We start from the raw sequence: 68,395 nt of genomic DNA on the forward strand, positions 1-68,395 counted from the left end.
GCAATTCTGATGGGAGGCCCGGGCTGGGGGTCCCGCCGGGCCCGGAGGGGTCTGATGGGGTGCTCCTCTGCAGGGGGCTTGGGGTCCTGGCGACTGTGGACGTGCGGAGAGGTGCACCTGCCCTAACACATGTGGCTGTAGAGGAGGAGACGTGAGAGCTGGGTGAGCACACACTCAGTTTTTGTCCTCTGTCCCTGTGCCCAGCGCTCTTCTCTGCGGCCCAGCTCAGCCCTGACCCTGCGATGTGCCTGTTTGTGTGACGGTCCCTGGCGCTTAGTCATGAGCTCCTGAGGCTGGGCAGCCGGGGCCGGGGCCCAGGATCCCTAGAAGGGGGGTAACCCGTTCCGGGGGCCCCCACTGCACCCCAGAACCAAGGCCGTGGCCACCGTGGCATCAAGGTCCCGCGGCGAGTCTGGTGCTGGAACCTGAGGTCAAGGCCGCGGCCCTGCAGCTGCAGAAGGGGAAGGAAGGCCCGGCCCGCCCAGGAAGTGCACGGGTCCCCAGGGTACTTAGGCCACCCGGGAGTGGGGAGCAGCCTCAACCTCGGAGTCTGGGGCTGCGCGCACGGCCTGGGTGACAGCCAGAGCCTTGCAGGACACCTGGTAGGAGGGCGGCCGCGGCCCGGGCGGGAGGGGTCCTGGGGTCCAGGGCGGCCGCCGGAAGGCCGGGCCCAGGGTCAGTCCCTCGGGGGGACAGGACGGGGAGGGGACCGGGGTCTGCGGGGGGGGGTGCAGTACTCCTACCTCCTGTTTCTCCTCGCGCGGGGCTCAGGCGCTCCGGGACCCGGACACTCAAGGCAGTGGTCAGGTGAGGTGACTACTGCCAGCCGGTGACCCCTGGGGAGCCGCGGGAGAGCGCCTGTCTCTGCGGGGGGCCTGAGCCCAAGCCCATCAGAGCTCCACGGTGGGGTCCCACTCGGAGGCAAGTGTGGCTCTCAGCCCCCCTCGGTCCCCACCCCCTCGGGTGCTCTCTGACCTGCTCTCTCGCTCGCTCTGAAACCAAGAATAAAAGCATAAAAAAGAATGAAATAAAATAAAGATCAAGAAAGGAGCAAGGAAACCTTAAGGGCACAATAAGCACCTAATGGCTGGGAAGGATCATTTTGTTCCTATCGCTCTGACCACTGTGATTCCCTCATTTTCCTCCCTCCTCCTGCCCAGAGGGATGATGCTGCATCTCCCGGGGCCGTGGCCGCTGCTCCTGCTTCTGCTGCTGGGATCATGGGGGCCGGTGCCTCCTGCTGCTGCTCAGCCTCCAGGCTTCACCGCCGTTCAGTGGTTTAACACCCAGCACCTAAGAGCGAATCAGGTGCAATGCAGAACTGAAATGCCTCAGATCAATAATCTGCTTCCCAGATGTAAGGGGCAAAACACCTTTCTGGTTGAGTCCTTCCAAAACGTGGTTGCTACCTGTCAACAGCCCAACAGGACCTGTAAGAATGGCCTGGGAAACTGCCACCAGAGCGCAGGGCGGGTGAACATGACCTACTGCCTTCTCATTGGGCGCCGGCCCCAGTGCACCTACAGTACTACGTACCAGAACCGGTTCTACATTGTTGCCTGTAACGACTCGCAGCCAGGCTACCCTCCCAATCTTCTGCTTCCCGTCCACTTAGACGACACCGTCCCGCTGGGTCCTACACACTTCGGTTAAGACCAAGGTGGCCATCGCGGTCGCTCCCCCTGGGCCAGGCTCTCTCATGATGTCTCTGCTTTCTCTTTCCTTTGTTGATTCCCATGGTTCCCATAGAAGAAATAAGTAAAGGGCCAAGATGTGAGACGAGAGTAAGGGACAGCAGACATTGGAAGCTTTTCAGATTGGGAGCTCTGTGTGATTGAAAGGAAGGCAATAGGGCAGAGGGCCAAGAACGGCCCAGGCCCCATGGTTTTCCTCTTGCACCTTCGGCCAAGCTTCCTTGCACCTGTTCTCAGCAATAAAATCACTTTCTCCTGCATTCTAAGGACTGTGAGTATGTGTGTTCGGGGTCCCTTTCCCGTGATTGCCAGCTTGGAGCCACCTAGGTTGCCTTTGCCAACATCCTCAGGAGAACTATTTGGGCCTCAGTTCACCTTCGTTACTCAGGGTCCTAGGGCCTCTGTCACTTGTCTCAGCCTGTGTCCCTGGGACTTTGGAGAAGACAGTTCTCCATCCCTCCCACTCTGCCCAGGGCTTTGACATATCTCCCTTGAACCCATGGCCTATGTTTACGGGAAGGTACCACAGGCACCTCTGTGGTACTTTCACACACAGGCTCTAACGCTGACAATGACACATCTTACATCCTTAGTATTGGCTTCCATATGTGATCAACTAATGTTTTAAATATAAATAAATAGGGGATCCCTGGGCAGACGGCGGGGGTGGGGGGGGGGAGCTTAGCAGTTTAGCACCTGTCTTTGGCCCAGGGCGTGATCCTGGAGTCCCGGGATGGAGTCCCACGTCGGGCTCCCGGCATGGAGCCGGCTCCTCCCTCTGCCTCTCTCTCTCTCTTTGTGTCTCTCATGAATAAATAAATAAAACCTTTTTAAATAAATAAATAATGTCTTCAATAAATGTAATGTTCTCATGAAAGTTCTAAGAAAAAAAAGAAAGTTCTAATAAAAAGATACATAATATAAGAACTACCTTACAGAAAGGAAAATAACTCTTCTCTATTATGATAAATCCCACTTCTTTGTAAATGGGAATTTATACTCTCCTTCAGAGTTTCTCTTTTGTCTTCAGTTTCTCAAAATAATCTTTGTGTCAGAGAGCCATCTTTTAGGGTGCTCCCTTCTGGTCTCCTACAGGAAAGAGGCTGGTTAGCCTGAATCTCATGAGCATCACTTGGCCCGGGGAAGAGGATTCGAAACTTGGATGGATAACCCAACGGATATTGCACACAGGAAAGAGAAAGACAGTTCCTGAAAGGAAATGAATGTGCAACTATCCACATGGGGGAAAGTAGATGTGGGAAAACCCAAGCAGCAACACCAAGCTATTATACTGATTGTGCTTAAATCCATTTTCCTCCTAAATGGTTTTAAACACCATCTTTTAACATTTTACTAAAAGGAATTTTTATATATTGTTATATGTTCTATAATGGGGAGCGGGTTATTTTTATTTGAGATAGAGAGAGAGAGAGAGAAGGAGCAGGAGGGCAGAGGGAGAGGGAGAGGGAAGCCCAAGCTGACTCCCCACTGAGTGCAGAGCCCCACTTCAGGACTGGATCTTACAACCTGAGTCGGGGCCTGAGCCCACAGAAAGAATTGCTTGGTTGCTTAACTGACTGAATCCCTGGAGGCTGCCAATCTGAGGTTGTCTAACTGGATTCACCCTTCAAGTACACTTCAGTACACGGTAATATAATTTCATGATTATAGTGGAATGCAGGAGGTGCTGGTGGGAGCTGGACAATCCAAGCTGACACGGTACAGCTGTGCCTGCAGAGGGACAAGCTCAGAGGAGAGGAGAGCTGAGCGTAGCTGAGCAGGTCAGTCAGGAACCAGGAGACAAGGTGGGAAGAGCATCCAGGGAGAGGAAACAACACCAGTAAAGTGTGAAGGGTTAAAATATAATTTTATCTAAAAGGAAAACAGGTGGCTGACTGGCTACAGGAAGGCAATAGGGCAGAGGGCCAAGAATGGCCCAGGCCCCATGGTTTTCCTCTTGCACCTTCGGCCAAGCTTCCTTGCACCTGTTCTCAGCAATAAAATCACTTTCTCCTGCATTCTAAGGACTGTGAGTATGTGTGTTCGGGGTCCCTTTCCCGTGATTGCCAGCTTGGAGCCACCTAGGTTGCCTTTGCCAACATCCTCAGGAGAACCATTTGGGCCTCAGTTCACCTTTGTTACTCAGGGACCCAGGGCCTCTGCCACTTGTCTCAGCCTGTGTCCCTGGGACTTTGGAGAAGACAGTTCTCCATCCCTCCCACTCTGCCCAGGGCTTTGACATATTTCCCTTGAACCCATGGCCTATGTTTACGGGAAGGTACCACAGGCACCTCTGTGGTACTTTCACACACAGGCTCTAACGCTGACAATGACACATCTTACATCCTTAGTATTGGCTTCCATATGTGATCAACTAATGTTTTAAATATAAATAAATAGGGGATCCCTGGGGGGTCAGCGGTGTAGCGCCTGCCTTTGGCCCAGGGCGCGATCCTGGAGTCCTGGGATAGAGTGCCGCGTCAGGCTCCCGGCATGGAGCCTCGTTCTCCCTTTGCCTTTATCTCTGCTTCTCTCTGTCTCTATGTCTATCAAGAACAAATAAGTAAAATTTTAAAAATATATAAATATAAATAAATAGGAATAGGGTTAACAATGCACTGTAGCCCTAGATCATTTCTCCCATGATCTATTGGATTGCATGTAGAGAAAGCATAGATTAAAGACAAGAGAAAACATTGGGGTCTAAGAACATTCTGGCCTCCCCCAAATACTGAAATATTACAGAGGTTACGGTGTTTTGGGACCAGGGAGTGAGTTTAGATATTGAAGGACTGGGGTGGAAAATTAGGCTGGGGGCACCTGGGTGGCTCCGTCAGTGAAGCATCTGCCTTAAGCTCAGGTCATAATCTCATGGTCCTGGGATCAAACCCCTCCTGGCTCCCTGATCGTGGGGCATCTGCTCCTCCTTCTGCTCCTGTCTCCTGCTCTTTGTCTCTCAAATAAATAAATATTAAAAAAAAAAAAGAATTTGATTGGGGTTAAGCATTTAGGTCCTAGGCACAGGAGAGGAAAAGTAATTTTACGTGTACCATTCTAGGTTCTTTTTTTTTTTTTAAGATTGTATTTATTAATTCATGAGAGAGAGAGAGAGAGGCAGAGACACAGGCAGAGGGAGAAGCAGGCTCCATGCTGGAGCTGATGTGGGACTCAATCCGGGACTCCAGGATCATGCCCTGGGCGGAAGGTAGACACTAAACTGCTGAGCCACCCAGGGATCCCCACCTTTCTAGGTTCTTGGCTAAGAGTCAGTCCCCGCATCAAAAAAGGCAGTTAATAGAACAAAAACTCTTTTAACATGCCATAAATACAGGAGCCCTACAAAAATATGAGACTAAGTAACAGCTAGCCAACTGAGGCTTATGGACCATCCTAAGCTAAGGAAAGGCTAGGGGTCTAGGGCTTTAAAAGGGGAAGACAATTCAGAAGAAAGTGAGAAGAGAAAAGGATTGGTAAACAAACTTTGCTTTGCCAGGCACATGAGTCTCTCAGATGAAACAGTGATCCATTGGGATACCTGGGTGGCTCAATGGTTGAGCATCTGCCTTTGACTCAGGGTGTGATCCCGAGGTCCTGGGATCGAGTCCTGCATCAAGCTCCCCACAGGGAGCCTGCTTCTCCCTCTGCCTGTGTTTCTGCCTCTATGTATTTTTCATGAAAAAAAAAATAAAAACCTTAAAAAAAAGTGTGTAATTACCATCAGTATTGAACAATTGGATATTTTGATTTCCTATTACTTAATTTTGAATTTTGAACTCAAAATGGATGAAAGACATACATACCAAATTCCTACAGGAGAACACAGGCAGCAACCTCTTTGACCTCCCCCGCAGCAAGGTCTTGCTAGAGCAGTCTTCAAAGGCAAGGGAAACAAAGGCAAAAATGAACTCTGGGACTTCATCAAAATAAAAAAGTTTTGCACAGCAGAGGAAACAGTCGACAAATCTAAGAGACAAAGGACAGAATGCAAAAAGATATTTGCAAATGACATATCAGATAAAGGGCTAGTATCCAAGATCTATAAAGAACTCATCAAATTCAATACCCAAAGAACAAGTTATTTAGTCAAGAAATGGGCAAGAGACATGAACAGACATTTCTCCAAAGAAGACATAGAAATGACCGATAGTTACATGAAAAAAATACTCAACATCACCCCGTATCAGGGAAATACAAATCAAAACCACAACGATATACCACCTCACATGACAGGAAACAACACATTTTGGTGAGGATGGGGAGAAAGGGGAACCCTCTTACACTGCTAGGGGGAAAGCAGGCTGGGGCAGCCACTCTAGAAAACAGTATGGAGATTCCCCAAAAAATTAAAAATAGAGCTACCCTATGACTCAGCAATTGTACTACTAGGCATTTAACCCAAAGATACAAACGTGGTGATCCAAAGGGGGCACTCGCACGCTAATATTTATAGCAACAATGTCCACAAGAGCCATACACACACACACACACACACACACACACAGTGGAAAACTACTCAGCCATTAAAAATGAAATCTTTGCTATTTGCAATGACTTGAATCAAACTAGAGAGTAAGAGGAAGGAAATGATGGTTTTACATCTCCCATTATCTAGGGTGGCTAAAGAAATTTCAGGAGTGCATGGATGCTCTAAAAACTACAAGTTTTGAACATCACACTATTGAACCTAAGCAAAATATCAAGGCTTGCCGTAGAGTGGACATACTATTCCTAAAAGCCCAAGAGAGGAAAGCAGAAGTTTGGAAAAGTGTATATTTCCTGTGAGAAAAAATAAATTTTCCTCCTACTCCTGAGTGATTTAATCAGTGAACTTTCCAGAATAGGAAGTCAACAGAACCAAGGGAACTGGTTCTGTATCCAATTATGTCATCCTTTTTGATCTTATTTTCTCATCACTTTTGACCTCTAAGTCTCTCTAGACCTACTACCTTGACGCCATATCCATAATTCCTTACTACCTTACTTTTTTTTTAAAGATTTATTTATTTATTTGAGATAGAGAAAGAACACCTGCAAGCAGGGGGAGGGACAGAGGAGGAGAGAGATTCCCAAGTATGCTTCACACTGAGCATGGCTCCTGGAGCAGGCCTGGATCCCAGGACCCTGAGATCATGACCTGAGCTGAAATCAAGAGTTGGATGCTTAACAGACTAAGCCACCGAGGCACGCCCCACCCCTACTTTTCTTCTTCTCACTTCCTTTGCTTTCACTGCCTGCCCTGTTCCAACCTCAAAGTTCCCACTTACTCACTCTCTGGTTGAGAGCAAATCCAACTGGTGGGTCCAGTACTAAGAAGCATATCATAGGTATCTCCATTGGTGCAAAGTTGCCTCTGTGGAAAGAACAGTCAGGGGATCAAAAAGAATGAAATCTTGCCATTTGCAACATCGTGAATGGAACTAGAGGGTATTATGCTAAGTGAAATAAGTCAGTCAAAAAAGGCAAATACCATACGACTTCACCCATATTTGGAATTTAAGGAACAAAACAGATGAACATAGGGGAAGGGAAGGAAAAATAAAATAAGAGGAAAACAGGGAGGGAGGCAAACCATTAGAAACTCTTAACATAGGAAACAAACTGAGGGTTGATAGAGGGAGAGGGGTGGGGAGATGGGATAACTGAGTGATGGGTATTAAGGAGGGCGCTTGATTTAATGAGCAGAAGGTGTTATATGCAACTGAAGAATCACTAAATTCTACAAGAAACAATAATATGCTCTATGGTAACTAAATTGAATTTAAATAAAATTTAAAAAGAGTGGGCAAGGGAAGAAAGATTTAGGGTTTAGAAATTTGGGGAAGGGAGTTGCATGGGTCTTTTTGAATGTTCAGTCACCATTTGTTGGAAAAAAATATCTTTTTTTGCCTAGAATCACTTTGCACCATTGTCAAAAAACATTTGATCAGGGACACCTGGGTGGCTCAGTCAGTTAAGTATCTGCCTTATGCTCAGGTCATGATCCCAAGGTCCTGGGATCAAGCCCCACATTGGGCTCATTGCTCAGCAGGGAGTCTGCTTCTCCCTCCCTCTGCCACTCCCCCTGCTTGGGCTCTCTCTCTCTCTCTGACAAATAAATAAATAAATAAAAACTTAAAAAAAAACTATTTGACTATATTTGTCTGGGTCTGTTTCTGGGTTACTGAGGTTGTCCTATTGATCCCTGTGTCTATTCTTCTACCAATTCACACAAAAATATGTACACAGATGTTTCAAGCAGCTGTCTTCATAATCACCCTAAATGGAATCAACTCAAATGTCCTCCAATGGGTGAATGGACAAAAACGCTATGAAACATCCATGCACTTGAACACTACTGAGCAATAAAAAAGAATAATCCACACAACAACTTGGATGAATTTCAAAGGCATTATGTGAGTAAAAGAAGGCAGTCTTGGTGAATGGATAAAGAAGATGCGGTCTCTATATACAATGGAAGATCATTCAGCCATGAGAAAAGACAAACACCCACCATTTGCTTCCACATGGATGCAACTGGAGGGTATTATGCTGAGTGAAGTCAGTCAGTCGGAGAAGGACAAACATTATATGGTCTCACTCATATGGGGAATATAAGAAATAGTGAAAGGGATTAAAGGGGAAAGAAGGGGAACTGAGTGGGAAATATCAGTGAAGGAGACAAAGCATAAGGGACTCCTAACTCTGGGAAACGAACAAGGGGTAGTGGAAGGGGAGGTGGGCGGGGGGTTGGGGTGACTGGGTGACGGGCACTGAGGGGGGCACTGGATGGGATGAGCACTGGGTGTTATATGTTGGCAAATCGAACTCCAATAAAAAATATACCAAAAAAAAGAAGGCAGTCTTGGTAAGTTACATACTGTGTAATTCTATTCGTATAATCTTTTGAAAAGACATAACAATAGTGACAGAGAATAGGCCAGTTGTTCTTAGGTGTGGAGGGAGTGGGAGAAAGTGTATGACTATATAAGATTATTAGCACAAGGGGAAATGGGGATGATAGAACTGTTCTGTGTCTTGGTTGGGATAAAGCTTGTACAGTTCTGCCAGTGAGTCTCTTTCTCAACTATAGAACCCAACGGTTATTTCTTATTGCACTTTCTTGAGGCATTGATAATGATCAGAACATTCCAACCTCCAGACCAGAAAAGCCCTGAAATCAACAGAATGACTAGAAAACCATTCCACACATCCCGTTCCTTCCCGAAGATCATGGGCTGAACACATGCCCATCCCACCCATGATCCTTGCCTGCTCTCTTGCAGGTACCATTCCCAAACCAAGAAGACTTGGTTTTCTTCATTCTGTTCTTGGTTTTGTGCCTCAATTTCTCTACCTTGAAGGTGAAGGGCTTAGAGCCAGATCACAAATGGCCCTCCTTGCCCTGAAGCTCCTTAATTTCACAGGTCTATAAACATGACCACATATGTGACTAGTCATGTCCACCTACAGATTTTGTCTCTATGTTACAACAGCCCAAGCCCCCATTATTGGACAACCCTCCTCCTAAATAATTGTTCAGCAGTGTTTATGGAAAGGAAGGGAGAGCTTGAGGGAGGTAGGGAAGAGAAGCTGCCAAACAGGCTGGCTTAAAGCAGGGCCCAGCTCTCAACCTCTCTTTTTTATAAAGGCTTTATTTTTAAGTAATCTCTACACCCAATATGGGACTTGAACTTAGAATTCCCGAGATCAAGAGTCTCATGCTCTATGAACTGAGCCAGCCAAGCACCCCTCAGGCTCTATTAGGCATGTTTCGAAGATACTCAGAAAATTCCAGGTCCTGCTCTTGTCTCCTGCCCTAATCTTGCCTCTGCATTAGTCTCTCCCCTCTGTGGCACCAGAGCCAGACTGAAATATCCAAGGGTTGTCAAGGCCCAGGACACCTAACAAGCCCTGGCAGAGGCTAGCTGCCAGCGTGGACTCTCGGAGGTTGTCTAAAGCTGCCTGAGAGAGAAATCTGCACTAGGAGGTGCCGAAGTTGGCTAGGCCTCTAAGGTGGCTTCGTGTTGAGAGAAGAGCTGTGAACTAAACCAGATCTCAATGAGGCAACCATTCTGGAGATGCCTACTCACACACACACCAGCTCTGCTAGAAAGAGAATGGATGCTCGTCTAGAAAGTCATCAGCATAAGGGGACTTTGAACAAACCCATCCCTTTGGTTTTATAGATTAGAAAACTGTAGTTCCGAGAGAGCTATAGACCTGCCTCAGGGCACAGGGAGCTGATAGTGGGGCTGGGGCTAAATGAGGTGCCCTGGCCCAATCACCCACCCGGCTGTACTCTCATGGAGGGTGGAAAAGGAAGGAAATTCGTCCTGGGTATAGGCCCTGCCCAGACTTGTAGCAAGAAGAAAGTAGAGAACGACAGCAGTCATGAGCTTTAAAGTATTGTCACCAAACCCATTGGGCGAACACGCCCAGTGGTACCCTGTCCCTTCAGAGGAACAACTCCTTCTTTATTGTTAATTAAGACAGTAAGAGAGTGAGAAGGGAGATGAACTTGGAGGGAAGAGGCCAAGGGGGCATCTTGCCATCCACATATGTATCACAGCCAGGAAGCGGCCCAAAGGACACGCGAATTTGCTGAATGATTTGCAGAGGGATTGTGCACCTTGTCCCCTAGTGACACTCGGCAGAGTTTGGAGATGCTTCCAGACGCGCCACGTCTGGCCTTGGGGAGGAGCGTTGTCACCAGCGCCCTCGGCAGGACCCTCCATCGTGGATCGGGAGCCCTGCAGGTGAAGGGCCACCGTCCCGCGTTTCTGAGCGTGTCCCAACACTGGCCGAGGGGGCAGGCACAGCGCCCAGGGCCCCGCTCCCCGGTGAGGGCTGAGTCAGGCGCTGGGAGCACCCTCTGGTCAGCCAGGAGCTCCAGGTGCACCTGTGGGTGAGCAGCGTTGGAAAGACAGAGCCTGGTGATTCGCAGGTCTGTGCCGTGGGGGGTTCCTCTGGGCCTGGAGGGCTGGTCCAGTTTGACGGGCGCAGCGCGGCCCGGTGTTGGCCGCAGGAATGAAGGGAGGGTTCGGGCCGGGGAGGAAGGAGAGGAGCCTCCGGAGACGCTGTCACTCGAGGGAACGCTTGAAGCTGTGGGAGTGAGGAGAAGCCGGACCCGGAGATGTGCTTGCCTGGGCACGGGAACCCCGAGTTCCTGAAGCTTGTTTGGTCTGAAGAATTTTCTGGAAATGGGCACTATCCTTGAAAGAATCACTGACTACAGCCTTTTGTGCCTGCAAGCAGCTGCTCCCCTCACTGCGTCAGCACCTTAAGTTTGAAATCAGTCGGCCAGGTCGGCCTCCTGGAAGGGGTTAGTACTCCTTGGTTGGTGGGATGGTGAGTCTCCCCACTGAACAGAGCTCCATTGCCTCCCCACGCTATTTGACATGTTTCTCTCCTTGATGGCACCTGAGCCTCTCCAGGCAGGACTCTGGCTTTCCTTGCCCAGGGTCCTCGCAGTCAGAGCACTGCCCCCCTCGCCCGGGCTGCCTGGCTGGGCCAGTGTGGACCAGTCCTCACCTAGCGCTGTGTTCCCAGATGGATGCCCCAGCAGGCCCCGGCCCCAGCCCCGGCGTGGGGGAGGTTGGAAGCCAGAGCTGGCGGATGTGCGGATACAGAAGCAGCGAAACCCCAAATGGGTGTCCTTAAGAACGCCAGGAAAGCACCAGCAAGAGGGGAGTGAGGAGCGCTGGGATGGGGAACAAGGCTGAGATGAACCTAAGACAAATTCTGGCTCAAGGAATCTATCTAGAAACCCCACGTTTCCTTCTCCATCCTCACTGCCAGTAAGAGTGAGATCCCCCCACAGAAATGCAGGGGTGTCTGGTCCCTCTCACCCCCAGCCCTTCTCCTTCCCACAGAAGCAAAAGGGTTGCCTTACTTAGGGGAAACACCGTCCCTTCCAACACTTATAGATGCTGTTCATAAAGACTGGTCAGATGGATGGAAATAGGGCCTCTCTCTGGTTCCATGAGCCACATGCAAGCATGAACAGGGGGTCAAACAAAGTGGTTAAGTGGTGACATAAGCTGAGTCTCTAGCCTTTCCAACGGCTGCACAGAAGCAGGCCCCAAGCCGAGCAAGTGCCCTGGAAGCCTGAGAGGGAGCCTCCCCTAGCTGGGCGGGGGGGATGGGGGGAGCCACAGCTCTCTCCACAGCGCACAGGGCTGTTTTGTTTGTTTTTGAATTTTTATTGCTGTTGTTTGAAGATTCTATTTATTTATTCATGAGAGACGCACAGAGAGGCACAGAGAGGCAGAGACCCCAGGGGAGCCTGATGCAGGACTCAGTCCCGGGCCCCCGGCATCACGGTCTGTGCCGAAGGTGGATGCTCAGCCACGAAGCTACCCAGGTGCCCCCGCTGTCATTTTTAAGTGGGCTCCATGGATCCTAACATAAGGCTTGAACTCATGACCGTGAGATCCTGAGATCGAGACCTGAGCTGAAATCAAGAGGCAGACCTCCAGCACCTCCGCTGTAGCCCCCAGGAGAAGGGAGACTGCAGAATTTTCTTCCTGTCTCCACTCTGGTAGCAGAACAACGGCTGGAAGCCGGGAGCCCCGGGGTCTAGTCCCGGCTGTGCCCCTAAGCAGCAGGGCCCTGAGCAAGTCACTTAGCCTTTCTGAGACTCAGGCTGTTGCTCTATAACAGTGAGCATTACATTAGGCCCATGATGGCAAAGGGCACACGTGTCTGTCCGTCCAAGCTGCCTTCCGGAGATGCACATTGCTTATTAGGGGCACCTGGGGGGGTTCAGGAGTTAAGCGTTCACCCTGGGGTGTGACCCCGAGATTGAGTCCCGCCTCAGGCTCCCTGCAGGGAGCCTGCTTCTCCCTCCGCCTGGGTCTCTGCCTCTCTCTCAGTGTCTCTCAGGAATAAACAAACAAATAAAAATCTTTATTAAAAAAAAAAAGAATTTTTCCTACAGCATTCTAGGTGGACCCTTTCGAATGGAGTTGATACAAAAGCCAAAATCTACTTTTTCTCCTTCAACGGAATTATCTCTACAGTCCCCTCTGGCTCCTAAATTGAAGGTTTTGACTTTCCAGCTAAGACATGGCCATTCTTCTGATTAGTAATAGCTCACCCCAAAAAAGGAAAATGACAATTTAGGATCTTGGTTTCCCACATCCCTCCCCACACCCAGGGGTGGCGCAGGGTCTTCCCGAGGCTACCCGCCTTCCGGGCAGAGGTTCTTGAGTCTGCGTTCGGCCGCCGGTCTGCTCACCCAGCACCCGCTCCCAGGCTGTAGCCCCCTTTTATCCCCAGTAGCCTTCTCTTAGCAGCCTGGCAGTTTACAAGGAATGATCTCGGGTGACCAAAGCCAAGGGTCAGAAGAGAAGGCTTCGGATGAGCTGATGATGCCTCCCAAAGCTACAGCCAGGTTTGTGGCTCCCGCAGGACAGTGATCACACCAGCAGTACCGGGACAGCGACAGCGTGGGAAACCCAAGTGAGCACAGCTCTGCTTTATTGAAAGAAGCGGTGAGGTGGCTAACATGGGGCCCCCGCCCCCCGACCGAGCTGAGCAGCCCTGGGCAGGGCAGCCCGGGTTTGGGAGCAGGCTGGAGGAGCCCCGGCTGCAGGGATTCCCCAGAGCAGGAAGGCAGGGGAGGGGGGGCGCCCACTGCTCTGGCCTCAGGCCGAGAGCTACAGACACGCATCAAAGTGCACCGGCACGTGGGGGTTCCCCTCACAGGCCACGACGATGTACTGCTTCTTCTGCGTGGTCGTGTACACGCACTTGGGGAACTTGGAGCCGTTCTTCAGGCGGCAGTCGGTAATGTTCATCTGGGAGCGGCTCTGGTGACAGTTGGACTGCCCGTTCTTGCAGAGCACATCCTTCTGGGAGCAGACGGCCTGGACGTCTGCCAGAGGCTCGTGCACGAAGGTGTTCACGGGCTTGCACCACCCATCCGTCATGTTGCGGCGCTTCATCATCAGGTTGCAGTAACTGGCGCTGACGGCGGCGGGGTGCGAGTCCATGTGCTGCCGCTGGAACTTCATGGCCTTCGACTCCCGGGCCAGAGAAGGCTGCACGCAGGCCAGCCCCAGCAACGCCAGGACCACTAGTGGCAACAGCACCAAGAACTTCTCCTGAGCCATGGCGGGCTTGCCTTCTGGAAGAGCCTAGCTGGGAAGGGGAGAGGAGGACAAGGGCCACCTCAGGGGGAGAACCCCAGCTCCCGCCTGTGGCCGCCCCACTCTCAGCCTCCCCCTGGGGCAGCTGGAGAGACACCTCCTCCTGTGCAATTCTCCCGGCAAGGACACAGCCACGCGTACCACTCTCCAGGGCGTTGAACTCCCGCTAGCTAAGGAGAGGTGGTCCTCCCCTCTGGGGGTGACCTCCAGAGTGAACTAAAATCCCACAATCCTGTGTCTGAATACTAGAGATTTTTTAATTTAAAATATGTTTGAAAGATAAATACACTTATACCCAGTGCTCAAGCAGCTCATTAGAAAATCCTTTTGAATAAACCATGAGCTACATCGCATCCCTGAAATGCAATCACGTGTCCAGGATCATGACTGACAGAGGCCTGTTGTCCTTCGCCAGAAGGGAAACAGCCCCGTGCCTGACACGGGCATCACAAAGGGATGCCACTGTAGCCCCAAGACAGATGCTTGGCTCCCCCAGTGCCCTTGGTTCCCTGTCGCCTGCGTGCTCAACCCTATATTTGCCTACCCCAGGCTCTCTCAGTCTCTATCCTCCCCCACCCTGGTCCCTCCAATCCAACGCAGAAGCAGAAAGAGCCCCTGAGACCACGTCTTTGGCCACTGACCTGGGTCTCTAGCGTGGTCTCTAGGAGAGAGCAGAAGGCCAGTCTCTGCAATCCCTCGATCCCTGGAGAGGGAATCTTATACAGATTACAAAGGGGCTTGGCTTCCAAGAAAAGATGGGTGGGAGGAGCGTCCTGGTTTCAGTGTAGAGGGAAATAAGGACATTGTGAGGAGGGGACGTTGTAGGGAACCATCCACACCACTCTTTTCAGGACTGCTGGAAGGGTGAGGCTTGGTCACAGGAACTTTATATGAACCTCATCTGTTTGCTGGTTCCAAGGAGCAGCAGAGAAAGCCACTAGGGTACTGATGCCTGAACCCCAGCAAAGCCCTTGTAATCTCAGGGGGCGATTTTCACCAAATAGTGCTTGGTGGTTAGCAAAGGACTCATAAACGTGTGACAACCAGAGCAGCGGGGGAGAAAGGAGGTCCTCTTTCTCCCCAGGAGCACTGGCATGGCTAGAATTCCAACAGCACCTCTTCCAGGGAGAGGGGAGTGAGGTGTCCAGCTACCCCCACCTGGAAGCCTGCGCAGACCTGGGGCTGTGCCCGGGCGGGGAGGAGAAGACCTGTGGCTCACCCGGTGCTGGCCACTTGAGCACTCCTGGGGTGGCAAGTGAACGTGCGGCAGTTCTTGGCCACAGCAATCACTCCTGTAAGGTCAGAGTTGAGGAGAGAGATGAAAGCCAAACCAAACCCCCAACGGATGTCTAGCTGGCTCAGTTGGTAGAGCGTGGGACTCTCAATCTCAGGGTCTCAAGTTTGAGCCCCATGGTGGGTGTGGAAACTACTTAAGAAAAAAAAATCCCTTTTGTTTTTTATTTATTTATGAGAAACACACAGAGAGAGAGAGAGAGAGAGAGAGAGAAAGAGAGAGGCAGAGACACAGGCAGAGGGAGAAGCAGGCTCCATGCAGGGAGCCCGACGTGGGACTCGATCCCAGGACTCCAGTATCACGCTCTGAGCCAAAAGCAGACGCTCAACTGCTGAGCCACCCAGGTGTCCCCCCAAAAAAATCCCTTTTGGAAGAAAAATAGAGAACGCCATATTTCTTAGCAGCAGAATTCCCTCTGTAGACCGAGAAAAGGAGGCAAAATTGAAAAAGAACAAAAGTCCTTATTGGGGGATCTCAGAATTGCATTTTCTGGAGCACAGATTCTAGAGTACTCAGAGAAGCGCCCTGCCTCACAGGAAGAGCAGGGGTCCCAGGAGGAAGAGGGTGAGGGGGGGCCAACACCTGACCTGAAAAAGAGAGGAGAAGGAGAAAACACCATGATTGGCACTAGCAGATTGAGCCGTGCTTATTTACACTGTGATCGACTAACCGGTTGGTGTTATCAAACCTCACTCTTCGTGATATGCATTGATTAATTACTCGGTCACCCGAAAGCCCACGCTGACAGTTTTATGATCCAGATGCCAGGTGTCCCGTTGACTTTATAAGAAACTGCTTGTAAAACAATCACCGGGCCTGGCCCAGTTCAAAAGTTCATTAGAAGGGAAAATGGAGCTTCAAGATGGAGTCGGTCATGGCCAGAAATTTTATGCAATTTCACACCTCCTAGAAAGACTTGTTTTTGCTGGGTGACAATTGCAATTCCTCTGGAGTCAGGATGATCAAAATACCCGCTATGCTCTGGATTTAGATCGTCTCAGTCCAAATTCTGATTTTGCATCTTAAGAGCTGGGCAAGTTACAGAATTGAATTAGTCTCCCTGTTCCTCAGCTACCTCATCCCTGAAATGAGGATGATGATATGCACGTCTTAGATTTATTACGAGGAAGAAATAAGGTAAGATGTGCAGAGGGCTTGGAGGGTCCTTAGCCCGATAAGTGATTGCTCACATCGGGTGGTGTTGAGATCCTCCATGAAGAGTGTCTCATTCACACTGACCCATCTCCGACTCCCTTTTTATTAGAGGTTAAGTAAAGGGCTTTTGTTTTACTAAAACCCTGAACTGAGAAAAGTAGGCAGTTTTGAAGCCCTGAGGAGAGGAAGAAAGGGGAAGAGTAGAGAAGAGAGGGACCTTAGTGGAAAGAAGAGAATTGTTTAAAGGGAAGTGTTTTTGTTATGTTGCCATGTTATATCCAAGAAATCCTGAGAAAAGTCAGCATTATTTGCTAACCTGTATGGTTTTGAAAGTAGAAGAGGGGCTAAGGAAGCTGTGGTATGGTGTGAGCTTCTAGTCCCACGTTCCCGTGGTTTGTCCAACACCCTACGGTCCACCCAGGCTTTGTCTCTCAGTCCTTTCATAGCACTCACATCATCTGGAGTGCGGTTGGGAGGAAAACTTTTCTTGACGACTTAGGTTCACATCAGAGACCCTGCAAATTCACTGACAAAAGACAGGTTAACAGGAAAATAGACCATGTCCGTGCATGTGCCTATGTAGGAGCACAGAAGAAGTGGCTCCTTGAACAGCTACGGATAAAGGTTTATATATTAACTTAATAGGGGAAAGAAGGGAGGGAAAGGACTCTATAGGAAATAAATGGGGTCTTGTTTATGTTTTCTTAGGAGAGATAAATGAGTTTTAGGGGAACAAATGGTGAGTAAGATAGTTTGTGCGAATGTTTGCTTTTGCAGGTGTGAGTGGTGGATCTTCTTCCAGGCTGTAAAACTCCCCAGTGGGGACCCAGGGCAGCTTCACTCTCAGAAGGCTCCGCCTTTATTCAGATAAGAGAAACTCTGAGGGGCCTGGGTGGCTCTTGATATCAGCTCAAGTCATGATCTCGGGTCATGAGATCGAGCCCCGTGTTGGGTTCCGTGCTGAGCGTGGAGCCTGCTTGGAATTCTCTCTCTCCTTCTCCCTCTGTCTTCTATCCACTAACTCTAAATAAATAAATAAATAAATAAATAAATAAATAAATAAATATTTTAAAAACTTTTTAAAAGACAATATAGCACCCCACAGGACAGCTCTTAACCCTTCTGCTGGAAGGGACACATGCCACTTCTATTCCCACTTCATTGACCAGAGAAAGCCTCATGGTCATGCTTAAGTACAAGGGACAGAGAAATAGGATCCTTCTAGTTGCCTGGAACAAGAGAATTATTTGTGAACAGCTTTAATGGCTGTCTTAGAATGACAAACACACAACTAATCTAGAAAGAAGGGAAGAAAGGAAAGGAAATAGAAATGCCAGACAAATGAGACAAATAGAAAAGGCAAAATAAGATAGTAGATATTCACTGAAGAAGATACAAATGAATAATTATACTCTATAAATGGGCTAAATGGGCCAGTTAAAAGACAAGATTGGCAGGGGGGAACATCTAACACTCTTCCTTTCTTTCTCTGTATGTATCTGTATACAGAGAACATACACACACTATGTGTATGTTCTTATATACATAACATATCATATATATATATATATATATATATATATGTACGCCATATACATACCTTACCATCTTTAAAGATGTTTGAGAAGGAAATATTTTATTAGATGATGAGATTTTATCATCGAGAGAGCAATGGAGTGTTTGCTGGAGTAGTTTCAGTAAGTTGAAGAGGAAGAGACAAGGAAATGGAGTTAACAAGGAGGCTGACCATGAAGAGAAGGATCGGGTTTGTGCACTCGTGAGATGGAGGTGGCTGGGGAGAAGATGACGTGAGGGTGACATGACATGACATGAGAGTGTGCACATCTTGAGGAAAGACCCAGTACAGGAGAAGACACTGAAAATACAGCACGGAGATAGAGCGTAGCCCAGGAATGGGGCAGAGGTGGGTAAAGGTACAGGAGACTGTCTTGCCCGCAAGGACGGCGGGAAGGAAGAGGTGGGTACCGGACAGGGAAGAGGATGCTGCTGAGAAGCAGCAAAGTTGACTAAGAATATGAGCAGCAGAAGAACGTCCTTTCCAACAATGGAATTTTCTCCTCTGAGTGGGACTTGTTTGCCTCAAACCTCTGTTTTAAAACAGGGTTCTGGGGGCCCCCGGGTGGCTCAGCGGTTGAGCGTCTGCCTTCGGCTCAGGGCGTGACCCCGGGGTCCCTGGATCGAGTACTGCATTAAACTCCCTGCATGGAGCCTGCCTCTCTCTGTGTGTGTGTGTCTCATGAATAAATAAACAAAATCTTTTTTAAAAAGTCTGCATCATCTCTGTTGTCCTCTAGGTCATGGGGACAGTTATCTAGTATAGAAGGAGTCTGCAACCCATTACTGAGACGCCTCATTTCATATACATAAAATATGATACACATTAAGTCACGGTTGCCATATTTATCTTCATTATACAGATTAAAATATGATATCAATCTCTCAAGAGTTTTCTCAAGTACTTGACATACATCACAACTGTCGCTTCTTTATGCACATACGATATAATATTCATTTCCATAAACTGCTCTTGAGTATTTGAATAGAGCCAGTAGAGTGGAGAGACTGTACGTATGAGTTGCAGCTTCATGACTGGTTGCTATGCTCAGGAGAATCATTTCACCTCTCTGGACCTCGATTTCATCATCTATAAAACACACAGGCTGGACGACTAGCAAAGCAATAATAAAAGAGAATCTCAATGCATATGTATTGGAGTGTATTTGGACAGAGGTGTGGAATCAGTTTACCCTTTAAATCATTCCTGCAACATCGACTGGCATTTTTTCCGGGTGAGTGCAGATTAATACACAAAAGTCCTGCATTACTAATTTAAAAACCAGTAATATGTCAACTTCCGTAATTTGTTTCCTTGTCTGTAAATGAGGAATAATTCAAGTACCTACTCTAAGATGCTATACACTGAATGTTTATTTCCCTACCCCCACCCAATTCATATATTAAAACCTGACTCTCAATGTGATGATATTTGGAGGGGGGACCTTTGGGGAGTGACTGGGTCATGAGGGTGGAGCACACGTGAATGGGACGAGTGCCCTTATAAGAGACACCATAGAGAGCTCCCCTTACCCCTCTGTCATGTGACGTAATAGCAAGAAACTGGTTCATGGCTCCAAAACCATATGCCCCTGGTTACCCAAGACCATCCCTATTCATGCCTGCTTTCTTGGCATAATAAGTAATAATGTCCCTTTTCAATCTCAAAAGTGTCCCAATTCAGAGGGTAAATTATATAGTCGCCCTATTCAAGGCACATAGTAAGCCCTAATAGAATTGTATTATTATTATTATTATTATTATTAATTACCAGTACTGGTATTGTTTCTTCAAGAGACAAAATTAAAAGTTCAGTTTACATTCTGAATTAGTAGAGGTGACAGTGATTGAAATTTTTGATTGGGAGGGAGAGATAGACCGACAAGTCTCTAAATCCTATCTTTATTTTTTTTAAGATTTTATTTATTTATTTGACACGGAGACAAAAGGAGCACAAGCAGGGGGAGCAGCAGGCAGAGGCAGAGGGAGAAGCAGGCTCCCGCTGAGCAGGGAGTGCAACATGGGGCTTGATCCCAGGACCCTGAGGTCTCCTCATGACCTGAGCTGAAGTCAGACACATAACCGACTGAGCCACCCAGGCGCCCTACATTTTATCTTTATAGACTTGGGCAGCAGTGCAAATAGAATGGGTGTGTCAGGAAAATGCAGGCAGATCTGGGCTTGGGCATCACTGTAGACACACTGAGATTTACTTTGGGGTGACCTGCAGCAGGCACGGAGACAGTCAAAGCGGTGCCTCTGCAAGAGCCCTGGGATTCCATGTACAGACTGAGCACAATTCCACAGGGGTGATAGTGGGAGCCCTGGCTGTGCCTGAGTCTCCCAGGGGAAAAAATACGACAGATAAGTTTGTAAATAGGAAGCAAGGGGAGTGAATGAAGGCTGGAGAAGGAGATGTCTAAACGGTGCAGCTCACCTTGCACCTAGAGGTTGCCTTTGGCTACTACCTTCTGTTTGGTAGGCAGAAGGTGTCCAGAAAGGTGAAGGGAGCCGATCCACAGCCAGGGCTATCTTATCTGCAGTCCCCCATCTTGCCCCATCTCCTGCACTCCCTCTCAAGAGCCCTGGATTCCTGCAAGGTTCCTGGGGGAAGCTGCCTTGAGACAGTTTCAAATCTCCCAGGTACACCCAGGCCGCAGAAAAAAGCACCATTGCAGATAACATCACAGAGCTGGAGCCTGGTCAGCCAGCTCAGATGACTGGAGTTACAGCTGAATAATGAAATCATTATTGACTTAAGTTCTCAGTGAACAATGTAGTATTTGTTTAGCATTTCTGAGCTCTTGGTGATTCTTCAAGTTTCAGAAAATACTCTCTTCCAGAGCAAAGTATTTGAAGTTAGACTGGTGTGGGGAATAAGGCAGGGAGGTCTGGGATTTGTACTGAACTTTCACTGACCTTCCAGCCCCTTCCAGGCATGCTCTTTGTAATCAGTTCATCGTGTCCCTTGACTAGTCTAAAGGAAAGAAAAGAGACCTCCCTCTGGGGTGGCCAAATATATATGCCTGCTTATCTGCATGTTACCATCTCAGTCTCAAAACCACTTTCTGCTCCTGATTCTATGCCCACTTAACTTCACATCTCACTTTGTGGAACATAATGTAGTGAAAAAAAGCACAGGCCTGAATTTGAGCCCCAAGGCAACAGCAGTACAACCGAAGGCTAACGACATCGTGTTGGTTATGCATCGCTGTACCGCACACTTACTAAACAACTTTTATTATCTCTGAGTTTATGGTTTAGGTATAAAACTGCAAACACATCCTAAACTTTTTGGGTAGTCTTGTTCATTACAGTGGTGCGGGCAGAGCAATTCTCAAACTACATTAGATGTATTACAAGAGTGAGCAAATGAGCACAAGGGTTGATGATGTGAAGAGCCAGGGCTCACCCTGGACATGTGATTACAGAATGGGTGGAGGAAACAGAGGTGAGGAGGAAACTTTTTCCTCTACTTTCTTGGGTTCAGTGCCTGGGGACCTACAAATTAAACTGACAAAAGATAGGCTAACAAAAGGGGGGAAAAGTAGTCACGTACATATATGCAGCACCAAGAGTGAACTTAATGTATTCTATGGACCTTGGTTGATTATGAGGTGTCGATGTGGTCCGTCAGTCATAACAAATATGCCACTCTAGTATAGGATGTTGGTAGTGAGGGAGGCTGTGCATGTGAAGCATGGGGGCCAGAGGGCATATGAGAACTCTGTACTTTCTGCTCATTTTTTCTGTGACTCTAAAACTGTTCTAAAAAATTATATTTAGGGATCCCTGAGTGGCACAGCAGTTTGGCGCCTGCCTTTGGCCCAGGGCGCGATCCTGGAGACCCGGGATCGAATCCCATATCGGGCTCCCGGTGCGTGGAGCCTGCTTCTCCCTCTGCCTGTGTCTCTGCCTCTCTCTCTCTCTCTCTCTCTCTCTCTCTCTCTCTCTGTGACTATCATAAATAAATAAAATAAAAAAATTATATTTAGAAGTAAAAATTAAAAAGAGATGCTGATTTCTTCATAAGTTTCAAGGATCTAAAAGACAAAGACTGTGGAAATGTTACAGATTAAAAATGGCTAAAGAGATGTGGCAACTAAATGTGACACCTGACTCTAGGAACCTGTACTGGGAGAAAGCACACAGATGAGAGAGCTTATGTGATGCAGAAGAGGCTTCTGTGTAACCTCCGAGTCTGTACTTTCAGGCCCTCTGTGTGACAGCTGCAAGCCATATCCCACACCATCCCTACAGCTCAAGTGCATGTGACAGGGAGGTGCAGATGAGTGACCCAGGAGATTAAAGCCATTGCTATACACAGGATGACCTAGAGTGGGGCAGGTGCAGTTTCAGGATTTGTCATCAGCAGAGAAATGAGAAGGCAGCCTTCATCTTAATCTAGAATGTGTGGACAGACCACATGGTGAGTAGAGCTCAATGACCCCATCCTGAGAACAAGCTGTCTAGCGGCTTCACATGGTGACCATGCACCCAGAGAGGAGAGGCTGTTGCTCTCTGTGTGGTCAGACTGATCAGACCATGATAAATGATGCTGATAAAGGAGGAGGCCACTCTCAGGAGGCCGCTGAGAAAGGAGGGGACAATCAAAGAGAAGATCTTTATTCCATCAGTAGCCTTTCATGATCACTCATGGGGAACGCTGATTCTTTCAAACACCAGTCCAAGTATTACACTTTTTTGGCAGAAAGAAAACCATATATAGAGAGAACCAATGGAGAGAAAGCCCCTGTTTATCTTCCGTAATCCAGTGGGGGCATCTCACAGCCTTCTCTGTCACTCTCTAATGATGGTTCTAAATCTCTGTGTTAGTGTTTTGAATGCAATTACTTTTTCTCTATTCTCAGTGTTTACAGTAAGTTAACATCTGTACAAAATCTGTCATTACTTAGCATAGTTTATTGTTTCCACCACTACCATCATTCCAATGCCTACTGCTCCTACTTACTGCTGCCAATGGCAGAATGCTTAGCATGACTCCTTGAGGGAAAGCATCACTCATTTCCTCTCTGTCTAGTACCAAGGCTCATTACATCCTTCTGTCCTCTGAAGGGAACCTCAGAACCCCACAGGCATGCCACCTCGCTCTCAGAGTCACAGTGGAGAGAGTGGTTGACCTGGGGTTTAACTGCTGGTACTCAGGTTGGATCTCATAAACTCCTTGTAGTGAATTGATCCAAATTTCACTCAAATGAGAGTCTACAGTCAACATGGTCTCCCCTTTGAGAAATCTAGGCTTTCCTGGGGCAGTGAGTGGCTCAGTTGGTGAAGCCATCGACTCTGGATTTCAGCTCAGGTCATGATCTCAGGGTCATGGGATCAAGCCCCATGTCAGGCTGTAGGCTCAGCATGGAACCTCCTTGAGCTTCTCTCTCCTTCTCCCTCTGCTGGTCCCTTGTTCCCTGCTCCCACTCACTCTCTCTCAAATAAATAAGTAACAGAGGGTCTTTTTGTTGTTGTTGTTTTGTCTGTTTGTTTGTTTGTTTTTTTCAATTCCTCATGGGCCGCTTTAAGGATGGTAGCCTTAGAAGTCTTTCTCTCTTTTCCTTATATTTTCATGATCTCCCCCCACCCACTACCACCACCACACATGCATGCTTTAATGTACTGATTCAATCCTTATCCTAGCAGAAGTTAGGTCAGCATCCATTTCCTAGAGGGAATATCCTTATCTTTTATTTGTTTGAAAGGAAAGGAAGACACAGAAACTCCAATAGGAAAAAATGAGGATTATACACCACGCAAATAGGAATGAATATCTGTTGGGGGTTCCCTTTCTTTTAATGAAAAGAGGGACCCCAGGGTCAGTGCCTAACAAGTTGCCTTTTCCACCAAGTGGCCCAATTGCAGTGACCTCAGAATGCATGGGCTATGCCATATGGCATTGTTACTACCTTGGTATTTGATAAGTTTCACTTAGGTCTTTGTTTTTCCTTTGTTAGTACAGATAGTTCCCAAAATGCCAAACGGATTTTCCATGCGCATTGGGTTCTGTGGGGGTTAATGTGAGAGACAGAAGATGAGACAAGGGCAGAGTTCACGGGTCTCAAACTTGATCTGATTAAACCTGAAAGAATTTTTCAAGGACATAATTCTTCTACATCTCTAACAATAAATATGTTAAATATTTTACTAAATTAGAATTATGTTTCAAATTGTTAGGTTCTAAGTAACTGATCAACATTCTAAAAATCTTATTTGTTTTGCAATTCTTAGGAATCAAGCTCTGTTATTCAGAGAAAGCCCTCCCTTCGTCCTCCCTGCAAGTAGAGACCCATAAAGCTATGGAACCTTAAGAAGAGGCTTTCTGGACTTGGAAGGCTCACTGGCATCAGAGAATGGATGTACATCGAGGGAGAAAGGTTTCACAAAATTTCCCATGGGCTAACTTCATTCTGCAGCCTCATTCACAAGCCCCTCCCCGTTCAGACTGTTCTCATGTCAACAACCCACCTCTCAGAAGAATAGAGGAGAGTGGGAATACTATTTCATGGTTATCTTGGAGGAGGACTAGAGGAATTTCTTCATGTTACTCTTGTAGGTCTTGTGCCATCAAGGTCAATGACATGACCTTTCCATCAGCAATTGACAGCTTCTATCTGACAAGGCTGTAGTAACTGATTGGCATCATAAATTCCGTTCAGAACTGTGTGCTCTTCCTATTGTCCCAGTTCACTGGCTAGTGTGACACCAAGATTACACTGAAACTGAAGAGCAAACGGGGGAAGATAAAGAATCCTAGGATCCAATGGGGATCATGAAATAAATCAAGAGCATTTTCCAGTTTATCAGGAATTACAAGGAAATGGGGTTCCAGGGCCTAAATGGCTGGAGACAAAGAACAAAATAAAGTTAAATTGATTTATAACAGAGCTTTTCATGTTCTAGCATGCATTGCAAATATCTTAGAACCAACGACAATAAATAGATTTTTGTAAACTTTTCCGTAACACATAGGGACTCCTCTTTCTCAAGAGAGCATCCAGTGCACTAAAGCTCCTGCAATACCCCTCCTCTAAGATCTAAGAGGATTAAGATCATTGACTAATCTGCATTAGTAAAATTACTTGGTCTTTATCTCTCCTCTCCCCACCCCAGTGGAGCACCTGTGGAATCTTCTGTTCCCACAATACTAATCTTCTAAGATAAGAGGGCATTAAAGACCTTTGAAACTCACTTTGTAGGAGAAGGAAAGAAAGGCAAACCACACGGCGCTGTGGCTCCATTTTAACCCCCCCGGATGGCTCGACGGATGGCCCAACTGGCGGTTTCGAGAGCCTTCCGTAAAGCCTTCTTAACCAGGGCAGCACTGCACTGGTGTGCAGTAGGATCAAGTTCCCCACCGCACCACTACTTTTCAGAGGATTCATTAGGATACCTAAGATACTCACACATGCATTTTCCAACTTCCCCTTAATCATGTCCTCCACTTTGGGCTCTTGGTCACACAGAAATCCCTAAGACCAGCTACCGAGTAAAAGAAGCTGCTTCTTATCATGATATACTGAACTGTCTAAAGAGCTGGCTCCCAAGGAGAATGACCAGAGTCCAAGGCCAAACGTTTAGTTGATTCAGGCTGATGTCAGAATTCTAGAAGAACCAGCCCTGTGGGAGGAGAGGCACCGCTGGAGGGTTCAAGCACTGCCTGACACTCTCGGTCAGGTGGGAACCATGGTGTTTGCAGTGAATTGCCCGTTGAAGGGAGGCTCCTGCCAGCAGCAGGGAGGCTCTGAACAAACCGGAGCCAGCCTTCAACAGGAGAGCATTAGTAAGAGATTTGAAGCTCTAGGATTCTCACCATGGCACTGGTCCTAAAGAACAACTAGAGTTCAAAGCAGGAAACCCAGACAAATGATCACTGAGATATAGAGCAGAGAGTTGTACCACATACAATCAGTAGAATATTCTGATTTATATACTTACTGATGTTTGGCAAACTTGGGTCAGATGTAAACGTGTCCCCCACTCATCAATCAAACAGCATGAACCAGGTCATGTACCAGGTCATAGGGATTCAAAGACACACCCCAGTCCCAGGGAGCCTCCAGTCCTGTGGACTCAGTGGAAAGGGGCTCCATGCAAGGCAAGACCACAGGCATTAGGGAAGGAAGAGTGCCTGTCACACTGGGAGCTGTATCTTTTCATGGAGTCTTCCTTCTTGTCTCTTTATATCCTTCCTTCCTCCTTCTTTCCTCTTGTTGTCTCCATTTGTCTCCTTTTCTTCCTTTCAGATGTCTCATATCCCCTGGCCTATTCCATTACATGGCTCACTCACATTTTACTATAGCACACGTGTGTCCCTGTTCTTAACACTATGTGCTGACCTGGAACACCCTAGAGACAATCAACTGGGCATAACCTGGCTTGGGTATTATTAGTGGACCTTCACACATTTTTGTACTTTTACTTAATAAACTTTTAGACTATTTGAGAATGTTCGTGGAGGAGATCCAGATTTATGTTAGAGTCTCTAGACTTCTATGTCAGAGAAATCCAGGAGCATCTGAATTCATGACCGTGCACAAGTAGTGAGAGCAAAGAGATGCATTCTAAGGGTGTTCACTTTCAAAATGATTCCATGTTTTCACTGAATTATCTTCCCAACTGTTAAGACCTGTAGCGCAGTAACTTCTAATTTCGGGCAATACAGTGGCTCTCAGGAATGTTGCCACTCAGTAGAAACTTCCCGATCCCCACTTTTTTGAGACTAAGGAAAGGATGCTGAAACATCAAGCAAATCACCTCCCTTCCCTGGCTCACCTCCCCTGTAAGACACACACACACACACCTCAAAAGGCCTCTTTAAGTTAGAGAGAACAGCTGAGGGGCACAATGCATGGACACCTCTACCTTTGCAGAAACTGCCACAGGTTCCTGCAACTGGATCTCACACTGCGACTTGAGGTAAATTGGATATTGTAGGCTTAAGGTCCGATCATTTCCTGTTCCTCCTATTCTGAGTCCTGAGTCCTAAGAGCTCAGAGACAGTGCTCAGAAATTTTTCAGTAAGAAAATTAAAAATTCAGTAAGATATATGCAAAGCAGGATATTTTGCTGAGATCTTACTTTTTCTTTCTTCTCTTATATTTTCCTCATTCCAGACCCTTCGTGTTCCCTTGGCTAAGGGATGTCTGCAGTCTTTGAAACTGGACATATTTGAAGTCAAACTTAATTTTATTATGTTTTGAGAAGCCTGACCCACCTTCTAAGCCCAGGGGATATTAAAAAAAATCAGAAGAATAAAGAGGAAATGGTTTCCACACTCTTAGAAATTGTCTGCAAAGAGTAAGTTCTCTAGAAATTCCCTGGGTCTGTCCATTTTATGTTCAGTCCATCTCTTCTCCTCTTGTCTAAAATGAAGGTCTCTTGATCTAAATGCTATGCTCTCTCAGTCTAACCCTCTCAGTCCAAAAGATTTATTCCTGTTCATTATAACACATTCCACAATCAGAACTGTGGGCAGAAGGGTAAGTACAATTTATTTTTTTTCCTGCTCTATTGAGGTATAATTGACATTTAAAAACCTGCACATAATTAATGCATATAATAAGTTTGAACACATGTACACACTCATGTTACCATCACCGCAATCAAGGTAATAAACATATTCATCACCACTTCCAAAAGTTTCTTTGTGTCTCTTTGTTGTTGTTGTTGTTTTGTGGTAAAACTTAACCTGAGATCTAGCTTCCTAACAAAATTTTAAATACACTAATACCTTGTTGTCTGCTACAGGCACTACACTGTACAGCAAACTTACTTATCTTGGATAACTAACTGGATATACATTGAACAACTCTCCATGTCGCCCTCCCCCTATCTACAACTCTCCTGTGTCTATACATCTATTTTAGATGCTTCATATATGAGGAATCATGCAGAGTTCATCCTTCTGTGACTGACCTATTTCACGTATAATGTTTTAAAGTTCCATCCACAGTGTTGCAGATGGTAGGATTTCCTTTTCAAGGTTGAAAAATAGTCTATTACATGTATATACCAATTTTTCTTTATTCTTTCATCTGTTGATGGACATTTGGGTTGTTTCCATATCTTGGCTATTGTGAGTAATGCTGCAATGAGCATGAGGGTGCAGATCTCTGTTCAGGATCTTTTTTTTTTCCTATTATGGGTCTATTTTTTAATTCACAAAACTTCTGGCACCATATGTGGTTTTGCTGTGGTTTTCCACAGCAAGCAATTTTCCAGTTTGCTGCCGGCACCAACGGGGTGTCCTGTAGTTTAATTTAATTATCACAGTAACTACCTAGAGTTAGTACATATCTCACAGATTAAGGGTTCAGTTGCACAAGACTGTCCTCCACTTCAGACTCTGTCCAGGATCTTGACTCGAATTCTTTTGGATATATATCTAGAAGTGGAATTGCTGAATCAAATGGCAATTCCATTTTTTTAATTTTGTTTGTTTGTTTTTTAAAGATTTTATTTATTTATTCATGAGAGACACAGAGAGAAAGAGGCAGAGACACAGGCAGAGGAAGAAGCAGGCCCCCCACAGGGAGCCTGACATGGGACTCGAACCCCAAACAGGGATCATGTCCTGAGCCAAAGCAGATGCCCAACCACTGAGCCACCCAGGCATTCCATTTTTTATTTTTGAAGAAGAACCTCAGTAGTGTTTTTCACAGTGGCTGTAGCAATGTGCACTCCTATCGCCAGTGCAGAAGAGTTGTCTTTTCTCCATACCCACCACTGATTATCTCTTATCTTTTTGATAAGAGCCATTCTAACAAGTGTGAAAGTTTTATCTCAATATCTTTTAACAAGTATGAAGTGGTTTTGTTTGCATTTCCTGATGGTTAATAATGTTAAGCATCTTTTCATATACTTGTTGGCCATCTGTATGTCTTCTTTGAAGAGATGTCTATTCAAGTTTTTGCCCATTTTAAAGTTGGATTAATTATTCTTTTTGCTATTGAGTTATATAGTTCCTAATATATTTGGAAATTAACCTCTAAAAAAAGAAAGAATTTAACCTCTTATCAGATATATGAAAAATAAAAATAAAATTATCTCTGCAGATGACATGACCTTTTATGCAGAAAATCCTAAAGGCCACACACACAACTGATACAACTAATAAATATTCATTAAAATTGCAAGATACAAAATCAGTTGCATTTCTATACACCAACAGCAAACCATCTGAAAAGGAAGTTAAGAAAACAATCCCACTACAACAGCACTAAAAAGAATAAAATGCTTAGGAATAAACCTAATCAAAGAGGTAGAAGACGTATATCCTGAAAACTATAAAATACTGATGATAGAAATTAAAGCAGACATAAATAAATGGAAAGACATCCTATGTTCATAGATTGGAAGAATTAATATTGTTAAGATGTTCATACTACTCAAATCAATCTATAGTTCCAATGCAATTTTTATCAAAATCCCAAAGACAATTTTTACAATTTTTAAAAAAATTGCTATTAGGGCCCCTGGGTGGTGTAGTTGGTTAAATGATCAAATCTTGGTTTGGGCTTAGGTCTAGATCTCAGGGTCTTGAGAACAAGCTGCACATTGGGTTCCACATCCAGCAAGGAGTCTGCTTAAGTTTCTCTCTCCCTCTCCCTCTGCCCCTCCGGGTACTCACTTGCTTACTCTCTCTCTCTCTCTCTCTCTCTCTCCCTCTAAAAGAAACAAGTAAATAATTTTTTAAAAATATAGTTATCTAGAGGGTGAAGCATTTTCCTTGAAGTCTCCTTGGGGAGAAAGAAGTGAACTAGCCCCACAAAAATCAGCCAAGAATTCTCTGAGCAACCCAGGGATTCCAAACATTGCTCTATCATTATCACCCACCTGGAGGAGGAGTCTAAAATTTTAGGCAAATGTGTGATTCTCATTGCAGCAAGAAGAGGATTTGGTGAGGCTGTAAAGGACCTCAGAACATCTGATTTAAGGAGCCAATATCCTAAATAATATTTTTAAAAAATTCTAATTAGAGAAGTGACACATATGCAACATAGAAATGTTAGAAAATTTGGAAAAATCACAGATCTTAAAAAAACAAAACAAAACAGGAGTACCTGGGTGCTCAGTCAGTTAAGTGGTGGGCTTCAGCTCAGAGTCCTCGTGAAGGGGCAGAGGTAAAGTCTGCTTCACCTCTGCCCCTACCCACCTCATATGTTCATGTGCTCTCTCTCTCTCAAATATGTAAATAAAATATTTGAAACAAAACAAAACAACCCCCCCTAAATCTAGTCAGCTGTAATCTCAACAAACAAAGAGGCTCCCTACATGGAGCCTGATGTAGGACTTGATCCCGGTCTCCAGGATCACACCCTAGGCTGAAGGCAGCACTAAACCACTGAGCCACCCAGGCTGCCCAAGATTTTTTCTTTTTAATTTGAAGACAAGTTTACTGCATTTGACATTTATTGGAAGGCTAAATAAAACGACATTATCAGAGCTTTTGGTTTAGAAAATAAGCATACTCCCTCATGGAGAACAAAATCCAGTATTTTAGAATTATAACTCAAAACTTCCAAAACTATTTCTATGCACTATTCCCAGCAATTAGTCATATCTTCATGTAGTTACAATTTCCAATGTCCTCCATTCCTTGTCTACACAATTCATTCCTATTTCTACTTGTTGTCTTTTTTTTTCCTGTCTGAAGGACTTCCTTCAGGCAATGAACTCATTTAGTTTCTGCATATCTAAAAAAGTCTTTGCTTAATAAGCCTAATAAGAGAGACACATCTGTAAGTTTTATCAACAAAAAGGTACAAATAAAATGTCAGGACAGAAATCAGATGTTGGGGCAGCCCTGGTGGCTTAGGGATTTAGCACCACCTTTAGCCCAGGGCATGATCCTGGGGTCCCGGGATGGAGTCCCATGTCCGGCTCTCTGCATGGAGCCTGCTTCTCCCTCTGCCTGTCTCTCTCTCTCTTTTTCTCTCTCTGTCTCTAATAAAGAAATCAAATCTTAAAAAAAAGAAATCAGATGTTGTTCCAAATATTAAACAGATTATGAATAGCTTCATGCTGATATATTTATTTTTTTAAGTTTTAATTTAAATTCCAGTTAGTTAACATACACTGTAACATTAGTTTCAAAGGTACAATGTGGTGATTCAACAGTTCCATACAACACCTGGTTGTGCTAATACATCTAAATACTTTAGATGAAATGGATAAACTCCTAGATCAAAATGCACCCTGCTAAAGCTATCTCAAGAAGAAATAGAAAACTCATTATCTCCATAACCATTAAAAAAAATTGTAACAGAAATTGAAAATAGTCACAAAAAAAATGTTAGGGCCAGACACCACTACAGATGAGTTCTGTAAATAATAAAATAATACACAATTCCAATTATAGGAAATAGAAAAAGAAGGAATACTCCTGAAGTCATTTCTGAAGGCTAACTTATAACTTGGATACCAAAATCAGATAAGATGATACAAAAATAATAATACATACCAATTTCAATCATGAACGCAAATGCAAAATAATATCCTTAAATATTAGCAAAGTCAACTCAGTTATATATAAAAAAAGATAATTTAGCATAACTAAAATGGATTTATGCCAACGTTGGTTTAGTACTCTAAAATCAATTAATGTAATTCACTCCATTGTTAACCAGGAAAAGAAAGTGAAACTTAAAAGGAACAAAGACTTTTATTTGGGGTCTCAGAGTTACAATTCGGGGAGCACAGATTCCAGAATAACCAGAAAAGTGCCCCTTCAAGTGGGGGGAGAGCTAGGGGTTTTTATGAAAAAGAAGGAAGAGGTAATTACATGATTCAGATAAAGAGAAGCAAAAAAAAAAAAACCTCTTAATTTGGTGCTAATCAGTTGAGCTGCTTGTGATTATTCTATCTTATTGATTACTTTATTGGTGCTATCAAATGAAATTGTCCCTGGTATGTATTAACTAATTTTACTGTCCTCACATGATCCTAATGCTAGTTGCCCGGTTGAAATTTTATGAGCAATTGCCTGTAAATTGCCGCTTCTGGCCCAGATCAAGCTTTCATTCGTTGAAAAGGAAAATGGAGTTGCTTATGTCCAGAAATTTTATACCATTCCACACCACTGACTGATTGGGAGATACTATATGACCGTTTCATTAGATGCAGAAAAAGTGTTCAATAAATTTCACAATCCGTTCAAGGAGACCTGAAAATGGCAGTCAACAAAAAACCCTTAGCACCAACGGGACTTACCACGATGGCCCCTTAAAGATTTAGAGAAAGCACTTTTTTTTTTTTAAGATTTTATTTTATTTATTCGAGAGAGAGAGAGAGAGAGAGAGAGAGAGAGAGAGGGAGGAAGGGGGAGGGGTAAAGGGAGAGGGAGAAGCAGATTCCCCGCTGAACAGGAGGCCAACCTGGGCTCGATCCCAGGGCCCAGGATCCTGACCCGAGCCCAAGGCAGACACTCAACCACTAAGCCACCCAGGCACCCCTATCTCTCACATTCTGTAAATATACTTTATTAAGGTAATATTACTACTTAGAAACAAGACCCTGGCAAGGCTGGTGTCTGAGAGTGGATGAGAACCCGAGGCGCCTGATGGATGGAACTTAGGTTAGTTAACCCTCCCGCACAGGCGGCCTCCCCCAGCACAGGCCACAGTCAAGGACACTCAAGCTTTGGGGTAGAGGCTTGTCGCTGGGCTTCTACCTGCTATCACATTCCTGTCGAGGCCTCAGACAGCCTCGGACTTGGGGACACTCAACCCTGCCTTATAGTCTATTGTGAGGGTTAAATGAGGTAATTTAGGTAAATTCTTTTACAAATGGGAACTTTACAATTTGCTCCAGAATACACTCATAGTGAATGTAAAAATAAGTTAGTTGGCCATCCTAGCATCTCTGTTCGTCCACCATATATATTTTTTTTAATTTTTAAAAGATTTTATTTATATATATGACAGATGACAGAGCATGAGCACAGGAGAGGGGCAGAAGGGGAGGGAGAAGCAGACTCCCCACTGAGCAGGGAGCCTGACACAGGGCTCGGTCCCAGCACCCTGGGATCATGACCTGAGCCGAAGGCAGATGCCTAACTGACTGAGCCACCCATGTATCCCTTGTCCACTATATATTAAAAGGACTATTACTGTAACTCTCCCCTGTATTAAAAGACCAGAGTTTAATCCAATTGATACTGACTTCTCCGACACCCATTACTACTACTACTACTAATAATAATAATAATAATAAAAATAATATGTTGTGCCAAAAATGTTCACTTTTCCTAGGCTTCTTTAGGTCCAGTAGCAGCAAGTGCATCTGGAAGGGTTTTCTGTTGTCAACCCACAGCACCCTGTCCCCACTCCCATGCAGGAGCTTCAGAACTTACCTCCAAGGAAGACAGCATGTGCACTATGGATAAGTATGTGGGACTTGATGTTACTGTTTTGTTCCAGGGTTCTAGCTTGTTTATACAAGTAAAAGTTTGGAAACAAACAGAAGTTTCTGAATATGGGACTGGTTAAAATATAATGATACATCCTTAAACAGAAAACCAAACCAAACCAAACCAAACAAACAAAAAAAAAAAAAAAAAAACCCAGAAAACCATACAAATAGAAGGAAGTAGGCTTTTGCTACTGCATGAAGAATGCCAGTATGCCAAGATACATTCTTAGTGGGAAATAAGTAATGGTGCAATACACTGCCTGTGAAATGTATTTGTAAGGGAAAAAGAGGAGAGAAACACATGGACATATATACGTTAACAAGCTTTAAAAGGTGTGTAACATATGTGACCATGTAAAGACTGAAAGGATCCAAAAAAAAAAAAAAAGAAACAAAACCCTGAACTGTGTCTGGATAAGAAAATTGGAATCTAACAAACAAGGACCAAAGGAAAACATCCTTTTTACTAGATTTGCTTTTTTGATGTTTAATTTGCACAGGTAATGCATTCATACAGGCTTAAAGGGCCGCCTCTCCGTAGCGGTGGGAAGGACCCGGTAACGCAAAGGCCGAACAAAGGCGGGAGGTCAAGCCACGAGGGCGGCGGCCCAGTGGACCTGACCGCGAGAGGCTCAGCCGCCCGGGGGGGAAGACCCGCGCGGCTCGGGGGGGGGGACCTCGGGGCACGCGGCCTCCTCCGCGGGGTGGGGGGGGACCTCGGGGCCCACAGCGAGCGCGCGTCCTCTGAAGCCCGGCACTGCTCCGCGGCCGTTTCCGAGCGCGCCGCCGAGGCAGCTCCGGGAGCCACCTGCTGGCGAGCCGAGGTCACGGCCGCGCCCGGCGCCCCCTGGCGGCCAGGACGGCGTTGGCAGCGGGGCCGCGGGGACAAGCGCTGCGCAGGCGCGGCCGGGCGGTGGGGTGGCTGCTGCCCCGCGCTCTGGGCCCCTCGCCCCTAAGCGCCGCCCCGGGCGGGGCCCCACGTTCGGGGCTTCTGTGTGCGGGAGGCGAGCGGCCGTCGGCCGGGAGCCCCGGGGACGCCGAGGAGCGCCAGGCCCGGGGCCGAGCCTCAGGGCAGCGCCCCGCCGTGCCCTCGAGCGGCCCGCGAGCCCCAGGAGCACCCCTCCCCCCGGCGATGCCCACCCGCACGGCGCACCGGGCCCGGGGCCCGCCCGGGAGGAAGGCGGCGATCGGGGGCGTCCGGCCGGGCCGCGCTGCCCCCTGCTGGCGGGAGGGCGCGGCTGCGGCTCTGGCTCGGAGGCTCGGCGGCTGGGAGCCTGGGCGGCTGGGCGGCTCCCGGCCGTCCACAGATTAGGAGAGGTTGGGTCCCGTGCCCCCGCCAGACGGGCCAGGCGGGCTCCAGGCCAGCCCCCCGACCCCACCCCGTTAGGCCTCAGGGGTGGCCGGAGTGCAGGTTCGGTGGGGCGGGCCTGGAGCATCCCAGGAACACTGTAGAGGGGCAGTGGGCCTTTCGTTTGGGGAGTCTGGTTCAGCAACCACTTGAGGATCTATGAGGTAGACACTGCTAGAGGTATGTATGCCAAAAAAGAAGAAAAGGAAAGAAAAAAGAGAAGAGAGATCATAAATATAAGTACGTAAATGACATCGACCGTTAAGGTGATAAGGCCTATGGGAAAAACGTAACAGAAAGGAGAATGGGGGAAGGTCTAAATAGCATTTTTAAATACGGTAGTTAAGTGTCCTTGATGAGGTAAGGTTTAAGCGAAGACTTCAAGGTGGTGTAATGTTAACCTTGCAAGGTATCTGTGAGAGGAGACGTGATCTCTTAAAGCAAGTGTGCTTGTCTTTTAGGAACAGCAAAGAGACCAGACATTAAGAAGAATGAATGAGAGGGAAGATAAAGAGTAGGGGATTTGTTCTAAAAGGTAAGGGTGTGGGAGGACAGATGTCTTCAAAGGATAAGGACTTTTGTAAAGATTTTAGTTATTACTAGAAGCAAAATGAGGCATTAGAGGATTCTGAGCCGAGTTGCATGATCTGAGTTATAGTTGGAAAGGATTGCTCGGGCTGCTGTGATGAAGTTTAGGGTAGAAGCAGGGAGTCCAGGTTCCAGACTTTTATCATGATCCTGGTGGGAAGAAATGGTCTCTCGGACTAAGTGGTAGCAGTGGAGGAGGTTAGAGACGGCTGGATGCTAGACGCTGCATGAGTTTTGAAGGTGAAAACAACTGACTTTACTGACAGGCTGGAAGGGGGACAAAAAAAAAAAAAAAGAAAGAAAGAAAGAAAGGAATCAAGAACAGCCCCGGAACTGCTGGCCTCAAAATGGAAAGGATGACATTACCTTTGACCAAGGAGGGGAATGTTACTGGAGAAGCAGTTGTAGGAGAGGAAGAGAAGAGGTCAGTCTTCCCGTCTGGGACATAGTAAGTTTGACATGACATGTCTATTAAACTGAATTGACAGAGATGTCAAACAGACACTTGGAAATATGAGTCTGAAGTTCAGAGGAGAGAGCTGGCCTAAACGTATGAATTTGGAACTGTTGAAATCTCAATGGCATTTAAAGCCTTGAGACTGGGTAAGATCAGTGTGTGTAGATGGAGAAAGGACACACTGACCCTGGGGCTCCCCCAAATCCAAGTACCGGGAAGAAGAGAAGGAACTTTTGGAGGGGGCTGCAAACAAATGCTCTGTGAGGTCACAGAAGAGCCACAGTGGTGTTCGAGAAACCAGCCTGCGGCTTGACGGTCTGCCTTGGGGGCGCCAGGACTGATCTCAGGGTGCTTTTCATCCTGGCTTCTGTCATAAGAAGCCTCACCAAGGAGGAGGAGTGGTCACCTGTGCCAAGTGCTGCTGAGCGCGGAGAACCCACCCTGGCGTAGAGGGGAGGGCTTCTCATTCGTATCCCCAGTGGTAGAGCTGAGGAGTCTGGGGGGTTGATCACACCATTCTTGGCCTAGAAGAAGACAGTCTGGTCCAGGAGAGAGTAGGAAGAGGACCCACATCTGAGTCATGTTTTCTGTCCCCGAAGAGGAAATGAAGAGGCAGAGAGTAGGGCACCTGTGTCTCAATCCCCCTGGTTTCAGTCCCTCCTTCCCCAGACCCCAGGCCCTCAGCCCTTCCCAGTCTCTCCCATTCTCTTCTCTCCTCACTCTACTCCCCTGAGGAACTCACCAAGTCATATCCTCCTTCCTCTTGCACACCCAGTCCCAGCTCCGGCCTCCTTCCTTCCCTCCATCCCTCTACCTGGAGACCTCTACAGGTTGCACGTAGACCCACCGCGTTTGTCTAATTGCCACACAGCCCCAGTGGAATCCTCATATCAAGGAGCCATGTATTTAATTCCCAGTTCTGTCAGCTAGACAAATGTCCTGTGTCAGCTAGACAAACGACACCCCCATTCTGGTCCTCAGCTCCTAAATGAAAGACTTAGAGAGAAAGACCTGACAAATTCTTTCCAGCTCAGACTCTCTGTAGTTCTCTGAATCCCTGATAAAAGAAATGAGTAGGTATGTGTGTGTGAAGAGTGTCTATGGAAAATGCAACTCGTGTTTCTGAATTTTTCTACTAATGTAAATCTGATTTTCTTAAAAGATTATACCTAAATCCAGAAGAAATAGCCTGGCTACCTGAAACAAAATTTATTATATATACACATATGTATGTATGTATACTTATAGTTAATTTTATGTGTCAGCTTGATTAGGCCACAGGGTGCCTGGATATTTGATCAAACATTATTCTGGATATTTCTGTGAGGATGGTTTGGGGTAAGATTAATACATTTTTTAAAGTTTATTTATTTAAGTAACCTTTACACCCAATGTGGGGCTCGAACTCACAACCCCAAGATCAAGAGCCACATGCTCTCCTGACTGAGCCAGCCAAACACCCACCCTCTTTGTTTTTGGTTTTTTTTTTTTTTTAAATGGATTCATCTTCTTTTTTTTTTAATATTTTATTTTTATTTATTTATGATAGTCATACAGAGAGAGAGAGAGAGAGAGGCAGAGACACAGGCAGAGGGAGAAGCAGGCTCCATGCAACGGGAGCCCGACATGGGATTCGATCCCGGGTCTCCAGGATCGTGCCCTGAGCCAAAGGCAGGCGCCAAACCACTGCGCCACCCAGGGATCCCCGGTTTTTTTTTTTTCTTAAAGTTTGAGTAAAGCAGAGTGCTCTCCCTAATGTGGGTGAGCCTCATCCAATCACTTGAAGGTCTGAATAGAATAAAAAGGTAGACCCTTCCCCCAAATGAAACAGAATTCTCCTCCTTGATGGGCTTCAACTGGATATGGGCTACTTTCTGCCTCCTAACTTACCCTGGAGCATCAGCTGTCCCGGGGTATCAAGCCTGCCTGCCTTCAGACTGGAACTACACCACCAACTCTCCTGCATCTCCAGGCCGCCGAATCACCTGCGAGGTCTTAGACCCTGCCAGCCTTCATCATTGCGTGAACCAGTTCCTTATAATGAATCTCTTATGTGTATCCTCTTGGCTCTGTTTCTCTGGAGAAACCTGACTAATGCAACATGTCTATTTATTATTGTTGCTTTGTTATTGTTGCTTTAAGATGATCAAGAAATCATGTAACTATTACATGGAAGGCAACATGCAAATCCATATCCCTCAGAGCTGTTTTTCAATTGAGCAAGAGAAAGGTTCAGCACAGGAGACTACAGGGTGATCTTACGCCCCTGAGCCTGTCCAGGTGTGAAGAGTGGTAGTTGGCTAACACCCTGGAGTCAACAAACATCCGTGGGGTAGTTTCCCTCCTTGCCTAACTCCAGTGGGGTTCAACCTCTGGTCTAATAGGAAAACAAGAGGCCTAAAACTCATTAAACCTAAAAGGAAGCTTTGATGGATGGGTTCAGTGCAGCCTAAAATATCTCAGCATCACTCACAATTTGTATGCTTTGTAGAGTATTGGAAATGAACCAGGAGACGCGGCCTCTTCGGCGTACCTGTTTCACACCGGGCAGTTGGGGTTAAGCCCCCTGATGATGCTGTTGAGTAGGTTACACTCTGCACGTCCTGGTGTTTTTACCTGTGCTTAGGATCTAGAGTAATCCACCGTCAGACTTAGGTCTGTGTATCTGGAAAGAATTTTACTATTTTCCGGGCAGAAAAGAGAAGACACACCTTGTCTGAGGTCATGACGTAGTAGGTGAATAGTAGAGCTGTGAGTCAAGCCCTTCTTAAAAAGCCCACGCGCTTTAGCAGACAATGCAGCTTGTCCCTCTTGACGGAAGGATATGAGGCAAGTAGGAGAGAGGAGGGCATGATGCTCCATGCAGGAAAATACCCTGGCTTTGGGGGATGAACATATCTTAACAGTTAAGGGACCAACAATTTCTCAGAAAAGGCATCAAAGGGAAAAACCCAACTACTAAATATATCATTGGTAATGACTATTCTTGAAAAACAGCATTGTTGGCAAACAGGTTCAAATTGAGAAGCCAGACAATTAGGGCATAGACCAGGTAAGCCTGTTTATCTTAGAGTTTCCCAGACGTCAGGAAACTGGCACCATGGCTCCCATCCCATCTGTATTATTAATTAACATTTCCTATTTTTATCAACACACCTTTTCACGCAGTTTAGTTCTAAGCAATGAAACATGTGAAACTGGAGATTTAGCGTATTGATTATTCATTTGCATTAAAATAAATACGACAGTTCATGCTTTAAATATTTTTGTGCCCTGCTTTACATCAATCATCTCACTTCCTACTCGTCATTCAGATTTCATATTTACACAGTTTTATCTCAAGCTTTAACTCAAAAAATATTACCTGGAAAACGTTTTCACGGAAGAAGAAAAGACCCAGGGACATTATGGAAAAAATGGAAGCCCAAGGTCAAAGATTTGGTCAGATTTATCCAATTCTGCTCAAAACCAAGCAGGCTCCATATTTTCATCATTATGGAAGTGTTTCGAATCACTCACTAGAGCTGTTCCTCATATTTTTCATAGAGTTAATAAAGAAGTAATTCTTGCAACAATTTATTTCATTTACTCTGATTCCACCAGGAGAGTAGTATGTTAGAAGCTGATTCTGTCTCAGTTTTAGCAAGACTCCCTAGCTGATAGTTACATTGAGGTAGTGGTGACCGTACATTTGGCTACTTTTAAGGAAGCCAGAATGCAAATTTTCTATGTGAAAATTCCCATTTGGATAAGTTACCACTAACTTCAAAACTCCTATTAAAAAATAAAAAAACAAGCAACAACAAAAACCTACTGAATAAGCAAATCAGAGAGGCTCTTGAGCCGGCTATACCCCCTCTGACTGCAGTGTGTGGGCTTTGCCTCTCAAACACTCAAGTTCAGCTATTTACCGGTTGAGACTAGAACCATTACTACTAGCATTACAGAGACTACAAGCATGACAGCATTACACTGTTCCTAATTCACTTTTACATCCTTATCACCTATCAAAATGCTTCACATACCATGTACGTGAATAAACTCGCTTAATAATCAAAGGAATTGAGGAATTTGACAAAACAAGATGACAAAGCACAGTGCTACTAGCTCTGCATTCAGTCCTGTCCAGGTCAAAGTTTATGTCCATATTTAATATTTAAGGATGTCAATAACATGATTGCATTTTCAGATAATAAGAATATAGAAAGATAGTAAAAAATGATATGGGTTAGTTCTGTTGGAAGATGATATTATACTAGTTCAAGATTCTAATTCCAATTTTTCTCACTTAGGAGCTGGATCAGTGATTTAACATGTATATCTTAGCAGTTAGACCTTCCTCCCCTTTGTGCCTTTTTCCGTACCAATCCATTTATCAAGGTTGCCCATTTTTCCCTATTGCCCAGCAAACCCCAGCTCATCCTCATTGCCTTGCTCAGATGGAGCTTCCTCCTGGAAGCATTCCTGGATACAATAGGGAAAATAACTTCCTCCATCCCCTAAACTCCCATAAAACCACGTTCATACAAATGTTATTACTTCTACCATGCATCTGGTTTCTCTAATTTCCCATAAGCTACTTGGGGATCTTAATATACCCTATGAGTCACAGTTTCAGAAATAGAATGCTCAGTCCACAAACAGCTGGTTTATAAATAAAGATAAAATTCCCATTTTACATAGTGAAATAACAACCACTGGGAATATAAATAACAGGTGTGTGGAAAACAGCATACATGTGAACTAACACAAGATTCTAGAAACTTAGTGTCCCTTACACAACACTCATTCTTTTTGAGATCTCACAGGATGACCTCTGTGTTTTTTCAGGTTGTAAGCTGACATAGAGTAGAGGCAGCAATCAGGTAAGACTAAAAATGAGAGAAAGTCAATCCAGTGCAAGTGAAGCAGAGGGGGAAAAAAAACAGAAAGAACTTAACGAAATACTTTAACAGTCTGCAAATTTTTGAACAGTAAAAAATTCAAAGACTCAAGTTTCCAGCAGTGGGAGGTGATGAGATGGAGAATGTCTGTTTGAAGAAAAAAAGGGGATATGACTAAAAACAAAAAGGAATATGGGTTCCTCTTTGCAAATGGTCCCTCCTTATTCTATTTTTTCTATGTTAGGCTGGTAGCCTCCTTTGGTAGGCTGGAGTAGGATTAAAAAGAAGGGGAGTCAGGGAACTGACCCGGCCTGCAGAATCTCAGGAGGTTTGATTGATGGCTGACGCCCATAGTACCCTTAGAGCTAGGGTAAAGGCATCTTCACAAGTTCAAAGTGTAAATTTGGAACAAGAATTGTACAAGAAAAATAGGATAGCACCTCCCATAATACATTCTCCTCCTTTCCTGATTTTAGGCCCTAACACAGAGTTTGGCACATCTAATGCAGTTAGTAAAGAATTACACTAATTCAGAAATGAAAAATAATTTCCATTTTACAGATACCTTTTCCTACTATACACCTTTTTTGCTTCCTTCTTTTCTCTCTCTTTCTACATCTTTTTCTTCTCATATTTCTTCTTCATTTTTTTTTTAAGTAGGCTCCACACCCAGCACGGAGCCCAACTCAGGGCTTGAATTCATGACCCTGACATCAAGACCTGAGCTGAGATCAAAAGTCAGATGCTTAACCGGTGGAGCCACTCAGGCACCCCTCTCTTCTTTATTTTCTAGACAACTTCCAGGATGGGAGGGGCCATTCCCAGTGATTCTCAAAAATACTGACATATCCTTCCAGAAAGTTGTCTCCTGAATGGGTCCCTATTGTAAGATAATATATTAGAATTAGAAACAGTATTTCTAGAACGTGTGGAGAAGTTAATGAGTTAATGACAAATATAAGTTTCCTTCTTGGGACTCCTTTCCTGAGTCTAGACTGGAAACTACTAAGTTAGTTGTTGGACAATGGGAGACCCTGACCCAGATGGTTGCAACAGGATAATTTTAAGATTTTCTTCAGTCACAAACTGAGCAAGAAGATGTCTACATCTTCTCCCTGCTATGCCATTGTGGCCCTCATGTCAAAGTCCCAGTCCATTAAGAGAGATACGAGAGACTCCCAGTTGGAGCCTAATGCTTGGCTTTTCTTCTAAGGCTTATCATGAACTAGAATCCATGCTGCACCTCTAAAGAAGCTTCTACATGAACATGACTCACATTCTGAAGATGTCAGGGTTCTGTTCATGCCATCCCACGCAGAGACTAGCACTGTTCTGTGATGCCATGTGGACTGGTGCTCTGGTGCTCCTTTGTCCTATATCCGTAGAGAGCCCTGGCTGGGCCGACCCCAGCCAGAGTTTTAAAAATCTATGATCCTGGGGTATCTGACTGGCTCAGTCAGTAGAGCATGTGACTCTTGATCTCAGGGTTGTGGGTTTGAGCCCCATGTTGGACATGAAGATTACTTAAAGAAGAATAAAAATTAAAAATAAGTTGTCAACAAAAGCAAGAAACTATGATCCCTCTGGAACCAGCATGCTCAACAAAGGTTTTTGCCGAAGGAGCCAGATCCATTGGGCAAACCTCTGTCCTGCAGCAGGGTGCTCTGTGATTGGATTAGTTTCGCTAGCAGCACGACAACGTTGCCCTTAAGCATGAGTTCATCAGCCATATCACAAAACAAGGAGAGCCATTGCACTGAAAGACCATGTACCAATCCGCGGGATTTCTTCCTAGTTGGTACTGAGAGGCATCAGGATGCAGATGAACTTGTGCCTGTCCCTGCCTTAGGCTAAGAGGCTGAGGCCTCCTCCCCTGGTAGATTATCTGCCATCCAAGAGACAAATAAGCCCCAGGGAGTCAGAAGGGAAAAAATGTGATCAGTTTTGTCTGATTTGCCGGTCAGTCTTCTTTACAAAATTAATCATAAAATTTACATTTAAGATACCTTGTATTGTAAAAAAGAAAGTGGAGGTGGGCAGGGAGAGAGGGAGAAAAAGAAAACAATAAAATAGAAAGAAATAAATCAGTAAGAGACACGAGACCAAGAACAAAAAACGAAAATTTCAACAGCATCTGTCCTCCTAGTGGCCCAAGCGGAGGGAAGGGAGTACTCACCGAGCCTCACAGACAGGTGTCGATCAGATGTCCTTGCCTCAGGAAACTTTGAGCGCCTACCACAACCATGTACAGTGGGAAACACTAGAAATAAGAGGATAGGTCAGGCTGGCTCCCACTGCTGCAGGAGAGCCAATGATGACTAAGAAGCCAGACAGGTCACACTGAAGGGCCACTCCCCTGGTTGTAATCTCTCCCAGCCTACGTGAGACCCAAACCTCTGCGCTCCTCTCCTATCCTGAGCACAGACGTTGGGCAAACCCTCTGCATAGGCTTTTGGATGGTTGGCCCTGATGACAGCAAGTGAGAGCTGGGGACTTCCTTGGACAAAGTATGTACCAGCACCCCTTTCATAGAACAACTTTTGCATTTGAGCAAGATGAAAGATTAGCACAGAAGAGCGAGGGGTGATTTCAGGAGTAAGAACCTCTTAGACCATCAGGTTAGTGGACTTGCTAATAGCCTGAAGAGGTCAATCCCTCAGCAAGTATTAATTTAATGGTTTCATTTCTCAGATATCTCTAAAGCAGGAAGATTTTCTCTTCTTGCTCTCAGCTACCTCTAGCCCAATAGAAAGCAAGAGGGCAAAATATCTTTAACTTTAGGAGGATGTCCTGGGTGGTGAATTGTTGTGATACATAGCTTAGGTCCCCTCAGCGTCCTTCTCCCTTTACCTGCTCTATGGCTATCTAAGAAGGCATAGAAATAAAGAAAGAAACCACTAATATTTCTAAACACTTATTTTGCATCAGGCATACACACACACACACACACACAAATATCCTATATACATATAGAGATTTACTATACATTTCTTACATATTTATAAATATATGCTGCATGTATTTGCTGCATAGCAAATGATCTGAGTGACTTAAAGCAGCAATTTTTTAAATTAATTTTCATTATTATGTAAATTGGCTGAACTCAGGTTAGCTCAACCCTGAACAGCCCTGGTGTCAGCTGGACTGGATCTTGCGGTTATCATTTAAGATGACTTCACTCACATACTGAGGCCCCTAGATGGGATGATGGACACTGGGCCTTTCTCTCCTGGTGTTCACTCACCTTCCAGGATCCTTCTTCCCAAATAGTTCTCTAGAAAGGTAGCTGAATTTCTTTACGTGGTGCTCGGAGCTCCAAGAGAGTGAACACAAGTCACAACACCCAAACCCACTTTCCATTAGTCAAAGCAGCCTAGAGTTAGTGTCAGAGAGGATTACACAAGGTCATATATGTAGTGTGATATATTGGGGGCTATTCTAGAATAACCTACAACAGAGGAAAAGCATATCCTACCACAGCCCCAACCATTCGTATCTCACCAGGACCTCCCCATTCAGGTGGCATTAGGGGTTCTGTTATCACTGCAGCCTCCATCCCCAAATGGAGCAGATTTACAAGGTCTTTTGGGCAGCCATTCTGGACCTGTTGATATGCTAGTCAAAACAGGCCTTATGCAGAAGCAGAAGAAATGTTGAATGCTAGATTAGTCTCCTCACTAGAATGGTGGACAGCGGAGCTCTTCTCCTCTTGATCTTTCAACCCCCAGAGCCTCTCCCTCCCTATGAGATCTCCAGTAACGAGGGGCTTTATAAAGACAGTTGGTTTTCATCTTTGTTGAGAGGAGAGTGGGGCAACAAAAATACTTCCAATGCCTTCAAATTCTGCGATTTCCCAAATACAATAGAAGAAAAAATCACTAAATATGAGATTCTTTATGAATCAGGGGAACACAAGGATTATATATTAGTGATCACCACATAGGTTTAAAGTCTTCATGGAGTGCCTGGGTGGCTCAGGCGGTTAAGCGTGGGACTTGGTTTTGGCTCAGGTCATGATCTCATGGGTGGTGGGATGGGGCCCACAGCAGGCTTCTGGCTCAGCCGAGTTGTCCTGAAGATTCTCTCCCTCTCCCCTCCCCTTGCTTGTGTGCATGCACACTATCTCTCTCTAAAATAAAGAAATCTTGGGATCCCTGGGTGGCGCAGTGGTTTGGCGCCTGCCTTTGGCCCAGGGCGCGATCCTGGGGACCCGGGATCGAATCCCACATGGGCTCCCTGCATGGAGCCTGCTTCTCCCTCTGCCTGTGTCTCTGCCTCTCTCTCTCTCTCTGTCTGTGTGACTATCATAAGTAAAAAAAAATAAAATAAATTAAAATAAAGAAATCTTTAAATAACATAAAATAAAGTCTTCTTAGGCATCTTAGTACATACTAAAAAAAAAAAAAATCCTCCTGGAATCCTACCTTCTTTCACTCCTTAATGCAATAGCTGCCCTTCTGCATCTCTAGGAAAAGTCATTAATTGAGTGACCAAACCCATATGTTTGGGTTGACAGCTCAGCTACAATTAATCTCCTCCTCCCATTGCCGTGGCTAATAGCTTGGTAATGGATAACCATGTTTGCATCCTTAGCCTCAAAGAGTGGTGGGGCAGAGAAGCAGCTGTAGGGAAGGTCTGAATTCAGGTGCCAGTGTAGACAACTCCTTCCCCTCTACGTATGCTACACTTGATAAAACTAGTATACTAGTAATAATCCAAAACTTTAATGAAAACCCTTTTACTCACATTACAAATGAATAGGATGAGATAAGGAAGCATTTGAATGCAGAGGGTTGTTGTAGAGATAATACCATTTTTTAAAAGATTGTATTTATTTAATTGAGATAGAGAGAAAGTGTGTGTGTGTGTGTGTGTGTGTGTGTGTGTGTGTGCGCGCAGAGGGCTGGGGGGAAGGGGCAGAGGGAGAGACAGAAGCAGGCTCTCCACTGAGCAGGGAGCCCAATGCAAGGCTTGATGAGAGGCCCCATGTGGGGCTCAATCCCAGAACCCTGGAGTCATGACCTGAATTGAAGGTACATGCTTAAAACCAACTGGGCCATCCAGGGGCCCCAAGATAATTCCATTTAAATCAGGTAATGAGAAGTGCTGCTTGACAACTATATTTGTATGTATGTGGTCAATAACAATGGCCCAAAATAAACATACCGGTTTACTTAGAATGTTCTAAAAACATGTATTTCACAGACAGGGATAATGACAGGAGTCCTTGGGGATACAAAGAGTGAGAACCACCAGAGTGGAGACCCCTTCCATCTCTCACATTCTAGAACGCGTAATTTATTATGGAAACAACATCATTACTTAGAAAATACACCAAGTAATACAGATAAGTTATCCTGGATGATTGTTCCTATTTTAGAGATGAAGAAATAGAGGCGAAAGGAAAGAAAAGATTTACCCTAAAGATAATGTGCATCCCAGTTCCCTCTACGGGGCAGCCCAGAATATATGGGAACACTCTGGCTTTTGAGAGAAACTCTTTGCTCTGTCACTACTATTAACTATGTGGGCCTCTGCAAGCTCATCTTTAAATGAGGATAATAGGGGTACCTGGGTGCTGCAGTCGTTCGGGCAGCCAACTCTTGGTTTCAGCTCAGGTGGTGATCTCAGGGTCATGATCTCAGGGTTGTGAGATGGAGGCGCACATTGGGCTCTGAGCTCAGTGGGGAGTCTGCTTGAGGTTCTCTCTCTCCCTCTGCTCCTCCCCCAGCCTCTACTGACTCTTGCATGTGCTCTCTCTCTCTCTCTCTTAAATAAATAAATAAATAAATAAATAAATAAATAAATAAATAAATAAATAAAATCTTAAATTGAAGATAGTAGTACCTATCTTGCAAGCTGTTTTGAGGATGAAATGAGTCAGTCAATTCAAATAAGTGCTTACCCCAGGGAAGTCGCTTGAAAATGAGAGCTTGCAATTTGGTCTAAAATCTTCTATATTTAGAAACTAAATTAGTTGCCTTTGCTTGCATCCAAGTTTATCTAACACATAAAAACAGGGATTCCTTTCACTGCCTTCAGTATTAAAAATACCAGGACTCTGAAATGATAATGGTGACTTCAATGGGCAGAGATGTTACCGGGCTCTCATTTCAAGCAAAACATTTCTCTAGTCATGTTGTTATATTCTAAAAAATAATACTTTCCCAGGATTCCATGGCACTAGTGACACACCTGACTGATATTGCCAACCCACAGCTTCCTCTGACCCACACTGTGCAAAAAACTAGACCAGGTCCCAGGAACACTGATAGTGCATAAAAGTGAGTTTGTCAATAGCTAAACACACAGGGCTTGTTGTTATTTTGTCCCGGGATACGTATTCCAGCCGGTCTGTAGTAGTAAAAGATTAGAACAAAGTGTTCACCCCAATAGCAAATTGAGGTAAAGAAATGATGAAATAGCCCTAGACCAGACTAGAAGGTCATACTGCCATTTACTACTGTGAGGTACATCCTGTGCCGACATATGTTGTTAGTGACCAGAAAAACAAGGTGCAGAACACTGTGCATAGGACACTGTTATGCGGGGGATAAAATGGAGTGGACACACACACACACACACACACACGATACACATGGAGGAGCTGGTGCGCATGTACCCGCTTATATACTGCGGACGGACAGGCGGACTGTGATAGACACAAGAACCTGAATACTTGCTGCTTTTAGAAAAGAAACCTGGGCCTTGGACAGAAAAGCCAAGAGCTCTGGGGGCTCCCGGGTCAGAGCGCCTCCTACTTTGAGGTCTTTAAATCCTGCGTGTCTGGGGGCACCTGGGTGGCTCAGCGGTTGAGCGTCTGCCTTTGATTCAGGTCATGATCCTGGGATCCTGGGATCGAGTCCCACATGGGGCTCCCTGCATGAAGCCTGCTTCTCCCTCTGCCTGTGTCTCTGCCTTTCTCTATGTGTTTCTCATGAATAAATAAAATCTTTAAAAAAAAAAGAAAAGAAAAAAAATCCTGCGTGTCTGTTTCTCCATCGCTCTCCGCGGGGCTCAAAGAGCCTTTAGAAGACAAAGCTGGTCTCAGGCTTTGCTAAGCAAAACGGAGAAGGGGCGGCGCGGGGCGGGGAGCGGGGCGCGGGAGCGGGATGCGGGGAGCGGGGCGCGGGGAGTGGGAGCAGGATGCGAGGCGCGGGAGCGAGATGCGGGAGCGGGGCGCCCCCTGCGGGCCGGTGCGGGTAGAGGAGCGAGAGGCTGCGGGCGCCCTAAAGGAGATGCTGAGGGCTGCGGGGCTCCATTAGAGCAGCTGGGGAACAAATTGGCCCCAAGAGTCAAAGAGCATCACCTTAGGGGGCATCAAGGCTTCGGAAAAAGGTGCTTCCCCCTGTTCCCCCTCTGCCCCCCACCCCCGCACTGCGCACCCAGCGAAGATTCCCCGGGTGAAGGGGAGACTAAGGAGACTTGGGAAAGCAGCAGGTGCCAGCCTAGGATGTCGCACCCCGGGCAGAGGGCAGTTACCCCGGAGGAGACAGCGGCCCTTCCCCGGTTGTCCACCCAGGTCGCCCCACTGTCTCCATCCCCCCCTTCCCCCCACCCCCGCTCCTGAGGAGCCCAGAGAGAGGCGGGCCGCGGTCAGCGAGGGTGCGGCTTCAGGAGGGAAGGGGGCAGCACGGAAGGCGGAGCCGACATCCCCGACCGCGTCCAGAGGAGCCGGCTAGCTCCGCACACAAGCCCCCGGGTGCGAGGATGCGCGTGCACCGGATCCTAGACGTGCGGGGACGCTCAGGGCCCAGGCCTGGAGCCCACGCACTTGGTGAGCTGGTATTTTCGGCGGCTGAGGCGACAGCTGCCGATTGAGGGATTCCGGCTACGGCGCCGCAGAAGCTCCTGTGAGCGAAGGTACTGATGGACTTGCAGGGCCTGGAGACGGTTCCCCTGTGCTGCCCCTTCACCGTGCCCTCGACACTGGCCGCACGGGGTGTCCCAGACCTTCTGTAGCCCTGATGCCACCGTAGAAGTGCTGGGCCTGGGGGCACCTGGCTGGCTCAGGCAGTGGAGCCTGTGACTCTTGATTGAGCCCTGCGTTGGGCTCCTGCTCAGCCAGGAGTCTGCTTCTCCCTCGCCCTGTCTCTCTGCTCCTTCCCCAAGTTGTGTGCATGTGTGTCGAGCTCTCTCTCTCTCAAATAAATAAATAAAATCATTTAATAAAAACAAATGAATGAGTGAATTACTTTTTAAGAAGAAGAAGGAGGAGGAGGAGGGGAGGAGGAGGAGAAGAGGAGGAGGAGGAGGAGAAGAAGAAGAAGAGGAGGAGGAGGAGGAGAAGAGGAAGAAGAGGAGGAGGAGGAGGAGCCAGGCCCCAGAAAATAGTCTGATGTAGCAGCAGAAGCAGGAGAGTCCACCTCAGAACCCTGTTTTCTATGAAGGATAGGAAGTGGGATCAGAGTCCCTGCCTGAGACACAGCATCTTCCCCCTTTCCTAGTGAAGAAATCTGTTGCAAATTCCCTCCACTTTTTCTATGCTGCCTTTTCTCCACATCTCAGAAACACTTGGTCACACCTTCTTCTACTCGACCCTCCTCAGAAGGAGCCCTTCAAAGCCAGCTGGAAAGAAGGGATGATAGCTGTGCTCCACCCCCCTGCAGAATGTTAGTTCCTGAAGGGAACGATCTACAACATCGATCTCCAATGTCTCCGCCTGGAACGTTATCTGTCATATGGAAGAGACCCTGTAAATGTTTACAGTAAAACAAAATTGGGATCAATGGATCAAAGGACATCCTTTCGGCTCTTAACATACTCCAAATTGCCCTCCAAGACATTTGTACCTATTCACAATGCCATCTGCTAGGCATAGAGTATAGGTTTCACTGCAACCTGCCATTTTATTAGGAGAAATTGTGTCCCAATGTTTTGACATGTCTTTCTTCACTAGTGAGGGTAGATACCTTCCCCATTTCACTAACCATAATCCTCTACTGTGAATTGTCCCTTTATATCCCAGTTACCCTTTTCCGAGAGTTTGCCAAGGCTGTAGCCAAATTTCTTTCTCCCCCTAAAGCAAGAAGCCACAGGCCCAAACTTGCAGTTAAATGAAGGACTTTTCCTAAGCTAGGTAGATCCCTAGGACTGGGACCCAGAAGGCAGCTTACAACCTCAGTTTGCTACAAGGCCCAAAGCAGTTAAGATTCTCCGCATCACAGACTCTTTTCTTAAGAAGAGCTATACGTGAGAAATATAGTCTGACAGCTGTCAGCAGGTCCCTAAAATTTCTGGAAAAGTGCAAGTCTGTGAAAATGGCCCTTCCTTTTTATACTTTAAACCTTGCCGAGCCCGTTCTCTAGAACTTCTCCCCCTAACCCTCTAGACCAAGAGGGAAAGCAGAGGTTGGCGGCAAATGGTGTTGACTCAGCGTAGCTCAAGGACAGGTCCACACCGAGACCTTCTTAGCCAGCTTGGCGGTCAGTTGGCTGAGTTGTTCTGATACACCCTTGAGTGACAAAGTCGTTTTCTTCAAAAAGTAGCCTGAGATTCTATTCTATCCCTATGCCTCCCTGGTTTGGACCTCCTCCTGTTTCTTCTGATTGACAGTTATGTGAAGAGCAAATATTATTTTTCCACGGTAACAATGACTTTTTTCACAGTCAATATTTCCCTAGATAGCATTAGGGAAGATTTATAGATCCTGTCTCACACCCACAATTTGGCTTGGCACAATCGCACCTACTATGGAGGCTTTGAAGCCTGCCCCAGGTTGTTTCAAAGTTGCGCATTGCCAGTCCCCATTTTAGGCCAGAGCCATTTATGCCTTGCTCTCTGAAGCAGCAGCATTCTTTCAGTCTGAACTCTGGGCCCAGCCCTTGTGGCTCAAATAGAAACTACTCTCCTAATGTCCATACAAAGCCAATTCAAGAGTTTATCTGTATTTGTACTTTGCCTGGAGAACATTTCTAAACTAATCTCTTTTTGGCCAACAATTCTAAACTTTTCCTGCCCTGGAGCCTTTATCCCTCTTATCTGTACTCTAAAGAAACTCTTCTTTACTTAAAATTCACTAACCATAGGGCATCCAGAAAGCCACCAACACATCTCTATTAGGCCTGCATCACTTTCACTCAAAAAATATCTGATCAGATATTATTAGGAATCACCTATTACTGTGTACTTGACTTTGCCTCAGTGTTGAAGACACAATAGAAACTAGCCTTAGACCAAGGCCCTTCCCAGGGCCTCACATTTGAAAAAGGCTGACAGGTAACTGACACAAACATACAAAATAATAAATGTATTAAGGAACACAGGTGCCTCTGTGACTTGACGTCCAGGGCAACCAATATTCCTAAACCTCTGCTTTCATGACTGACATGGATCTGATCCAAGGGAAATACTTCTCCACACCTCTTGCCCAACATCCTTAAAAGGGAACTATGTCTGAGTGACAAGACTGTGTATAGATTGTGCCTCTTTTTTGTTTTTGCTTTATTACCCAGGTTCCCCGGATGGTGTGTATTATCATCCATGTTGTGTAAATTTAAGATATACAATGTGCTAACTTGACATATTTATATATTGTATTATGATTGCTTTTGCAGCTACATTTAGTACCTTTACCACATTACACAATTATCCATTCCTTTCAGTCTTCGGGAATAATTACATTTTAGTCTTCTGGTACGTTTGGTAATTATAGTACAGTAATCATTACACTGTGCATTAGAGCTCTATGATTTATTTACTACTCATTGCAAGTCTGTACCTTAAACAACATCAGTCTTATCCCCTCACCCCTACCCCCTAGCAACCACCATTCTAGCCTCTGGTTTTTATAACTCTGTGTGGATTGTTATTTTTTTAATCCACTCACCCATATATGGGTATTTAGGCTACTTCTATACCTTAAAGCCCTGATATTTTAAGGAAAAGGTAAATAACTCCAACCAGCATCAGCCTTGACTGACAGGAGGCACCGTTGTGAGGGGTGCTTGGCTGGTTGAGTCCATACAGCAAGCATGACTGCAGTGCATTTTTATGTTTTATTACCCAGGTAATGTATCATGGTGCCAAGCATCTCTTTCCTTCTTTTCTTTCACATTCTAATACACAGTTCTGAGGGTACTCACGAATTAGCACGATGGCAGCTGAGGCAGGTTTTGCCATATTCACTTTATTTACCCTTAAATTAGTACCTATGTAGTGTGAACCTTCATACTAATTCTTTACAAGACTCTATATATCTAGATATTGCTTGAAGAAGTGGTAAAAATCACAAAAGAAGTCACAGAACGTTATGTAATAAGACAAAAATATCTGTAACACTGTGATAATCTTAATGTAACACATGCAACCCCATTTCAATGTTACAACATGATATGTAAAACTCACAACTCATTTTCAAATCTAAATATTGCTTTATTTTCTTTTAAAGATTTTATTTATATGAGAGAGACAGAAAGCACATGCCCAGAAGCAGGGGGAGGGGCAAAGGGAGAGAGAATCTCAAGCAGACTCCCTGCTAAGTGAGGAACCCAGGTTAGGGCTCGAGGGCAATGTGGGGCTCACTGCAGAGCTCAATCCCACAACCCTGAGGTCACCATCTGAGCTGAAATCAAGTTGAGTACTTAACCCACTGAACCACCCAGGCTCCCCCAAATATTGCATTAAGAACAGTATTGATGGGACGCCTGGGGGGCTCAGCGGATGAGCATCAGCCTTTGGCTCAGGGCGTGATCCTGGGGTCCTGGGATCAAGTCACGCATGGGGCTCCCTGCCTGGAGCCTGCTTCTCCCTCTGCCTCTCTCTGTGTGTCTGTTATGAATAAACAAAATCTTTAAAAAAAAATACCAGTATTGATAATAAACACTACCACAACCTTTTAACAGAGCAAAATATTATCAAATGGAAATTAATTTTTAAAAACTAGTAACTTACAATGATCTGAGAAAGATCAGCTAATTTGACATTCATAAGAAAAACATAAATTGTGTAAAATTAGAACAGCTAGACTGTAACAACACAGTGATTTTGCTGAAACAAAGGCAACGCCTGAATTTTCATCTGTGTCTTTAGAAGGCCAATGTGTCTGCCTGCCTTCCTTCAAGACACGCAGCATGCCCTCCACCCGCGGCCTTCACCTGCGGGGGCCCTGCCTGGACCTGGGGGGTGGGGGGTGACTGGGAGGGGCCAGCTGCACAGACAGCAGCGGCGGCGGGGCACAGGGCTTTGCGGGGCTACAGGCCCGAGACCTGAGGAGGAGCACACTGGGCGCCGGGGCCCTGCCGGTGCTTCTGGGCCCCCTTGCGGCCTCCTCCAGCCTGCGGCCCTCGTGGCACCTTCAGCCCCGGTGCTCTCCCCTTCCGTCCACCACTCCCCTCCCTTCCGCCCCTCCCTTCCCCGGGACCCCAGGACCCCACGGACCCGTCTTCAGGTCCAACCGGGTCATGGCCCAGAAGCTACAGAGCGGCTTCTATGCCCAAAGGGCGGGATCCAGCGTTTTCCCAAGCTCTGCAGAGGCCGCGGGGCCCTGGAGGCGAGCCGGGGGCTGGGATGGGGGAGACTGAGCCAGCGGGGCCGAGTCACTAGGGAGGGACGTGGGCGGTGGGGAAGGAGGCGAGGAAGAGCCACGCCAAGCACGCGAGGGCCCTGCGCCCCCACCCCTCACCCCCACCCCCACCCCCTGCCGCGGGTTGGCCGGGAAGGTGGGGGCCAGGGGAGCCAGGAGGTCAGCTGAGGGTGGCGGCCCCTCCCTGTCCCCCCGCAGAGGGCAGCTCTCCCTCTACTGGGGGGGGCGGGGCTCGCGGCCACACAGCTGCAGGAGAAGGTGCTCGCAGCCCACACAGCTGTAGGACGGAGGGTGCTCGCGGCCCACACAGCTGCAGGACCCACACGCCCTGGCACGTGTACACCTGAGCATCGAGTCCCCCTCCTCGGAAGGCGGCCTCGCCCACAGTGTCGTCTGTGTGGGCACCCGCCCTCCCCTCCATCGCGCACCACAGCACCCCTCTCGGGTTTTGTTCTAAGTGGGCTCCACGCCCAGCACAGGGCTCGAACTCACAGCCCCGAGGTGGAAAGCAGCTCCCTGTGCGGCCTGAGCCAGCCTCCTGTCAGCCAAGGCTGAGGCCGCTGAGTTCGTTGCCTTTTCCTCATCGTAAAGCCCTTAAGGTAGCCTAAACGCCCATATACCGGTTAGTGGATTAAAAAATAATAATAATAATCCACACAATGGATTATTCATCCATGAGAAACGAAGATATCCTGACATTTATAACAACACCAATGGACTTCATGCACATTATGCTGAGATAGCTCAGACAGAAAAAGACGAGTTTATCATGGTATCACTTATAAATGGAATCTAAAACAAACTTCTAAAAACCAGAGATTAGAATGGTGGTTGCCAGGGGGTAGCGGTGAGGGGATAAGACTGATGTTTAAGACTTGCAATGAGTAGTAAATAAATCATAGAGCTCTGATGCACAGTGTAATGAATACCATACCATAATTACCAAACTTACCAGGAGACTAAAGTGCAATTATCCCGAAGACTAAAAGGAATGGATAATTATGTAATGAGGTAAAGGTACCAAATATAGCTGCAAAAGCAATCATAGTACGATATATAAATATGTCAAGTTAGCACATTGTATATCTTAAATTTACACAATATTCTGTGTCAAATATACTCAATTTGTAAAAATCAAGGCTTTTGATGATATCCTATCTGTCCTCATCCTAAGTTCATATGTTCTTCCTGACACCAACTTTGCCTTCATAAGAAAAAAACAGCAAGAGGTCAAGGGAGAAGTCAATCGTGATTCATCTTGGAGAAAAATATTCTCGTAACAAAGTATAGGTTCCCTGGATGGTGTGTACTAGCATTCAACCTTCTGCAAAACACCAGAGAGAAAATTGCAGTTATCCAGAGGGTGAAGCATTTTTCTTGAAGTGTTCTTGGGGAAAAAGAAGTGGATTGACCTCAAAAAATCAGTTAAGAACTCTCTGAGTAACCCTTGGATTCCAAACATTCCTCTATCAGTTTCCCCCACCTGGAGGAGGAGTCCAAAAGTCTAGGTGAGCCTGTGGTCCCCCCTGCAGCAAGAAGAGGGTTTGATGAGGCTGGAAAGGACCTCAGAACATCTGAATTAAAAAGCCAATATCCTAAATACATCTTTATTTTTTTTCTTATTAGAGAAGTAACACATATTCAATACAGAAATGTTAGGAAATCTGGAAAAAAATCACAAATCTTAAAGAAAAACAGAAAAATGAAGACAAGTCAGCTGTAATCTCACCAACCAAAGATAAACACTCTTTATATTCACAAATTCCCAACCAGTATTTTTTTATTATATTTAAAATACAATGTGTGATGGGATACATAGTATTTTAGGTTCTGCTCCTCCTCCCCCACTACCCTGCCATAACAAAATAAAGAGAATGTCTTCCCGTTCCCATAAGCTTTCTCCCGGGGTGTATTTTATACTGGCAGCATAGTTTTCCATCCTAGATGTCCATCATTTACTTATCCTTTCTCTTATTGTTGAGTGTTTCAGTTATTCTCTCCACTCAGGACAACAGCCTGACAGCTGATAATCATGTCTGAAATTTTTCCTCAGCAGTGGTGGCCTTTCCCTTTGAGCTGTTATAGGGCCTGTGATTACCAGGGTGGGGACCTGTTCTCCTTGAAGCTCTTCTTCTGTTCCAATTTAGACTGCTATTCTTAGACAAAATTCAACGAAGTAACTCTGAATATCTAATTGGCTTTATTAATCAATGCATGAATCAGAAAGCATCCCATCTAGCAAGTAGAAGGGAGCTTCTAGGAATCATACAAAATGGGAGGTTTTCAGGGCACCTGGGTGGCTCAGCGGTTGACTGTCTGCCTTCGGCTCAGGTTGTGATCCTGAGGTCCTGGGATGAGTCTCTCATTGGGCTCCCCGCAGGGAGACACACTGCCTGGGTCTCTGCCTCTCTGTGTGTGTCTCTCATGAATAAATAAATAAAATCTTAAAAAAAATAATAAAAACATGGAAGGTTTTCATAGGAAAAGAGGGTAGGGCAAAAAGTTATTAGCAAAAGGAAAGAAAGGATTGTATCAGGCCAGGACATCTTGGGCTGGGGAGTGGGAGCTGCAGGGTTTTTATCATGTATATGACTTACTGCACGAGCCCTGATCAGAAAATTTCAGACTATTAAAAGGTCAAATTCATGGAATAGATTGAAACTAATTAAATCTTTCTTTGCTGTTGTGGGGGACAAATGACTCCATTTGGGGCTTCTTTCTTTTTTAACAGCATTAACAACATACCTCACTGCTGGCAAAACAGAAATGCATGCTCTTTTTCTTAAAGATTTATTTATTCCAATGAGAGAGTGCAAGGGATGGGCAGAGGGAAGAGAGAAAAATCCAAACAGACTCCTCTGAGCACGGAGCCAGACTGGAGCTCACAACCCTGACATCAGAACTGAGCAGAAAAAAAAAAAAGAAAGAAAAAGAAAAAAAAAGAAGAACTGAGCAGAAACCAAGAGTGGAATGCTTAACGCCTAGGCCACCCAGGCACCCCAATGCATGCTCTTCTAACCCAAGACCCTCTTTAATCAACATATATTTTTAATTTTTAAATTTTTCTTAAAGATTTTATTTATTTATTTATTCATGAGAGACACACACACACACACAGAGAGACAGACAGGCAGAGACACAGGCAGAGGGAGAAGCAGGCTCCATGCAGGGAGCCCAACGTGGGACTCGATCCTGGGACTCGATCCTAGGACTCGATCCTGGGACTCGATCCTGGGACTGTAGGATCACGCCCTGAGCCAAAGGCAGGCGCTAAATCACTGAGCCACCCAGGGATCCCCTCAACACATAGAAGGAGATCTGGGCCAGCCTAGATGACGGTAGATATTTTACGGATAAAAACCTGAAATTTATGATGTGCTGGCTTGACTTCATCTACATGCAGTTTCATTCTTCTAAAACTTTTCTCAAAGTGAGCATAAAACAAAATGGATAAATAAAATTTATAAATAAAATAGAAAAATAAATAAAATTCTGTTCCAGAATTTTATAAAAATTGTCATTATTTTTCACTTTCTGCCAGATTTCACAGATGACAGCCCAGCTTGACTCAGGAAGTGGTGTCCTCTGGTACAGAGATGTTGTTACAGGTTTGGTCAGAAGGGAAAACTCTGTGTTCTATTTCTCCTGTTGAGGAGGCTCTGCTCTAAGCCGTACACATCCCATCACCCAGGTTTCCTTTACGTTAATGACAAGGAGCCACTGCTGGAAACTCTGTTCTCTAGAAGGCATCTGGCCAGCCCAGGTTGTAGTTCTCAGTTGATGGTGTTAAATAAAATAAAAGAGAAGGAGGAGGAGAAGGAAAGGGAACAAAAGGCCAAAATGTCATCATTTGCCCCCCACAACAGCAAAGAAAGACTTAATTAATTTGAATTTACTCCAGGAATAGGACCTCTTAACAGTCAATCTGAAATTTCAGCACTAGTGCAGTAATCGGCCTGATGAAACCCCCTGATCAGCAAAGGACTTCCTGACCTGAAACAACCTTTTTTTTTTCTTTTTCTTTTGCTAATAATAACTTCTTGTTCTACCCTCTTTCCTATGAAAACCTTCCATTTCCTACGATTCCTGAGCTCCCCTCTATTTGCTAGATGGGATGGTTTCTGATTCATGCACTGAGTAATAAGGCCAGTTATGATGCAGGTTGGCCAGGTTTGAGGACCCAGAAGGGGTCCCACAGGACCAGCCCAGAGGGTCCTTGGCTTGGCAATGGATAGAAATCAAACAAGAGCAGAGAACTGAGAGTAGAGTTTATTGAAGACATAGAGAGAATACAGACACAGAAAGAGGGTCTGGGATACGGAGAAAGGAAAGGAGAGAAAGTTTCGTCTTTGTTTGGGGTCTGGGCTCTTTATTGATAATTGTGGTCTGGTGCATGTGTCCTCTCCGGCAGCCAGGAACTGGTCAGAACAAGGACAGGAACCAGGAGTGCATCATAAATCACTTATTCCCTGGAGCCAGGGGGTCTTAGGATGGAGATGTCCAGGGCCAGTGGTCTGGAATACACACATGTGGCTTTGCCCGGTTATTCTCGCCTGTTGCTCCCCAGGTGCTCTCCACTGTGCTGGAAGCCTCCAAAGAAATAATTAACTACTTGTTCCCGACAAGGAGGATATACACTTAGGCATGTGTAAGATAGGGGTGTAGGTCCTTGCAAGAATAGAAACAGGAAAGGGAGGAAAAAAAAACAGCTTTTTTTTTTTTTTTTAATGGGGCCTTCCAGTTTCCCTATCTTAATTAGATCTTCTCGTTTACTCAGGTGAATTTTTTTTTCTTCAACAATGGAAAGTGAGTAACAAGAAGAGACTGCTGGGGTGCAGGTTGGCTCAGTTGGTTGAGCATCTGTCTTCAGTTTGGGTCATGATCCCAAGGTCCTGGGATAGAGCCCCACATCTGGCTCCCTGCCAAGCACGGAGCGGGCTTCTCCCTCGCACTCTGCTTGTGTTCTCAATCTCTGTCAAATGAATGAGCAAAATCTGTAAAAAAGAAAAAAGAAAAAGAAGAGCACTTATAGCTCTAAGATACATAGAAATTAATCAGAAGGATGTCAGTCAATGAATACTGGGCATATATTGTACATTGTATGATTTGTTTAAGTACTTTTTAAAGATGTCTCATCCCCCATTGCAGTGAGCTTGTTTTAATAGAGGGTTTTCACCTCACCATGTCAAATTATGATATTATATTGTTCTTAAGAAATCTCATAAATAGGGCGATGTAGGAAAAACATTAGGGTTCGAAGCTGATGGCCAAGAAAGAATTCTTGAGACATCTGTGCTGCAAAAAGGTGATTTTATTAAAGCACAGGGACAGGACCTGTGGGCAGGTAGAGTTGCACTGGGTTCATGAGGAGGGGCCCATTATATACTTTCAAATTGGGAGGGGTTAGGGAATGGTGTAAATCTCTAAGGAAATTTTGGAAGCAAGGTTTCCAGGACCCTGAGGGGGCCAGCTATTGTTGGGAAAAGGTCATTTATTACTGTCTAGTAAAACCTGAGTCATGAGACCCGTCAGATGCATATTGGGGGGTCATGTGCTTGGGGGATGATCGCCAGCATGTATCTTGGAGTGGGGGGGGGGGGGGATAGAGATAAAGGGAGCTTCCAAAGGAATATTTATGTTAAAGTAGACTTACAGGATCCTGAGGGTTGAGCTAAGATTGCCTTTTGCCCTGAGCAAAGTGTCAACAGAGAGGCAGCTGAGTCCCTAGAGGAATGTCACTCTGCCTGTTTCAAGGACTTGTCAATGGGCTGTAAGTAGTACAGAAATTTAATAACTTTTCTTCTGCTTTTGTTTCCCACATCAATCCCCCCTGAAAATTTGTTGCTTTTTTTTTTTAAGATTTTATTTATTCATTTGAGATAGCACAAGCAGGGAGAGTGGCATGAAGAAACAGGCCCCCACTAAGCAGGGAGCCCGATGACCCTGGGATCATGACCTGAGCCAAAGGCAGATTTATACCTGACTGAGCCACCCAGGCGCCCCTCCCCTGAACAAGTGTGACCCTTAAATCTTTAAGGTTGTTGAGGTTAGAAAGTCTCATTTTCTGTAACTTCTTCCTGCTGAATAGGGGTGTAGAGATGTCCCTACCTATGGGTTGACACTGGTCCATCGGGTCTCCTAGAAATATAGGAGTTAGGAAAGGCAAAGGCAGTAGCCACCAAGGGAGACCACATGCGTGGATCTTCCCAAGCGGGAAGGATTATCTGTGGGGTTGAAGTTACAGCAGTGAAGGAGCCTCGGCACCAGGTGGAGAGCCATGGAAGAAAACAGCAAAACATGACTAGAATAATACAAAGAAAAAGAAGCTCAAATAAGAGTCCTTTGATAGTTGACAAAAACTTTCAGTCCAGGAGTTTAACCAATCATTAAAGGAAAGAGATTTGACTGATTTGAGTATTCATGTCAGAAACCCAGAAAGATTTTGTTGGTAATCTGGAATGTATACCCTGATTTCTGTTTTTTATGATAACACAACTTCTACCTTGTGCAGCAGTTAAAACATCTAATCCCACTCTATTTTGTGAAACTGCTTTACACATTTGTGTTCCTTCAGTATTCACCAGAAAAATGCTATTTTGAGTGTCATTTAGGGCTTTGATCATTTTTTTTTAAAGATTTTATTTGGGATGCCTGGGTGACTCAGTGGTTGAGCAACTGCCTTCGGCTCAGGGCGTGACCCCCGGGGTCTTGGGATCGAGCCACATCCGGCTCCCTGCACAGAGCCTGCTTCTCCCTCTGCCTGTGTCTCTGCCTCCCTCTCTGTGTCTCTCATGAATGAATAAATAACATCTTTTAAAAAGGGGGGATCTTCTAAATCTGGTTGACTAGAATAAACAAAATCAATAACCTCTGAACAGTTGTGCTCTAAAAAGGTACGATGGTCAGGTCCAGGCATAAGGATAGCTGGGTTTAAAATCTGACAGGTTTTAAGTATTATTTGAGGTATATCCATAAGTATAGACTGGTATTAAATAAGCTGGCTTTCCCTCATCCATTGCTGGCCTTTGATCGCTAAGATACTCTGGACCTGATGTGAAGTCATTACAGTCATTACTGTTCCAGAGTGAGCTTTGAGGCTCCTGTTACAGGAGAGCTGTTGCATGCTTGGCTAAAACATTTGTTTGCAATTATACATCAACAGAGGTGGCTTCTAGGATAAATATGCCTAAGGGGTAAAACCATCAAGAAGCCCTCTTTGAGGTCCAGTCTTAACAATCATTGGCAAGTGGGAGAAGACTTGTTTCAGGAGAAAAGAGCATCCCCAAGTGCATCATCCAATCTAATCATAAAGTGTGGTCATCCATTACATCCATTATCTCCACAAACCCATAGTTAACCCCATGGAGCGAGGTTATGGCCTGACTTTTAAGGAGCAATTTTGTCATCCCAGCCTTATGGAATTGATCGAAGCTAAAGTTATACAATTGTTGTGGCATCTATTCCATTTTTCAGCTATTCAAACAATCATATGCCCATGGGGTCTTGCTATTATCTACATAGACTAACAAGCATGAAGATTGTCTATACATGAGCTACTGTGGCAATTTCTCCAAAATTTTCCTAAAGCTGTCTAGCTTAGGCAAATGACATTCAAAGACAATCAGAACTAGGATTTAACACCTGCAAAGGTGTGTTATTGAAACATAATTTTTCTCTCTAAACTTACCTTTATTCTCAGAGATAGCCAAATCGAGGCTAATTTGTTTGTAAAACAAGTCTGATTTTAACAAATAGGCTTAATTATTTACATAAGCTCAGCAAAAATAGCAATTCACCATATAGATTCTTTTAAAATCTGCTTTGCCGGAATTTCTATAAGGAATCTCTAAGCTGAACTCTTAGCCTCAAGGCCAGAAGCCAAGCCAAATACCTCCATCAGATGTTGCCTACAAGACCTCTAAGTTTGGGTGGATTCCTCTTCATGAGGTCCCCAATATATATCCTGAAGTTCCTGCACCTGCTAGAAAGTGACATTCTTTGCTCACTTGGTAAGGCTGCTAGGAACTCTGTAAGCAAGGTGTCAAGCCAACATTTCCAATGGGATTTATGGCTCCAGGTTTCATAAAGTCAACCTTAGTTCCTTAAAGCTGTTTTGTCATATCTGAGTCTATGTATGTCTCTCTCAAATATGACGTTCCAGTCAAAACTTTGGTAAAATAGCCAATATTTCCAATGGTGTCCTGTTGCAAGACAGATTCTTAATTGAACGAAGGCAAATGACTATGATTGCCATGGAAGAAAGAATACTTACTGAGACCTTTTGAATTTCAGAGGGTTCAGGTAGAGAGAGGAGTCAAATGCTTTAATTTGTTCACAAATGGATAATTTACCACATTTTTGTAAGTCATAGGTATCTTAAGAGAAAGTTTCCTTAATCTGGAAGAGCAAACATTAGAGAATCATCGATGTTTCAAACAAGAGTCACAAAACTACAGTCATTTTTTTAAATTCATTTATTCCCATGTGAATAATTCTTGTTCAGTTTGAATGTAGTCTCTTAATTAGTTCTGGAAATTCTTACCCATTTCGGTTTTAGGAATTTAAAGGTATCAAGCACCTGTATTTGTCCTAAGTCCTTTTTACGAATCTCCTTGAAGATGAAACTCATTTTGCAAGGGAATAGGAACCATTATAAATGACAAGAACTCAGAAATGGAGGACACTGGTAATGATCCAATTTGAAAGTTCATTATGATGCAATTGACAAGGAAATTCAGCTACTTCTGTGACACATAACACTTCAATAATCAGAATATCTGGTGGTGCAATGACCTTATACCAGAATGTAACGTACCAAATAAACAAGCCTAATTTGTCAACAAAACTTCATTTATGATTTAATCTTGAGGAAGTTTGTTAAAACCTTAGAAAAGGTTGACATGACTAAATAGGATTAGGGATCATCAAAGACCTGATAAAGGTAAAACCTAGAAACTCATTTTTCTGGGCGAGCAAAGAAAAAACAACTGTTCACATTTTTTAATCAAGAGCAGACCAACAATTCAAGAAAACTCTCTTTTAACAGAAGGAAAGCAGACTTTCCATCTTTTTAAAATTCATTAATTTCAGCCTTAGTCCATCCTGACCAAACTCCTTTCCAAAGTTTTCCCATTTTCTACAACTTTCCTATGCATTCAGATTTTGTCCGCAGCCATTTCTCTCCAAACAACCGGTCTCATTTAGGACAAAATCACCTTCTTTCACCTTCAACAAAAATGTATTTCCATTCCCATTATCTTTCTTACATACCTCCTACCTTTCTGCATACAGAGTTGCTTCCCTTATTTCCATCAATCTTAATTACATTTAGCAGAATTTTGCACTTAGAAACTTTAGTCTCCAGTGAAGACTAAGTAGTAACCAGTTGTGAACTGTTACACCAGAACTCTTTAGATGGCAAATTTATGAATCAGTTAAGCACAAAGCATGTTTGTTTGCCAACAGACCCAAATATCCTTAATGTCTCAAGAAGTCAAAAACAAACACCTATGTCCAGTAATCAATGTGTTAGCACTTTCTGCTATTTGGAAAAGACCTAGATGTCCAATGACTTTAACCCCATTTATCATCCAAGCAAAACTTTAAAGTTTCATGTTACCAAAGACTTTGAAAGCTATCTTAACAATTACCATGAAAACTTTGAAACAGAGCAGATTCACCATCATTTTAAGTCATTTTTTGCTGACAAATTGCAACAGAGATAACACAAGCTTATTTGACCTTTACCAAACCTAGATAGAATAAAAGTTTCATATTTAATGCTGGTAACTTTAAAGATGTCTATCTTAATTAAACCTCCAAACTTAACTTAGTTTAAATACCAAATATGTCCCACCTGGATCCTCCCTATTGTCAATTTTTTAAAGGTTTTATTTATTTATTCATGAGAGACACAGAGAGAGAGGCAGAGACACAGGCAGAGGGAGAAGCAGGCTCCCTGCAGGGAGCCCGACATGGGACTCGATCCTGGGACTCCAGGATCACACCCTGGACCAAAGGAAGATGCTCAACCGCTGAACCACCCAGGGATCCCCATCCTATTGTCACTTTTTACCAGAGACCCTAGTGGGGAAATCTGGAGTGGGTGGTGTTAGATCCAGGGGGTGCTCTTCTTGGGTTTATCTGGAGGAAGCCTATCTAGATAATTATCATCCAATATGTCAGGGGGAGCTTTACTAGCCAGACACATTCGGGCAAACACATTCTTCCCTGTTTTCTGCAGAAGAAGCCTGACAGATCCTCCTGAGGCCACACAATGTGACAGGAGATCAGTCCTTTCCTAAGTCTTGCAGTCTGAATGGTTTCCAGTGGGGTAAAAGGCACCCCCAAGGGAGAGCCCTTAGGAACTGAAGAAAAGAGAAGTCGAGAAGGTCCGTTACCTTCTCGAAGGTCGAGAAAATCTCCCCCCACCCTCACCCCCAGCCCCCGCCACTCCTGGGGTAGCATCCCACCCATAGGATATGTCAGAGGTTCCTGGTGTCAAAGCAACTGGAGGCGCCCCTCAAACAAAAATTGCTATGACTACGGCTGATGATAAAGGCCCCTGTGGGAGGGATGTTAGCGTCACACACACACCCTCCTCTTCGCATCCTAGGCTACAGTTGGGTGCCTTGAAGCACACTGTTTTTAGCCCATGGAGAACACTAGAAGAGTTTTACAAGGGGAAATTACCCAATTCTGTAGCTTAAGTAGTTAGTAGAGGACACTGACAAAAAAATAGTAAAGATAAAAATCCATCATGATCTAAGCAACATTCCAACACACGTAGTCCTTACAGCCAACTTCCCTAGGAAACAGTCCCCCGTTCGGTTTTAATTCCATTGGGTACTGATTTTGGCCCGCTCCAAGTGGAAGTCCTGCAGTCAGAAGCAGCTAGGCCAGGATGCTAAGGGGAATCACATTAGGCCAATGAGGAGGAAACATCACACAGAGTCTTAAGATTGGCAGCTGTCCTGGTGACTTTGGTGGCTATCCCGTGCCCCAGACAACTTTGTATATGGACAGGAATAAAGAGAGGGCATCGAGTTTCTGGGTCTTATTACCAATCCAGCTAGGCACTAACTTCCAGCCAAAAAACAGGCTTCCTCCTCCCTGTAGAGTAGCCACGGGCTAGAGGATTACAGCCTGAGCAGTCAACAGGAAAGTGTCCTAATAAGACTGTACTCCTTGGGGCTCCTGGGTGGCTCAGTTGGTTAAACATCTGCCTTCGGCTTCGGTCATGATACCAGGGTCCTGGAACGGAGCCCTGCTTTGGGCTTCCTGCTCCACAGGGAAACTTTTCCCCCTCCCTCTCCCTGCCACTCCCCCTGCTTGTGCTCTCTTTCTGTCAAATAAATAAAATCTTTAAGAAACAAACAAACAAAGACTACATTCCTTGAAAAGCCCCTGAAATGAGAGTAAAGGAAGAGGAGAGAAAGTACTCACCAAGTCTGCACTGAGGTTCAGAGTCCAGGTGAAAAGACTCAAAGCCCCATATTGGGCACCATATGGTATAGGAAAGACAGTAGGGTTCAAAGGCGATGGCCAAGAATTTTTGAGACATCTTTGGTACCTTGGGTGGTCCATCACCTTGTACCCTAAGGCTCGGCTAATTGTTGTCCCAGTGTTGTGTGGTTTTGCAGGAAGAGCTGACAGGCCTGCCTGTCCCTGTTCTCCAATTTAGATTCTCATAGGCATCTCTTGACAAATTCGGCAGGAAATTTCTATGCAATAAAATACATGTCCAAAATGAGAAAAAAAAAAAGGTACAGTTCAGCAAGCCCCCCCTCTCCCTTTTAAGGCAGGGTCAGGGCACTTGAGGAGTTGCACTGGGGTCATGAGGAGGGGCCCATTGTATACTTTCAAGTTTGGAGGGGTTAGGGATGGTGTAAGTCTCTAAGGAATTTTGGAAGCAAGGTTTCCAGGACCCTGAGGGAGCCAGCTATTGTTGGGAAAAGATCATTTATTACTGTCTAGTAAAACCTGAGTCATGAGACCCGTCAGATGCATATTGGGGGGTCCTATACTTAGGGGATGATCGCCAACATGTATCTTGGGGGTGGGCGGGTAGAGATAAAGGAAGCTTCCAAAGGAATATCTATATGTTAAAGTAGACCTACAGGATCCTGAGGGTTGAGCTAAGATTGCCTTTTGCCCTGAGCAAAGTATTAACACTGGGGCAACTGAGTCCCTAGAGGAATGTCACTCTGCCTGTTTCAAGGACTTGTCAATGGGCTGTAAGTAGTGAGGAAATTCAACAATTTTATTCTCACTCAACTTGGCCAATCTAATGAGTCTCTGTCACTCTAAGAATTTTCCTGGCCTCATCCTCTCTTGGACAACCATCATCCTGAGACCAGGGTCATGTTAATTGCATTCCAGCAACAGTCCAGCTGGTGGAAATACATAATGTCTACCTGCTGAATATGTACCTTGGTCCCCAAACTTATTAACAGGACCTACTAACCTGAAATTCTTATTTTGGAATTTATTAATATCTTTATATTATATCACCATTTCTACATTGTATCAAGTATAGTTTACAAAGCTTAGTCAAATGTCGGGAACCTAAACATCTGACATTTGAATGAGTTTGGTAATTTGGCTAACAATGACATTTTCCCCTTAATTGCATGGGGAAAAAAAGGGTAATGCATCTCACTTGGCTCCCAGAGAATCGATCTAAAATATACTGAGATTCCAAAAATGAACATTAAATACAAGACACAGAATCAATCTTCAAAGACGGAAGAAACATTCTTTGGCAAAAGGTGGGAAGCTAATTATAGAAATAGAGAACATAGAGTACCATCATAAGCAGAAATAACACAAAACCTTTGCCTTCTGAAAAATGTCTAAAACACAACAAAAGGAAAGGCATTTAGAAGTTCCTAAATAGGAAAAGAGGACCACACGAGAGGAATACAGATAATGTAGCCCATGGAATTCCATTGAAAAAATAAAAACTACCCAATGGCCACCAAGAAACAAAGTATATTTGATTATATATATATATATATACTCTATGTAAAGACAACAGAGGGACATTTTTAGATCTTTAAAACTTATTTGACATTTCTGAGTGCCTTTGATGTGGCAAGCACTATGTATGCTAAATGCCATATGTATAGTAGGGAATAAGTAGACATGTGCCTGCATTTTAAAAATCCTTTCCCCACATACCTTGCTTGCAATAATAATTATAGAGCATATGTCAAATATTGAGCTTTAATCTATGAAGAAAGTGTTGAAAGAGGATGTTGTCTATTTATCACAAGTAATAACCAGTAACGTCAGTACCCATGTGCCTTACAAATGAGGACTGGATAGTTCCCCAACTAGCTCCTGGGGGTTTGTTTGAACAAAGAAGAGAAAATCTTTCTATCTCAGTAAGAGCCCATCATAACCAGGAACGTTGCACATTTGGCACCAAGACCATGGCTTGGAACCTCCTGTGTACCTTGCATCAGTGGATCAAGTGAGGACAAATCATTTATCAAATATGGGAAAGATAAAAGGTAAACATCAGAGATGAAAAGGCAGTGAAGATGATCACCAGATGGCTCTTCTAGCTCAATAAGTAAAACCAAAGTCACAGAGGGCTATAACCAAGAATTAGCTAAACTATGACAATCTATTTACTTGCAGTTCAGAACAGCTCCGCTAACTTCTGCTGAAGATACTTCAGTAATATCACTTCACCTCTGCAAGAAAGTAGAGGACTAAGGAGAAGAGCTGACTGGTGTTTACTTCAGACCAAAAGAAAAGACACGGCCCACTCCAGCTCCAAGAAAGAGGTGGAGGGGGAGAGGGAGGGGAAGGCAAGAGGGGAGGGGAGAGAAAGGAGGGAAGGAAGAGAGGGGAGATTGGCTTCCTAAAGGCACAGCTATAGTAACAGCTCAGAGGCAACATTCTGAAAGGATGGGTACCCCTCTTCAGGATCTCGTGTATTTATTAAACCAGAGACTTCCAGGTTATACTGTGGCCTCAACAGGAGGAATTCATGGTTTCAGCAACCAGAAAGCAGAAGCAGGAGTGGCTCCACTTAACAACACGCCCACTGACCCACTGGGAAATTTTGCACGTTCATGTCTGTAACTCTGAGCTCTGCAGGGCCAAAGGTCCAGGTACCCAAAGTGGAGGCACTCCCGCCAAGGGACACATTGAAGTTCTCATTCAACTACATACGACAGCTGCTGCCAGGACACTTTGGATTTCTTGGGTCCAGGGACCAGCAGATAAGAAGCGGCATCGCCAGGAGTGCCTGGCTGGCTCGGCCAGTAGAGCATGAGATCTCAGGGCTGCGAGTTTGAGCGCCATGTTGGATGTAGAGATCATTTAAAAATAAAATCTTAAAAAAAAAAGAGGAGTTACCAGACTGTCAGGGTGAAATAGTCCTGCTTAGCAGGAGGAAGGAGATAGGGCTGCTTTTACACAGTGGGGATAGACAGGAATGCATGTAGAGCCCAACTGATCTATTTGGGTGCTTCCTAGAATTCCCAAGCTCCATCGTAACTGCGAGTATGGATGTTTACCAATCTCAGCCAGAGAGAGATAGGACTATCAAGGGTTTGGACCCCTCAGGAATGAATGTTTGGGTCATAATACCAGGTCAGCCACTAAGACCTGAGAACATGATGGGGGGGGGGTGAGGGGAAATTAGAATGGATATTAAAGGAGAGAGTGGATGGGGGCCAGTAGCAGCCCTGAGATCAACTGCAGTGACGGTACCTATAATTTGCCCCACTAACCTCCTTCTTCTACGTTTCTCTTCAGGAACAGAGGCCTGTATGAGGTTTAAAGGAATTGTCCCTTGAACCCATGTGGAGAAGCAGATATTGGCTCTAGGCTCTAGGCAGCTACGAAAATACTCCTTAGATCTCCTGCTGTGGTGATCATAAATTGACATTGGGCCTATGGTTCCTAGTTAACTTGGTCATTTGCATTCAAACGCCAACAATCTCCAGTAGAGCACCTGGTTAAAGGTAAAGATCCAGTGGTGCCTGGGTGGCTCAGTGGTTGAGCATCTGCCTTTGGCCCAGGTCCTGATCCCAAGATTCCAGAATCGAGTCCCGCATCAGGTTCCCCGCAGGGAGCCTGCTTCTCCCTCTGCCTGTGTCTCTGCCTCTCTCTGTGTCTCTCATGAATAAATAAGTTAAAACTTTAAAATAATAATAATAATAAAGGTGAAGCTCAGACTTAGATTGCCCAGGTTCATTTTTTTAAAAGATTTTATTTATTTATTTATTTATTTATTTATTTATTTATTTATTGAGCATGGAGCGGGGAGGGAGAGAATCTCAAGCCAACCCAGGCGCTGAGCCC

At 45.3% G+C, this 68,395-nt stretch overlaps 2 protein-coding genes across 13 annotated transcripts; one reads left to right on the forward strand and one right to left on the reverse strand.

The window, feature by feature from the left end:
- Window positions 1–689: 689 nt before the first annotated feature.
- LOC129520751 (ribonuclease K6-like) lies at window positions 690–3,710 on the forward strand. Its single transcript, XM_055341937.1, has one exon. The coding sequence runs from the start codon at window positions 1,084–1,086 to the stop codon at window positions 1,651–1,653; it is 570 nt and encodes a 189-aa protein (XP_055197912.1). The 5' UTR covers window positions 690–1,083; the 3' UTR covers window positions 1,654–3,710.
- A 3,177-nt stretch (window positions 3,711–6,887) lies between these two features.
- Window positions 6,888–42,842, reverse strand: LOC129520752 (ribonuclease pancreatic-like). 12 transcript variants are annotated; one of them, XM_055341942.1, is made up of 4 exons: window positions 42,725–42,842; window positions 15,045–15,117; window positions 14,467–14,541; window positions 13,122–13,817 (listed from the first exon to the last, which is right to left on the reverse strand). In XM_055341942.1, exon 4 carries the CDS (start codon window positions 13,787–13,789, stop codon window positions 13,334–13,336), a length of 456 nt encoding a protein of 151 aa, XP_055197917.1. In that variant the 5' UTR covers window positions 13,790–13,817; window positions 14,467–14,541; window positions 15,045–15,117; window positions 42,725–42,842; the 3' UTR covers window positions 13,122–13,333. The 12 variants fall into 12 exon arrangements, 11 of the variants coding, with proteins under 11 accessions (XP_055197917.1, XP_055197915.1, XP_055197913.1 ...); XM_055341940.1 differs by having other exon boundaries at window positions 13,122–13,813; window positions 14,467–14,598; XM_055341938.1 differs by having other exon boundaries at window positions 14,467–14,598.
- Window positions 42,843–68,395: the final 25,553 nt, after the last annotated feature.

The sequence above is a fragment of the Nyctereutes procyonoides genome, unplaced genomic scaffold (assembly GCF_905146905.1).
Source record: "Nyctereutes procyonoides isolate TBG_1078 unplaced genomic scaffold, NYPRO_anot_genome, whole genome shotgun sequence".
Taxonomy (NCBI): domain Eukaryota; kingdom Metazoa; phylum Chordata; class Mammalia; order Carnivora; family Canidae; genus Nyctereutes; species Nyctereutes procyonoides.

Excerpts from the sequence above, each read along its gene's own strand:
- LOC129520752 (XM_055341947.1), bottom strand. The coding sequence starts at position 13,789 with ATGGCTCAGGAGAAGTTCTTGGTGCTGTTGCCACTAGTGGTCCTGGCG.
- LOC129520751 (XM_055341937.1), top strand. The coding sequence starts at position 1,084 with ATGGCTGGGAAGGATCATTTTGTTCCTATCGCTCTGACCACTGTGATT.